Genomic DNA, 72,089 nt, shown 5'->3' on the forward strand with positions numbered 1-72,089 from the left:
GTGTGATAGAGGAAATACCACATTTAAAAACGAGCTGAATGCATCAATTAATTATTTACATTCCCAATCACTGTCCATAACACCTCTGGTCATAAAACACTTTATAATGACAGGACACTTATTTATGACACTTTTTTTATTGAACAAACATTAATGAACAAACAACTTGGCCATATCAAAACATCTTAACATTACAATGTACAGAATAGGTGCATCTAAATATAAAGGAAAGAGAGAGAACAAAGAGAGAGAGAGGAAAAAAGGACTAGGGTTTTTTCTGTAGATCAGACTCCATAATAGTAGTAAACAGAAATATAACATTTTTCTCCATAATAGTAGTAAACAGAAATATAACATTTTTCTCCATAATAGTAGTAAACAGAAATATAGCATTTTTCTTTTTCATCATTTTAAGGGCTTTTGAATACAAATCAAACTCATTATGAAATGCATAAAATGCTGGTTTAAATTTAAAGAACCCACATTTATGATTATAAAATTTTCCCAGCATAAGGATGATATTGACCAGAAAATAATCTTTGTTATTGTTCATTACAAGTTCATAGATAATGTATTTTAGGGTGAAGCTGACCAGATAACGTATATAGGTTAAAGCCAGTCATAAATATCAGACCATAAAGCATCCACATACTTACATCCACATACTTACAATGAAAAAACTGGTGATCTGTAGTTTCGATGTAATCACAAAATATACATTTATTAGACTCAAATCCAAATCTAAGTCTTGTACTCACTGGATGGATATATCTCATTTACATTTTAAAATGAATTTCACTAATCTTAGGAGATAAAGGACATTTTATGTATTTAGTTCTAAGAATATGAATGGTATCTTTTTGAAAATGATAAGAAATGTAATTTCTGTATATAGACTACGATAGGATAAGAAATGTTGTTAAACATATTTCTAATATTTTTTTTGGAAAGTTGACCTCCTTTAAATTCAAATCGCCTTCAATTAACAGTGGAGGTAAACACATGGTTATGGGGTTCGAATAAAAGAGAGTTTCTTTGATCAAACAAATAATAGAGTTAGGGATAGCTTTAACAATAGATTCAAATTTAGCCTGACTGCAACTTAAATATTTAACACAGAAATTCTCAATTGATATAATACCACTATTCTCCATTAAATGGGACACTGACCAAATACCCTTTTCCATCCAATCCTTGTCATACAATGATTTGTTTCTAACTGTAATGTATATATTATTACATAATGGTGTATTTTGTTGTGTGAAATTATGGTTATATAAAATCTTCCAGTATAACAAGACCTGTTGGTGAAACTGGGATAATTTAACTAAGAGATGTTGAGCAGTGAAATCACATCTTAGTAGAAGCTATTCCTCCTAATTTCTTGAATAACTCTCTGGGAATATGAAACCAAAAATGTTTATTAGTTAAAAGGGATTTCAACCAATTAATTTTAACGGTCCCATTTATAGATTAAAAATTCAATAGCTTGTAAACCTCCCTCTTTATATTGTTTTATCATCTCTACTTTTTTCATATAATGAGCCTTCTTTTTTCAGATGTAGTCATTTTTTTTAATAGCTTGAAATAGCAATAGTGTATGCTGGATCGATTAACCTTGAAATATTTTCATCTTAGTCAAAATACTCTACCTAATAAACTTATATCTCTCGATAACCAAGAGTTGAGTTTAATTTGACATTTATCTATTGTATTCCACACTTTCATAAATTCAATTTCAGTGGAATCTTTTGAAATAATCATACTTTAATTTTTAACTTTAGATTTTATAGAGATGTTATAAGCGTCAGTTAACCGACATTGATGGATTGGCTTTAATTCAAACTTGATCAAATTATTTTTAAACCAGAGACTTTAGAAAAATATAGATTGAAGTATTTTAAGGACTTCTGATAATTGCTTTATAAAAAGGCAGTACCATCTGCAAATTGACTGATGATTAGTGTCTGACCAAGTACCTCTAGTGGAAAACAGAACTATTAGAATTTTCATACAAAGATTTTATAATGTTTAAAAATTATTTATGACACTTTATTCGCCTGGAAGAACACTTCAGTACTTTCCAGTTTCAGTTTTTAAGTTGATCAAGTGTTTACATGTCCTCTCGCTCGGATTACAAAAGGAATAAACCACCCCTTACAATCCCAAATTTTAGCCGATTTAATCCGATTGACAAGTTTAAATGTGACTTTTTTTTTATCCTGATTGTGCTTCTAGTTCTATTACGATCAGATTAGTAGGGTCCATGTAAACGCAGCTATTGAATAATTTGCTCAAATTATTAATATTATGATTATTTGTAAAGGAACAAAAATATGTAATTGAATTGTTCACTCAATCAAAAATATTGATTAATATAGGAATGAAACACCACTTCTTTGTCCAATAGAAAAAATAGACAACTGGCAATACTGTGTCTAAAATTAAAGTCACTTAATATTAGCTAATTGTTCATTAAACTTGGTGTGGTGGTCTTCTGAATATCACCTTCTGTGATTACCATATTCTGGGAAACTGTGTTTCTGCTTTTCAAAGTTAATTAATGTAATTTGATTAAGATAAATGAATGTGAATTAAAACAGTGTGAAAAGTACAAACTTGTTGGGCTAGCATTATATAATCAATAAAAGGTAGTTTAGAACTTTAAATCAAGATAAAAATCAATAAGCACATAGTTTGTGAGGAAATAGAGTCGGAATAATGTTAATGATTTGTCTCACTCAATCTTGTTCTGTCTCTCTGTGCTTCCACTTCTTTTGTCTGATGATTGAATTTAAATGGAATTGATCCCATGCTGATATTATCTGAACTCCATCTGCGGAATTCAGTGTGCAGTTCTGAAGAAATGCAGTCATACTCCTTCTGTCTTCCTCAATCGATGTCATGCAGCTCCATTCTCCTTGTTCTTTTATGATGTCCTTCATATTCACTTGGCTTTGATCAACAGGTCTTATGTGTGCGTTTCATGTTTGTGGGTTTTCCCACGGGACATTTCACTTCCATGCAAATCATTAGGGCATATTGTAGGACGTTTATAGACATGCTTAGTGCCCAATGACAACATGACAGACTGCTGACAAATTAATGTACAAAATTGATGTTGATAGACAAGTGTCAGGAATGGCTTTGACAACCTTACAACTCATTTAAAGATCTCTTGAGGAATAAATGGCATTTTGAAGAACTGTGAGTTGCACAATTATCTGCTCATGGGAAGTAAATCCACTTATATAATGCTTTTGTGATTATTATTTTGCAGTAATGGGATAAAAAAGATATAAGGGCTTTGATAATTAGGCAGTCTTCCACGAAGAGAATCCTGAAACCCCATCAGCTAATAGATATGAATAGACTAAAAAGATTGTTTTGTTGCTGTGAAGAGATTTCTTCAAGTGCGTTGTTGGAACAGTGGAAAGATGGACGGAGATTGAGCCAGGCTGGAGGCTTTGAAGGGTGAGATGAAGCATTTCTGTCTTTGAGGATGAATGGCTGAAGGAGATGATACTGCATCTCTATTTCAGGGTCATCATTTCACCACTAATTACCTCTTACTTGCCTCTGTAAGCCCTCCACAACACCAGTCCACATTTTATCCCCCCTAATAACCAGAAATTGCTGACGCAACCACCCACATCTCCATTCCAAACACATCCTTCTTTTTGAAATTACATTATTGCAAGCTGAAATATTTGTGGAAGAGTGGTCCGACTCCTCAAGGCCTTTTTACTTTTACTAATGCATGTTCCTGCTGTTATTATGAACCATTTATTGGTGCATGTTATTCCAAAGGAAAAATAAATAAATAAATAAATAAATAAATAAATACATTTTTTCATTAAAATGTAATATCTTGCTCTGCCCCCAAAATCATCCACACCCTTTTATTGATTTTCAGATCCTCCAAGTACCTGTGATATAGAAACCACATTACACAATTCAGACAATTCCCAATGGACGAATAAGTCCTCATTGGCAACATTGTTTTGTCAGGTATCCTAAAACAATGTGTGGTAACATCTAAATCAATATTCATTTTTTATTGTTGTTGTTGTACTTTATATACATTGGTACATGTATAAATAAAAAGGATATTCAAAATAATCTGCATGTTGATTTCTGAAGGATCATGTGACCCTGAACACTGGATTAATGACTGCTGAAAATGTATCTTGCATCACAGAAATATATGTATGTATTTTTAATATATTAGAATTACAAACAATTCTTTCAGGTTGCAATAATATTCAAGTGTGTGCTGTAATTTTAATCAATATTATATATATATATATATATATATATATATATATATATATATATATATATATATATATATATATATATATATATATATATATATATATATATATATATATATACAAGCTTCAATATTTCAAACTTTTGACCAGTAGTGTGTATCTGCTTATATTGAATATTATTCCATTATTGCATCTATGTCAGTTAACTGAGGCTTAGAACATCTCTATAAAATCTAAAGTTAAATACCTTTGCCATCATCTAACACTTTATTCCCTTGTTTATTTTTGTTTTAAATGTAATCTTATGCAAATTTTCTTCTCAAGGTACTGTATCTACCACTCCTATATTTTCACACCATATTTTCAAGCTTTTACAGTAATTACATTACATTATGTTTCATGCTGACTACACGCTTGTTTTCAGTCTTGCTGAAAATAAAAAGAGCAAACAAATTCTCAAAGCACACTCATATCTTTATGTTAATTAGAATGCTGTGACGCATCTTTTAGATATGCTCTTCATTCCACCATTTGAAAAGCTTTGAGTCGCTTGAATGAAGCATCACACCTATGCTCCATCACTCTCTCAGCAGACTCATCTTCGCACCTTGTTTTAGCACTATGTTATAACACTTATCTTCTGATATTTCTTCTCATCCATTATTGGTCATTTACTGTTCTCACCATGTCACTTGGCAGGCATTATTGTTATCAGTCATCCTGCCCCCGCAGGTTTCCTCTGTTCCTCTTATTTCTGCTCTTCAGTGCTCCATCACCTTCTCTTCACCTCACACAGCCTCTGTCTGACATTTCAGATTCCCCCCAGAACCCAACATCAGAAATGACACCTACTCTTCAAGCGATAAGTGAACAAAATTTTACAATCACAGCATACTGACATGATTATAATACATTTATTTACATTACTATGCATTTTTTAAAATGATTTTTGCACCTCATCTTGTTTTTGTAACTTTTATTCAGGAAGGATGCATTACATTGGGAGTATAGTTGGCAGACATTTATAATGTTACAAAATAATTCTGTTTTAAATAAATACTGTTCTTTTTGAGCAGTAAATAAGCATATTAGAATAATTCCTGAAGGATCATTTGACACTGAAGACTGGAGTAATTATGCTGAAAATTCAGCATTGACATCAAATGAATAAATTGCATATATTTAAATAGAAAACAGTTATTTTAGTTTGTAATACTATTTCATAACATGCTGTGTTTTTTATAAAATAAATTCAGACCCAATCTTTTGAACAGTAGTGTACATATGCAAAAATACTGCATATAATATATAATAGTCATATGCTACATAGGAAACATTGTTCATTTAGGAGAACATCAGTATACTCTACTGTATATGTAAAGCTGTATGGCTGCTGTATAATAAAGAGCCTTGTGGTAGAGCATGGGTGAATACAATAATTTATTGATTGGGATGTTGTAAAAACTATGTGTAAAATTACATTCATAAATACAATGGTTATATTACATGAACCATTATTGTATTTAGTGGAAGTGATTCAAATGTGTTGCCTTGGTATGCACAAGAGAAAGGAATATAGATATATAATAGTACATGACATCAGAGATTGCATCAGCCCTGGTCCAATGCCGGCAGGTTTAACAACACCATGAATGATGGATTTTATTACCACTTGTATGGTGCAGCATTTTCACATTTTTATTCAGAGTGACATTAATAATGCAAAAAGATTTGCTACATATAAGACAATACAAGTGATCAAATTAATCCAAGCAGAACATGCCACTAATTTCCTGGCTTGAAAAAGCACAGCAGGATATAACATCTAACATGGTTTAATCAGCAGAGATTCAAATGGTGTCTGTAGCAATGCAATAGGAATAGAGTTTGACTGATTTAAACAAGCCAGAATAAAAGACTGGGCAAATTGACACATGCACAAAACATACTTTTGACCTGAGAACATAGTTTGATATTTTTGCTAAAATTGACCTTTATTTAACAGCCGAATATATGCTAGGGTTATTTCACATTGGTTTACTAGCAAAAATATGAACATTGTGAAAGTAAAATGCATAGTTGATATTAATATTAGCTTAAAATGTACTCATCCTTAGGCCATCCAAGATGTACAGTAGGTAAGTTTTCTTGCACATCGGAACAGATGAAAAATAAAATGCAGAGCTTTTCACTTAACAAGAAATTAATCAATGGACTGGATTCATGTGGATTACTTGTGGATTATTGTGATGTTATAATCAGCTGTTTGGACTCTGATGGCACCCATTCACTGCTAAAGATTTATTAGTGAGCGAGGGACTGTAGTGATTTCTCCAACTCTGTTCTGATGAAGAAACAAACTCATTAAAATACTGGATGGCCTGAGGGTGATTATGCATTCAGCTAATTTTTATTTGTCTTGTTTAAAGGACATAATTAACAACAAGAAAAAAAGTGTAGTATGAGATGAATTTCAAGCAAAATACCTGTAACCAAGCATGCAAATCTACTGCTAGATTAATCAATTGGATCAAAATATTGTAAGCCCTAACTGATATTTTGCCCAGTTTATTAATGTACTTTTATCTTTTGTCTTTTGCTAAGTGGTCTGTGAACAACTGAAAGCTTCTCTGATTTCCTTTTGTAGGTTTCAGCACCATGGACAGTGACCATCCTGACTGTTATGTAGTAAACAGGTTTGCAGCGCAGAAGTAAAGCATGTCAAATTTTACATTTCGCCACTCTCTATTAATATATAGCATTTTGCATAATTATTTAACTCAGCTAGGCCCAGAGTCTAAGAAACTGCTTAGGAGGGCATGAAATTCATGGAACAAAATGATAATGAGACCACATTAATGCACCAAGTGCTCTAAGCCACCAACGCATGCTTCATTCAGGCATAAAAAAAAAAAAAAAAATGATTCAGCCAAAGCTTATGTGAATGATGATTGTGACGTGTTGTCAAAGTAACGACACTGTGATTTATCACCGGTGTGTTGATACCTGAGCATGAGCTCCCCCTGTAGCCAACACTCCCATTTATACTCAAATTAAAGTTCTCAGTGCTGAAATATTTAAGGGAAGCACATACAACATTCATCACTGACATTCAGCTGAGAAAGCATTCGTGCACTTCTCAATTCTGTCACACGACTGAGGAAACAAATCTGCATGCAAAATCGGCTGCATCCTGCAAATAATTCAAGCAGCATTAATATCCATTAAAATCTATTGCACTTTGCAATTGAAATCTGTTGCAATTATAGCTAAATATGCTTGATACACAAATGAAAACAAAAGCATGAGATCAGAGAGGAGCATCATATTTCAAGTGTATGTCATGTAAAAGTGTGACAAGTGACATTGTTTTCAATTACATTATTTGTCAGCATCAATATTTTAGGTTAAAATGTATTTCAAAATACTGTACATTCAATTCAAAGTGAATATTTTAGGTGCTACAATGGTAACCATTTATTATTTTTGTCTTTACCACATCATTTTCCGATCCTGCACTGTACTTTGTTAAATGTATAGGAAAAATTGGCAGCTGCCCTTGCCAGAAGCGTTCCAGATCCACATGGTGCCTGTGGTTATCTCAATTAAACACTGCTTGTACTGTGAAATGTACTGATAAGCAAGCAGGGGACACAAGGGACACATTAGATTATATCAATGCAGTAAACATAAATTTAACAACAAAACAAATGCAGCATAAAACAGCCATAACTGTACACGACTTTACAAAAAAAAAAAAAAAAAAAAAAAAAAAGATTTGCTCATAAATTATATGTTTATTACAGTGTAATTGATATACTATTGTAGTCTTTGTTAATATTTTGAAATTAGATTGTATTATATTAAATTTTTCTATATTTATTGTAATTTTAATTACATTATTTTTTATTTATTTTCTTTTTTCCCATTGTCTATTTTTCTTTTCTTTCAGTGCATAATAATTTGTTTAATAATTTTGTTGTGTATGTTTTTGTCGTTATTATTTGTATATAGTGGAAATGTCCTGGATATAGATTTATTTACATTTTATTTTTTTAGACACTGAAAATAAGAAATGTTACCCTTCATTAAATTAAATTAAATACGTTTTAAGGTATAAAATAAAATTGTATACCTTATAGTATATTTACTGAGCCAAGTTTATCAAGTTTTTCTCAAGGTTATCTATTTATTTATTTATGTATTTGCTTTGTATAATGCCATGGGTATGACACTGGTATTACAAGGAGAGGGTGACTTATGAGGACATTACCCATGTCCCCGTTTTTCAAAACATGTATAAACCTTACAGAATTAGTTTTTTTGAAAAAGTAAAAATGCATACAGTTTCCTGTGAGGGTTAGGGTTATGTGTAGGGTTGGTGTAGGGCCATAGAATATACAGTTTGTACAGTATAAAAACCATTATGCCTATGGGATGTCATAGAAACATACACACACACATTTGTATGTGTATATATGTAAAACATAGTTACAATGTCTCTCCTTCAACACAAGACACCTGTTCAGACGAGCGCGCGCGCCCCTGACCCCTGCATGCGCGCGCCACACCGCTGCGTAATCAGCCTTTGAGTTAGCGCGTGCCAGGAGAGAGGGAGGGAGAGAGAGAGAGAGAGAGAGAGAGAGAGAGAGAGAGAGAGAGAGAGAGAGAGAGAGAGAGAGAGAGAGAGAGAGACCTACCTATTGGAGATGTAAGTCGCTGCTGAAGATTCGCAACAACAAGCAAGTGCTTTAGCGCACCTCCCCCTCCCACTGCGCTCGCAAAGAAAGAAAAAAAAATGTTTCTCTTTTGCCTGAAAAACACAGTGATGTGAACATCTGTGTTCTGTTGAAAACAGAGCTCCGAGGCAGCTTAAAACAGAAAGAATAGCGGAAACTAGAATTCCTCGCGTGCTTGCAGGACCCGGACGCATAAGCGATCACACGGGATTTCTTCAAACAGCGGTATGTGCTGCTCTATTTGAACCATACTAAAGCGATGTGATAAATGACTGGACCGGTGTATGGACTTTTGCTTGTACCGGTGTGAACGTTACCGGGAATTTGGCATGTTTGGTTTGTTTTCTCTATAGCCAAACAGTGTGATGCATTTCATGCGCAAACTGTTGACAGTACAGTGTATCGTTCACTATGCGCCTGGCTTATCACATGGACATCATCAACTGTAGCAACATCTATTTGGGTCAATGACGATAAATATAGTCAGAGATACAAACGGAACATCTTCAAAAATGTATCATATAAAACACACGTTTCAAGTTCTTAATAATGTTATCTTTGTGTTCTTGTTGGTTTTGAAGTAAACATTTTTCCAAACATGTTTTCTAAATAAATAAATACATACATAATCTAATTGTTTTCGTTTCACGAATATTAAGAGTTACTCATGTGACCTGAACTAACAATCTTCTTCTTCTTTTCTTTTTTTTTTTTTCTTTTTTTTTTATATGGTCAAAACCTCGAGAGTGGTTTGTTTTCATGTCACATGACAACAAAATGGCTGCCAGAATATTGGTTACACCAGACTAACTTAAATTTGGCAAACAAACTTTTTTCAAATATTAATAATATTTTAAATCAATATTGCTTTAATGTGTATTTTTTGTTTCCATTTATACATTTAGAAGACACTTTTATCCGAACTTACAAAAGAGGAACAAAAGCAATTCCAAAGAGCCAATGATATTTGTTATGTACTGTACGATGACAACTAGATTAGGAAACAATCTAGACAATTTTATATGTACGTTTATTTATTTGTCTATTACTTTTGGTAACACTAGTATCCTTGATATATTACTTACAATAATGTATTAAAGCAATAACAGTAAATCAAGCATGATTACATGCTACCCTAAACCAAACACTATCCTAACCCAGCAGTAAGTACATGTTTTTAATTCAATTTACTAAGTATTAAATGTATAATTACACAATAACAATGACACCTTAAAAGTATAATCTTACTTTTTTTTACACAAAAATGTGAAAAAGAAAATTTTAAACTTGTTAATCATAGAATATGTGAGATAGACAGCATGGAGAGTGTGCCTCACTCAGCATTTTATTTGTATTTATTTTATTTATTTTTGCAATAGCTGTATTCATGGAATGCACAAATGATTCCACCGGCTTTGCTGACCCCAGACGCTTCCATCTGTGCAACGATTCCCTGTTCCAGAACAACTTGAGCACCTTCAATGAGACTGACAGCTTATTCCCAAGGGGTGTCAAGATCACCATAGCAGTGGTCTACATGATCGTCTGTGTGGTGGGGCTGGTGGGAAACTGCTTGGTCATGTACGTCATCATCAGGTAAGCTGACAAGTCCAAACAGGATGGAACTTAATATATTAGTTGTAATAAATTATACGTTATGGATTCAGTGATGGTAATAGTGCAATGCACCGTTGTGGATGTTTTTTCAAAAGCCATGAGGAAAACCTCATCATCCTGACAGTAGACAGACCTTCAGCACAGAGACTGAAGAGATTATTTGCTGCGGTGGACAGTTCAGTACTAAAAGTGGTCATTCTTGTTTCTTCTTTTCTTACACTGTCTCATCTAATGGCATAGATATAGGACAGGACTTCTTCTTTGAATAGGAAACCTGTTGGAATTTTGAGTTCTGTTTGGTGCACACTGATATTTCACAAATTAGGCACTGCACCTTTATGAGATGTTAAAGGGATAGCACACTCCAAAACATTTAAATTCTGCCCAGACCTGTAAAACTTTCTTTACAGAGCACAACAGTCAGGTTTCTGAAGTAGAGACAGATTTTTAATAATATCTTATAAACCATTATAGTCAGAACTGTTGTAAGCTGAGGTTGTTAATCGAAAGTCGGAGTGTTCAGAGCCCACCAAAATAACTCCACCCACTGCCATGAAGCATTACAAATAATCTAAGGAACTTGACTCTTTGCTTTCAAAATACTTTGATTAATATTTGTGTATACTGTATATATGCATATTTTGCTGCTGAAAAAGTGGGCACTTGGCAGGCACTAATGCACTGTTTTCTGCAGAACATCAAAGAAGATATTTTATAGAATGACTACCCCATTGAATATCATTGAACAGACAGAAATATCTCAAAATATCTCCTTTTGACCCGGAGGTAAATAAGTATAATTTTTGATTGAACCATCCCTTTAAAGCAATTGAGAGTCAGTAGACCATATTTAACGTCCACTGTACTACAGCTGAGACGCCGAATGCACAACTATCTCAACCAGCTGGCTTTGATCTCTATCGACAGATCGGTGGGGCCTAGAGACGTGAAATTAATTTTCACCCTCCATCCTCAGTCTTTGTGTTTGTTTACAAGCTTTCTCTCAATTACCTTAGCTTTCCACCCCCTCATTCCCCACCCTCACCCCTTTCTCTCTCCATGCCTGTGTTGTTTTACACAATGTATGTTCACTGTACGAGTAGAAGCTACAATCATAGATCAGAAATCTATATTATAACTAATCACGACAATTTGTCTTCCTTTTTCCAATTTCCTACCTTCCTATTTCCTTTTAATTTTTTTTCTGTTATTATTATTTATGGTTTCAACATGTTACTACTTCTTTACTAATATAATTTCAATATGAGGAGCCCAATATTTATAATGTTAGCCAACACACCGCAATCTATGCAGAATACAGATAGATCTACCCACAGTGCTTTGAATTTCATGGCAATGTTATATATGTAGCCAATTTAATACCATTTGGTTTCAGACAACTAGGCTGCATCCAGAACCAAAGGCAGCTGCTATGCTGTTTTATTGGTCAATCAGTGCATTAGCAGGCAATGTTTTTGTATTAAGACACCTTTTAAGAAATCTGGTTCTTATCTGCCTTTCAGGGCACGATGTGGTCATGTCTAATGCTATAAACAAATCCATTTGAGTTAAATTATTATTTCAAAGCAGATACACTTTTAAAGGAAAACACCATCATTTTTCTGTATTCCACTATGGTCTTCCCTCAACTTAGACAAGTCGATACGTACCTCTTCCATCCAAACGGATGAATTTAGAAGCCACCAAACACTTAAATGTTTTCCCTATTTAAAGACAGTTACATGAGTAGTTACACAAGTAATGTTTTATCCGCTTAGGAAAATGCCACTGCTTATATTGTGTCACCATACAGCATACACCATTACTCGTGTAACTACTCATGTAACCGTCTTTAAATAGGGAAAACATGGAAGTGTTTGGTGGCTTCTAAATGCATCCCTGTTTGGAACCTAAGGAATGAATGGTGCTAAGCTAAATACTAGCATAGTGGCGCTGCGTGATACAGTGATTGAGTGCACGCGCTATCAACTCGTCTAAACTGAGGGAAGAACTTAGTGGAATATCGAAAAACGGTGGTGTTTTACTTTAAAAATAAAGGTTCCTTATTGGCATCTATAGTTCCACGAGGAAGCTTTAATATCCACAGAAACTTTCTGTTCCACTAAAGATTCTTCATAGTTCTTTTTTTTTTCACACTAGGAATTAAAAATTAAAAAAATGGTTAAAGAACAGTTCACTGAGAGGTTATTTTGGGAGAACGAAATAGCTCTGCTATGTACCTTTATATTTAGGAGTAAATGGAATGATGCTCTGAAAGTATATATATATATATATATATATATATATATATATATATATATATATATATATATATATATATATATACAGTACAGACCAAAAGTTTGGACACACCTTCTCATTCAAAGAATTTTCTTTTTTTTTCATGACTATGAAAATTGTAGATTCACACTGAAGGCATCAAAACTATGAATTAACACATGTGGAATTATATATGGAATTGTATACATAACAAAAAAGGGTGAAACAACTGAAAATATGTCATATTGTAGGTTCTTCAAAGTAGCCACCTTTTGCTTTGATTACTGCTTTGCACACTCTTGAGATTCTCTTGATGAGCTTCAAGAGGTCGTCACCTGAAATGGTCTTCCAACAGTCTTGAAGGAGTTCCCCGAGAGATGCTTAGCACTTGTTGGCCCTTTTGCCTTCTGTCTGCAGTCCAGCTCACCCCTAATCCATCTGGATATTTATTTATTTATAATAGATGTTTAAAAATTCTTTTACCTTCTAGAATTGTGGGATACACAGCAAAGGAACAGGATGTTGTGCCAAATTTAGACCTGTCTTAAGGGTTAGTTCTCTCAAGAATGTTACCTCTGTCATCTTACATCATACCATCATACTCACCATCATGCTGTTCCAAACCTGTTTTTCTTGCTTCTGTGGAACATATAAGATGATACTTTGAGGAATCTTTTGTTTTCCCCCCCAAACAGCGGAAATCAATGGTCATCATCAGAATGTTTGGTCACCAACATTCTTTAAAGTATGTTTTTGTGTGTGCTTCACAAATGATGATGAGTAAATGATGATGCAATTGTCATTTTTCAAGAAGGTGGAGTCATTTTGGTCTTGTATACTGACATGGTCTGAACTGTCCATCTGGCTGTACCGTAATGATATTGTACTGCACATGGTGCATAGTGATGTACCAGAGACTAATCATCGGGCAGCTTCAGTTTCCTGTTCTGTGCTGAGTCTTTAGGCCGTCACCCACTCAGGCCCAGCTCACCCACCTTCTCCATCTGCCAGTATGTGTGGAGGCCACAAATGTGTTTACTGTCCCTCCCTCAGTGAGAGAAAGTGTATGATTATGAGTCTGATGTATCATTGCTTTTTCTTGGATGAGTGCTGTGAAGGCTGTGATGTTTTCTTTTTTTTCACTGTCATAATTGTATTGTTTTGTCTCCTTCTTGTATGTTCAGCTGTGGGAATCAATCATGTGTTTGCGTGTAGGAATGTGGATGTAAGCGGTTTACTTCTGCAGTGCTGTTTCTTGCCTCTTTAAGAGAAGAGCTTTCCTGCTAGACCAGCGTTTTCACCAATCTCAGACAATCAGAAGCATCGACCCAGTGGCAGGATCAAACCGTATATGCATCATTCTAATCAGTTTGTGTTGTACTGGTCTAAATGCTCTCTCTGAAATTAGTCATTCCGGGAAAGTTTGAGCGTGAGTTTTCCGTGAGTTTTATCTTTGTTTGTGTCTAGGTTGTCTGATGACATTGACTAGTGTCTTTTCGCAGTTAAAACAGATTGAAGTGTCAGATGTTTGACTGTTTTTCACTCTTGAGGAAGTTACTGAATGGCTGATTATTTCATAAGTTCCATGATGTAAGGGATATGGAAATTTAAATAATGGAAGATGTTACACTGTCCATCCATCCATTTGTCTTTCTGACTATTCCTCTGTCTGACTGTCTATCCATCCATTTCTTTGTCTGTTTATCTATTTGTCTGTCTGCCTGTCCACCCATTCATCTTTCTGAGTCAATCCAACCATTTTTTTTCCATTCATGGATCCGTAGATCAATCTATTCTTGGTTTATTATGTGTATCTGTGTACTTCCATCCATCCATCCATCTGTCCATCCATGGGTTGTCTGTCCATCTGTGTGCATTCATCCATCCATCTTGAATATTCACATTCAACCATCCATCCATCCCGCTGTTTGTTTGTACAGTATGTTTATCCATCTGTCAATTCGTCCATCCATCCTTTCTGTGAACTTATGTTCATCTGTCTGCCTGTCCATCCATCCATCCATCCATCGCTTATTAACTTTTTCATCAATCTATCTTACCCTTCCATCCATCCATCCATCCATCACTTATTAACTTTTTCATCAATATATCTTACCCTTCCATCCCTGCTGCCATCTATCCATCCATTCATCAATCACTTATTATCCCATCAATTCATACATTGATGGATTATCTGTCTATGTGCATACATTAATCCATCCCTACATCTGTCTGTCTGTTCATATTATGTATTAATTTGTCCATTGGTTGGGTGTTGTGTGTTTATCTCTGCACATCCATATATCTGTCTTCCTGTTTGTTTGATCATGCATCCATCCATCCATTCATCCATGAATGGATGGATGTGATAATATGGTTGAATGAATGAATGGATGGGATAAATCCATCCATTCATTCATCAATATTATCACATCCATCCATCAATGGGTTATCTATCTAGTTAGGCACATATTTCAATCCATCTGTCGGTCCATTCCTCTATTCTTCTGTCCATCCATCCATTGGTTGGCTGTCTATCCATGCATATCCATTCATGTGTCTGTCTTGCTGTTCTTTCGTCCATCCATCCATCCATCCATTCATCCATTCATCCATTCATCCATCCATCCATCCATCCATCCATCCATCCATCCATCCATCCATGTGCTTGTCTATCCATGCATTGTCATTGTCGTGCATTATCTGTCCATCCATCTGTTCATCCATCCTTCCATTGGTGTGTCCGTCTATCCATTTATGTCTGTACGGGTATGTACATCCACCTGTCTGCTTGTTCCCCGTGCTGTCTGTCCATTTGTCTGTCAATCCATTTTCCTACTCTGAACTCCCTGGAACAGCTTTCAGGTAAAGGTGTGTATATGGACATTTGGAGAGAGTTCTCTTCCAGTTGGCTCCGCTGGGGCCTGTCAGATCGATACAGGAGCTGTAATGAATTAATCCTCTATCACTGGACTGCAGACAGTACATTACAAGGAGGAATGAATATGAAGCTGCATAACAGCATTAGCACTACCCTACCATGCCTTAAATTCAGTGTAAATGCTGTTTGGCTGTTGTGATGCTTTGTGACCTATGGTTCTGTTTTTTGATTTTGGGTCTTATTTGTTAAATGTTTTTAATGCAATTGTATCACTTTATGACTGACCTCCATTAGCTGAAAGATGCAATTATGCTATATGAAGAACACATTGAGTATATTATTTACTCATGGGTGTGTAGTCAATGTGCCAGTGACCCAAGGTGTCTAACTTCATTGGCTCATTAAATATGAGTTTATACGCTATTAGTCCCTTACCATTATTAAAACTGATGCAATGAAATTGTTACCAGTAAATTAGCAGGGCTTGCAAAATCACTATACAATAGCTGGGCATATTATAGTATACAGAGTGTGACTGATTATAAATTATTCATGTGTATTTCATGTATGGACAGACATATATATATATATATATATATATATATATATATATATATATATATATATATATATATATATATATATATATATATAGGGGAAAAAATGAAAAGGTCTTTTTCTCGGTGCTTGGAGATATATACAGTAGCTGTCAAAAGGTATTCAATAAAAGGCTCCCCTGTGAGACTCAAAAATGGCTTTTTTTTACATCTCTGACTGCACATGCTCACATAACGTGTGGTCTGCTCACTTAACTAAAAAAAAAAAACTACCATGGATTTCAAATGACTCGTCAGGGTTATGGCACATTTATTAAGGCCATTTTCGATACATATACTTCATTTCAATATGATGTTAATCTACATTAAAAGTTAAATTCAGTTTTTGTCAGTTCAGGGAATTCTTTTGAAGCCTGACTTGGTGGCCATCAGTGGCACTACATCAGTGAATTTCTGTCAGTTGAATAAGGCTGAATATCCAGAACATCAGGTCATTCTTGTAGTGGATTCAAGGTTTGCTGGATTAATAATGTTAAACTTTGTTTGCACTCGTTGGAAACACAGAAGAGAAGACCTTGAAACTCTTGGGTATCGTCAGCAGGATTCTTTATTGAGAACATGCTTTGTGGTGCTGTAGTCATCAAAAGTCTGAGTAACTAAGGCAGACATACTCTGTGTTTTATTGGCATTCATTGGGCAGTCATTAAAGGTGTCGAACTAACACATAGCCTCAAAAGTGACCACTTAAACAAAACATCTAAAGACAACACAGGAAATCAACCCCCAACTGTAAGCTTTAGTAAATCTACTCCCCAAAGATAAAAGCAATACAAACGGTTTATGCTGCACCTGGCCACGAGAACTAAAGATGTATAAACATAAGTTAACTCTCAGTATGAAGACTTGAGACTTACAGAACTCCCTCACTGGAAACTAAATAGAATTTAATCAGTAAACAGATGCCATCATGTTCACCTTGAATGTCCAAATGCAATGTAGATCACCTTAATTTTTCATATGATGTTATGTCAGGATAGAATCAGCAGATCTTAAAAATATTTTGAAATGTGTAATCCCACACACTGGACAAAGTTTTAAAGAAGTAGTTAACATTTTAATTCTCTCATCACATACTCCACCTCATGCCATTCCAAATCTGTATGACTTTAGTCATTATGTGAAAATATGATTTTTGAGTTTTGAGTGATGAGTTTTGAGCAAATCACTAGTTTGTTTTCCATACTAGCAGGTATTTTCTTCAATAATACTATCCTTTTTTTATTTATTTATTTTTTTAATAAACGCAGCCTTGATGAGTGTGAGACTTCTCTTAAAAAAAAATCTTACTGACAAAAAAAAAAGAAGAAACGTATTCCATATATAAATAAATATATAGTGTTCCTGTAGCTCAATTGGCAGAGCACTGTGCTGTCAAACGCAAGGTTGGGGGTTCGAATCCCTGGGAACACATGATAGGTAAAAATTGATAGCCTGAATGCACTGTACGTTGCTTTGGATAAAAGCGTCTGCTAAATTCATAAGTTTAATTTAATTTAATTTTAATGTAAATATATAACTAAATGGAAAATCTGGATGAAAAAAAAAAAAAACTTCGTACAGGTTTAGAGCATGAGGGTGAGAATGAATGTCCTTGTGAGAATTATTTCTCATTTTAATCCAGTGTAAGATGTTGAAGCAGAGCGCACAGCCGCTGATATAACCTTCCCCTTGTGCGATCTCTGCCACGGACTTTACTGCTTCAGTGACGCTATATGGCCTAAACACCTTGCTGGTCACTAAGGTCAGCACTTTATTTGAAATCCTGAAAAACACATTCATGCATGTATGCCTGGCCCTCTTGAGTATAGAAGTGCTATACTTGAAGATCTATAAACAACAATCAGGAACTCACATTTCTGCAAATGCACAGGTTACCCGAGTAATTCACCATAGGAGATCTTTCGACTGGCCGTTGGGCGAACTGATTCCTTCTTACACGATGGACCAGAAGGTCTAAATATAATTAGTTTATTTATCGTGCTGAAGAAATAGTTATACATGCTTCACAGAACCTTATGATAGTCTTTGTGCAAACATATTTCATAAATGAAATCTAATTTAATTAAACCTTTTATGGCTGACCCCTTTTGCTGTCTACATTCAACTCATTGTTTTTGTCTTAATTAGAGGCACATGTTGACAAAATTTCCAACCTTTTAATTAAAATGTAAAGAGATATTCTTTATCTGTGATCACTTTGTCGTTATGCGCATGCTTTTATCGTAACTGTCTTTCTCTTAGTACCTTTCATTACAAAGTGGATGCTCATTACAACTGGAATTATTAGTTTTGCTTGATTGCTTCAAAGTGTATTGCAAAAAAAATAAATAAAAGGCTTTTATGAGTAAGTGCATTGTTGCATTTAAATCATGAGCTCCAATGCACAATTCATTAGCTGTGATCAAAGCTGCATCGCTGAAAAGGAACACTGGAATGTGGCACATAATACTCAGATCAAATCTACTATTCCACCTAAATATTTCAATCATATCTCTTGAATAAAACAATATGCTTTGAGGTCTTAGTGTTTGAAGGTACGCACATATTTAGTTCTTTAGCTTTGTCATGTTCCACAGATCATCAGAAATGAGCCGGTCGCTTGATGTTGAACATTTAGAAGAATCTATAATGACACTGAAGGTTTTAATAGTAATGTTCACCCTGGTGGAAACAGTTCCCCTTAATGACCAAGCACTGGAAAGTCATTCTGCAAAAAAAATAAAATAATAATAATAATAAAAAAAAGGAGACAAGTCATTGATCAGTCACTGAATCATCCTCCTAAAAAGAAGACTGAACAGACAGAACAAATTATGGGAAAGTGGCATATTGTATATGAAGGGAGATAACAACAACATGTCTCTTAGCAGATGGGAATGTCAGGACAGCATAACTGTATGTGATATGTTTGGCCTTCCTCTTTCAGCTTGTACTATAGGAAGATAAAGTCTCAGGTGTTATTGCAATCAATCATTACATAAAGAAAGACACAATCTGATCAGAATCAGAACATATAGGGCCCTATCATACTGTACATCCAGCACAAGGCTAGGCACCAGTGTGTTTGCTTGTTTCAGCCTGACACAGTTCTCAATTTCCTGTCCGGCGCCGCTTTGTTTAAATAGCAAATGCATTTGGGCGGCAGTGGCTCAGTGGTTCATGTAGGTTGTCTACAAACCGGAAGGTTGGTGGTTCAATCCCCGGCTCCACCTGACCAAGTGTCGAGGTGTCCTTGAGCAAGACACCTAACCCCAGCTGCTCCCGACGAGCTGGATGGCGCCTTGTATGGCAGACACCGCCGTCGGTGTGTGAATGTGTGTGTGAATGGGTGAATGTGAGGCAAATTGTAAAGCGCTTTGGATGGCCATGTGGTCTGTTGAAAGCGCTATATAAATGCAGTCCATTTACCATTTACCATTTGTGCGCCCATGGGTGTGCTGGTCTAAAAAAGAGGTGTTTTCAGGTGCATGTCTAGCATTCTTTTACATTACTGAGCATAGCACATAAATTGGTATCCACGGTATCCACTCATGTTTGTACTTTAAGACTGTTTGTTACAAAAAAAAAAAAAAAAAAAAAAAAAAAACTTTATACAGTCACATTACTATATGCAGTAGCCTATATGAGACAGCCCATGATCGCTAGATTTTATACAGTTTTACTATAAAAATTTTGTAAATGGTGATCATCAACCAAAAATATTGATGATGTGCAAGTTACTGCCTTTTGCCTTGGTGGGACTTCTCACGTTTTGCAGAGTACATTAACTTCAAAATAGGGGTAAAAATGTAGTTTGAGATCATCATTTTTTTTTATGTAGATAATAGCCATTACTAAAACATCTCATTGTTAATTTCCAGTGTCCCACCTATATATATATATATATATATATATATATATATATATATATATATATATATATTAATACATTTTGCTTCACTAGCCTAATATAAGATGCAGTATAAACACAGTCAGTAAGATGCCAGTGTCAATACTGCATCCTATATTAAGCTAGTGAAGCAAATTGTCGTAAAATCTTTTGGTATGACTTCCTTAAGGTCTTGGAGGTGTTTGAATTTCAGCTCTTTGATCTTCAGGTGGTCTGAAAAGAGGCCACATGTGACAGAGTTCCTCGAAGGAAACAGACAAGGTTGCCTGCAAAAAAAAAAAAAAATGAATAAAAGTCAAATGATCGTTTCCCTAAATTAAACGGCATGATTACGTATGATAATGAGGCAAGAAGTCAGCTAGTTTGTTGAACATGACGGCATGCCTTGACATTGTAAGATACAATCCTGTTTTATCTGCAATGCACAGGGATTGTCTTGTGCTAAGTTCAGATCCTCCTACGAGTGCCAGAAATAGCGTTGGTCAAGATTTACTTTTAAGGCCTACGAAAATCACGTTAGCTATCTCACCAGACATAAAGACAAAACCAATGCATAGTGGCTAACTAAGTCAACGGCATGCTATTTTTGTGCATTAAATTCATTATCCCCGACAGAAACAAAACCATGGAAGATTTCAATCAACAAGATAGCTACCGTCCAATTTGTAAAATTAACATACCCACATGGGGACTGACCAATAGCTTGAATTTGTGAAAAAATATGATTTTTTTTTTACATTTGGAAATAGGAGGTTTCCGCCCGACACTGACGATATACAGAGGTGGATAGTAACGAGTTACATTTACTTCGTTACATTTACTTGAGTAAATATTTGGGGTAACTAATACTTTTGGGAGTATATTTAAAGATGGGTACTTTTACTCTTACTTGAGTAAATTTTTTGGGAAAAATCTGTACTTTTACTTCGTTACTGTGGGCGACGCTCCTCTCATTACTTTATCTTAATGCAATAAATGTTATAAATGCTTCAGTTTATTCCAAACGCGACGTCTACTTTTCTCTGGACAATGAGCGATGCTCATTCGCGAATGATTCATTCAAAGGCTTGATCAAACCAATTGGCAAACGGGTGAATTGGTTCATGAATCAGTTTGAATGATTCGTTCAGTTCCCTGCCGCACGCGCTGAGGGTCTGAAGCGGTTTACTCGCAGTTGTAACATTTAAGAACCGAAAGAGCGTTGAAAACGTGGCTATGGAATTGCACTGAATTGAAAGCAAATCTGCAAAGGCTATTATTTGCTAGTGATGAAGATCCTTATTAGATGAACACCACGTGTGCTCAGGGCCGTTTGAAGGAATTTGGGGGCCCCAAGCAAAATGGACATAGAGGCCCCCCATTTAAAAAAAAAAAAAAAATAGCCGATTAAGATTTAATTAATTTGAATACAATCACACCGGCATGAGAACGTTCAGTGAGTCATATCATTAGCTCCTAAATTCAGATCTGTGATCGCTTGCTGGCGCTGAGCCAGAGATAGGTGCGTTTTTACAGCACTGCACATTATAACCAATCACAGACGATTCTTTTGAGCTTATTAAAGCATTGGCCAATCAAAGGTGTTCAGATGAATCATCGCTTAAATGCCGGTGCTTCATTCGCTCGCTGACTGGAGACCTCTTTCTGGTTAATTTTCTCGTCAGAAACAACAAAGTTCAGATGTGTGAGTACGGTTCTGTAAATAAGATATTGATTTCACAGTGTTAACAGTTTCAGTGATCTTAATGGGAGTTTTTGAGAGTGACTGAACTCTAGACTGTCAGTGAAATGATCTTTGATAATGTAAATGTTATTTGCTCCCTTTCTGAACAATGAAAGATTAGTAGCAGTTTTTATATCACTTTAACTTTCAATGATAAATTCATATTTAATATAAAGTAAGTCGTATTAAAAATATGTAATGGCATGACACCTATATCTGTTACTTAAGTAAACAGACAGGGTTGTATAATAAATTACATAATTAGGCTACTTTGACCATCGCATATGATCATTATTAACAATCTATGTAATGTGAGAATCAATATATTTCATTATATAGTTCATGCGTATGGGAATGTTTCTAATAAAAATGTAAAAAAAAAAATAAAAAAAAAAAATAAATAATAATAATTTGCCAATATGCTGTTGTGGCTGCTGTGTGTTACAGTACATGACGACCCCCCTATGCCTAGACACAATTAGTTATGATATTTCCACAATATTAACGCTTGCAGAAATATACTTCTGCGTGCAGACAGAAGAAGATCTGTCAATGTGCATTTGGTTCGTTATGTTCAGATGTTAGGTAACTTAGCAGTCATGTGAGGAGTTTTCTCTCTTCTCTGTGTCAGAGGTTATTTATACATATATAATAAACACTTTAAAATATAATTTATTTTGTGATGCAAATCCAAATTTTCATCAGCTGTTAATCCATTATTATTATTATTATTATTATTATTATTATTATTATTATTATTATTATTATTATTATTATTATTCAGTTATTTAAATACTAAATGGCATTTTGACCGTCTTTGATGTGGTATGACAGATCGCTGTTTAAAAGCATTGGAGAGCCGGTTCTGGGACGGTTCAGAAATGTGCTGGTATAATCCCAACACAAGAACTGACTAGAGCGGCGGCGATCAGCTCCGGTCCCCCGAGTCATGATGCAGAGCGGAGCGCGAGTGAACGTGATCATTCCTTCCTCTGTACTACTAGTTTTAACACGAATAAACATGACTGAACATCTCATGCCTCATGTAATTGCTCAATCAGTTTTTCAACCGCGGAAGGAAATCAACAATACAGTGTGGAAATAAAATGTTGTGTAGCATTTCATTTACCTCAGCAAGTCATCAGTGTCTACAGCTAACTAGGAATGAAGTCTAGAGAGGAGTATTTTGCGAAATATTACACCATATACTCATTATATTTTACTAAACGTTAGTCTAAATTATTTAATATGTTTAAATTAATCTCTCATGAAACATGCTATAACAGCCATTGTGTAATCACTAAACAGTATACATTTAATTAATTTAATTAATTGTCATCTGCACCTAAATGGCTCTGGCACTGAGCTTATGCCTTGATGGAAAACACATTTTTTATGGTAATGACAATGTGCAATGTAAAATATTTGAATCCAGTGTGCCTGCAGACCCATACAGTATCACAAACATGATGAGTCCCAATTAATAGAGTACTTCGTGCATTACTAACTCTACATTTAATTTTGACAAGGAGTAATTCACCCAAAATTTACAATTTTTCTACTTGCTCATCAAAGGATCATCTGCAGTTGAATGGGTGCCGTAAAGTAAAAACTGATAAAAACTTTGAAGTAATATGGAAGTAATCCACATGACTCCAGTCGATCAGTTAACATCTTGTAACGTGAAAAGCATGTGTTTGTAAGAAACACATTCACTGTTAAGATGTTTTTAACTTCAAATGGTCACTTCAAGTGAAAATACCAAAGTCCAAATTCATAATAACACTTCCTCCAATGAAAAAAGTCCATCCCTTTTCACGGTGCTTAAACTCTGCATATTTTCGCTCCTGATTAAGACAGGATGACTTTTTCACTGTAGAAAGCTATATTATGAATAGAAGACACCCATTCACTGGATTTATTAGTGAGCGAGTGACTGTAATGATTAATTTCTTCAAATATGTTCTGATTAATAGTAAAAAAAAAAAAAAAAAAAAAAAAAACATCTATGAGTGTGTGAGTAAAATTTCAAGAAATTGAATTTTTTGTATGAGCTGTTCCTTTAAGATGTTTATAGTTTGTTTCCTTCATTGGTAATTTCAATATGCCGTACCTGAATGCAAAATGTTGTGCCTTTATTTTCTGTCGCACTAGACTTTGTTTCAGCCTTCAGTATGTGGACAGAGATGACTCAGTGTGTGTAAACACTTACATGCAGGTGTGTGAGTTGATAATGTAGAGTGTTTGGCAAAAAAATGCAGAAGCATGCGTCAGACACAAATACGCTTGGCAGACAGAAAATTGTTATTCCCAGCAGCTTCTTGCCAAACAAGCAGCAGTCATGCACTTGGTCTGTTTGTATGTGTAAATCATTAATTATGTACAGGCAGGGGCTAATTCAATTAACTTCCCTTTCCAGGCTGTTTGATTTTTGAAGTCACTGGATGCGTTGTGCCTGTAATAAAGATGCCACAGGTTGACGGCTTGTGTTCAGTCTCTGGGTAATAGTTATGAAATCTAAACTCAGTTAATGTGAAAGAAGCAATTCTCACTTTCCATGAACAGGAAAAAGTCTTTTGTTGACTCTGTTGTTGTTTTTCAGCAAATGATCGCTAAAAGAAGGCACTTAACTTTAAAAAAAAAGTCAACTGTCAACCTCAACACTAAATTTTGTATGAACTTAAAAAAATAAATAAATAAATTGCAGTCACAGGAAATAATTGCATTTAAAAATATTACAGCTATTTGAAAACATTTTTAAATATTTTTAATTCGTTTGAAAATATTTAAACAGTTATTTTAAATTGTAACTATTTAATTATAATACTGTTTTTTTTAAGAGCATATGACATTCAAACATCAAATAATCTTACCAACCCCATTCTTTTCAATGGTAGTTAACTGGTAAAATGTACTTGTCAGACACAGACGAGGACACAGAGGATTCAGTGATAAGGTAGTTTAATGTGAATCAGAGGTTTCAGACACAGGTGAATCTTGACACGTGGATAGAACGGTGACAACACAACTTCCCTTATGGTGAACGGTGATCCAGATGGTGCTCAGATGAAGACGATGGGGACAGGAAGACTGACGAGGATGAAGAGGGTTCAAGAGTTCAGGTAGGTTTAATAATGGCGTTCAGGCAAGTGAGGAGATCGGTGCAAGACCAGACGATGAGTGATGGTAACTGATGGCTTTATATGTGGTTCTGGTGATGATGCACAGGAGTTCAGAATTCGGGTGATTGGGGACGAGTGGGTGTGGCGTAAGTGTCCGATTCCGGGAGTGTAGAAGGTGTGGCTGTGACAGTACCCCCTCCTCCACGGGCGGCTCCTGACGGCTGGGATCTTGTGCGACGACGGGGTCTACCTCGGCCACGGGGAGCGGGGCGGTCTGGATGGTCTTGATGAAAGTCAGTGAGAAGGCTGGGGTCCAGGATGTCGTTACGATTAACCCAGCAACGCTCCTCCGGGCCGTAGTTTTCCCAGTCCACAAGGTACTCCAGTTGAGGACCCCGTCGTCGAGAGTCGAGGATAGCTCTCACCCGGAAGATGTCGTTGTCGTCTTCGATGGCCGGAGGAGGAGGTACGGCATCATCACCAGGTTCTGTGGATGGAGGAGACAAAGGTTCAGTGAAGGGTTTGAGGAGTGAGACATGGAATGAAGGTGAGATACGGTACTGTGCAGGGAGTTGGAGTCTATAGGTCACTTCGTTCAGTTGCCGTTCAATAGTGAATGGTCCGATGTATTGGGGACTCAGCTTACGGCAGGGCAGTCGGAGGCGGATGTCCCTCGTCGAGAGCCAGACTTGTTGTCCAGGTTGGTATTGCGGCGTGGGTCCTCGACGAGCGTCCGCTTGCTCCTTATGCCTCCGCACTGCCCGCTGGAGATGCACGTGAGCCGAGTCCCAGACCCTCTCGCTCTGTCGGAACCAGTGATCTACCGCTGGGACCTGTGAGGGCTCACCTGACCATGGGAAGAGCGGAGGTTGGTATCCAAGGACACATTGGAAGGGGGTGAGCCCGGTGGTAGATTGTTGGAGGGAGTTCTGAGCGTATTCGGCCCAGGGTAGGTACTGGCTCCAACAGTCCTGGTTACGGTGGCAGTAAATCCTCAGGAACCTCCCCAGCTCCTGAATCTTACGCTCCGTCTGGCCGTTGGTCTGAGGATGGTATCCTGAGGAGAGACTGACGGACACCCCTAGAAGATGGAAGAAAGCTGACCAGACTCTAGAGATGAATTGGGGGCCTCTGTCGGAGACGATATCTTCTGGGATGCCAAAGTGACGGAAGACGTTGTGGAATAGTGCCTCTGCCGCTTCGAATGCAGTGGGGAGTCCTTTGAGAGGGATGAGTTTACATGATTTTGAAAACCTGTCGACCACTACCAGTACACAGGTGTAGCCTTGAGAGAGAGGGAGGTCAGTCATGAAATCAATGCCGAAATGGGTCCATGGACATTCAGGAATGGACAGAGGCACCAGTTTACCTTCCGGGAGTCTTCTAGGGGTGTCTGCTATGGCGCAGACGGAGCATCCTTTGAGGTAGCGGACCGTATCCAGAGCCATCGATGGCCACCAGTAACGCTGTTGTAGGAGCGAGAGGGTCCGCCTCCTGCCTGGGTGTCCAGAGCCCGGAGAGGTGTGAGCTAAGTCCAGGAGGGTAATCCGATGTTGAGGGGGGACGAAGAGTTTCCCTTCTGGACCTCCCGGCGGAGCAGGGTGTTGAAGGTTTTCCTGTGCAATCAGATGATCAATACTCCACTGGATAGGACTAACTATCATGGCTGGAGGGAGGATTGGTTCTGGAGATTCGGGTTCGGGATCTGCTTGATGAAGACGGGAGAGGGCGTCGGCTCTATTGTTCTGGGAGCCAGGGCGATAGGTGACCTTGAAGTTGAATCTCGTGAAGAACAAGGCCCATCTAGCTTGGCGATGATTCAGTCTTTTGGCTTCACGGAGGTATTCCAGGTTCCGGTGGTCGGTTACCACCTCGAAAGGGAACTGGGCTCCCTCCAGCCAGTGACGCCATTCTTCCAGAGCCAGCTTAATGGCCAGTAGTTCACGGTTACCGATGTCATAATTCTGCTCCGCCGGGGATAGCTTCTTCGAGAAGAAGGCACATGGATGGAGTCGTGGTGGATTCCCCTGCCGCTGGGAGAGGACTGCTCCGACCCCGGTGGATGAGGCGTCCACTTCCACGATGAACTGGTGGCTGGGATCAGGGTGGATGAGGATTGGAGCGGTCTTGAAGGCTTGTTTGAGCAGGTGGAAAGCTTCAGTGGCCTCGGGGTTCCAGGACAGAGACTTGGGCCGGTTCCGGAGGAGAGAAGTTAGAGGGGAGCTGAGTAAACTGTAGTCCTTGATGAATCTTCGATAAAAGTTGGCAAAGCCCAGGAAGCGTTGAAGTTCTTTTATGGAGCCGGGTTGAGGCCAGTGTGTGATGGCGTCCACCTTCCCCTGGTCCATCTTCACGCCACATGGGTCGATGATGTAACCTAGGAACTGGACTGAGGGCGTATGGAACTCACATTTTTCGGATTTGAGGTAAAGGTGGTGTTCCCGGAGTTTTCGGAGTACGAGGCTGACATGATGGATATGTTCTTGCTTGGATGTGGAGTAGATGAGGATGTCGTCGATGTAGACAATTACGAACTTGTTAAGGTAATCTCTGAAGACTTCATTCATGTAGTTTTGGAAGACGGATGGACTGTTGGATAACCCATACGGCATGACCCGGTATTCATAGTGCCCGGAAGGAGTGATGAAAGCGGTCTTCCATTCGTCCCCCTTCCGGATGCGGATTAGGTTGTAGGCGCTCCTCAAGTCCAGTTTCGTGAAGATCCTGGCTCCGCGTAGTTGTTCCAACGCCGCTGGGACCAGGGGAAGAGGATAACTGAATTTGACGGTTTGTGAATTGAGGTGGCGATAATCGATGCACGGCCTCAAGCCTCCGTCCTTCTTGGCCACGAAGAAGAAGCTGGAAGCGGCAGGGGAAGTAGATGGTCGGATGAACTCCTGAGCGAGGGCTTCCTGTATATACTCCTCCATGGCCTTCTGCTCCGGGATGGACAGGGGATAGATTCGTCCTTTAGGAAGGGTTGCTCCAGGCAGGAGGTCAATGGCGCAGTCCCATGGCCTATGAGGTGGTAGCTTCGTTGCCAACCGCTTACTGAACCCATCCTGGAACGCCCGATATTCAGGAGGGATGATATGATCCATCTTCGTTTCGGGGCTCTCCACTGATGTGGACTGGACCGGTAGGGAAGACTTCCTTAAGGGAGGACTGACCTTGGGGATTTTAGCTGGAGGAGTGATGCAGGTATGATGGCAGGACATTCCCCATTTCAGGATCTCGCCAGTGGGCCAATGGATGTGAGGTTGGTGGAGGTTAAGCCAGGGGCGTCCCAGGATGATGTCTGCGGTGGATTCCTCCAGCACCATGAACGTGATGTCTTCTTCGTGCAGGAGTCCCACGCGGAGGATGATTGTGGGGGAGAAATAGTGGACACGACCCTTGCCCAGCGGCTTTCCCTGTATGGTGGTTACTTTGAGTTCGACAGGGCTTCGGTGATGTTTGGCGTTGAGACGAGTTAAGGTTTGCCGGTTGATGAAGTTCCCCGCCGAACCGGAGTCGATGAGGGCTTGTACTGAAACAGAAGAGCAAAGGTGTCTTAGAGTAACCCAGGTCTTAGTTAGATGAGCAGTTTGAGGAGGTATATGGATGGTACTCACTGCTGGGCGTGGAGGTCGAACTGGACAGGATGGTAAGAGGTGTCCATCTCCCCCACAATAGAGACATAGCCCGGCGTTGATCCTCCGCTGACGTTCCGATGCGGACAGATGGTGAGAGTCCACTTGCATGGGTTCAGGTGCTGGAGGAGCGACAGATGGTATAGCGGGCGGAGGAAGTACAGCGGGAGTGAGCGGATGACAGGCAGTGAGTCTCTGGGCAACTCGAATGGATTTCTGAATGAGATTCTCTAGTCCTAGTGAGTCTTCGTACACAACTATCAAACTTTGTATCTTGTCATTCAATCCGTGGCGATATGCTGTAATTAAGGCAGTTTCATTCCAGCCGCTTATGTAAGCGAGAGTACGGAAGCGTATGGCATAATCACTCACAGATTCATCTCTCTGTTGGTGAATGGAAAATAATTGGTCATGGACAGACAATGCAGAAGTTTGATGGCCAAAGACGGATTTTAACCGGGAACAGAAGTTAGTGACGGATCCAAGGGCAGGTGAGTTCGAGTCCCAGAGAGATTCAGCCCATTGGAGGGCCTTACCTGAGAGTAGGTTGATGATGAAGGCTACTCGACTGCGTTCGGAGGTGAATAAATGAGAGTTGGATTCCATATAGAGGGAACACTGTAGCAGGAACCCGCTGCAATCCTCCGCCGTGCCGCTGTATGTCGCTGGTTTGGCCATGGGACTCGCAGGGGCAACTGAAGAAGTGACCGGAGTTGTAGCGGTGTTTGAGTTGTTGACAGCCGGTGAAGAAGGGGGAGTTTGTTGCATCAGTGAGGACCGTACAGCGTGTACCAGTTGCGTGAAGGGATCCGCGGTGCGGTCCTCGCCCGTGTCCGAAGAGCTCTGCATGCGGTCCGGTCTTCTGTCAGACACAGACGAGGACACAGAGGATTCAGTGATAAGGTAGTTTAATGTGAATCAGAGGTTTCAGACACAGGTGAATCTTGACACGTGGATAGAACGGTGACAACACAACTTCCCTTATGGTGAACGGTGATCCAGATGGTGCTCAGATGAAGACGATGGGGACAGGAAGACTGACGAGGATGAAGAGGGTTCAAGAGTTCAGGTAGGTTTAATAATGGCGTTCAGGCAAGTGAAGAGATCGGTGCAAGACCAGACGATGAGTGATGGTGACTGATGGCTTTATATGTGGTTCTGGTGATGATGCACAGGAGTTCAGAATTCGGGTGATTGGGGACGAGTGGGTGTGGCGTAAGTGTCCGATTCCGGGAGTGTAGAAGGTGTGGCTGTGACAGTACTATGTGTCATGCTTTATTTATTTCTTGGTAGATATGAGTTTATCTGATTTATCTATTTAGAAGCATTTATGCCTACAGTAAAATGATTTAAGAAGTTATGAGTTACCAAAGTGTTCCAAATTTGTGACATCCCCATTTTATCTTTAAATATCCCGGCTGTAAAGAATCCCATAAACTGGTTGACTAGTCAAAGTAAAATGATTATTAGCGCTTATTCAATGATTACTTTTCTTTTTCATGCAAGATCATTTAATTATACCAAGTTAAAATCTTATGCAATTAATTGTAAAATAATTGTGGACTTTAACATGTGCATAATATGTTGTTGCTGACAAGCAGTTTATTCATTTAGTTTAATTAATTAAATTTTACTTGCACAAAACATCTGAATAATTCATAGTTTTTTGTTTCTGTTGAATTCTAAATTTGTCATATTACCACCCAAAATGGTTTCGTGCTGCATTCTCAATAATTTTGATAGATATTTGAAAGCAGAAGAGTTTGTTTTTCGTGCTTGTTTGATTGTTGCCCACACAGTTTTAATTGAGTTGTTTGTTGTCTCTTCATTCTCTTGTCCTTTTCCATGCATAGTTATCCTCTCAGGGCCTGCTGGGTATTATCTGAACCGCTGGCAGAGACTGGGACATAAGAAGTTTGGTTTTTGATTATACTCAATCAAAGCAGAAGCTTCACACAAGCAGTGATGGACTTCACCCAGCATGACACGAAATGTGCACAACGGCACGGCAAACGTCTGGAACCACCAGGCTTTTGATTAGACATTTACAATCCTACATTACTAGGATCAGCACAGTAACAAGAATTCCAGTCACTAACTATTTGCCATAAAAGTTGAATAATTGGGACTGAAACTGTGAATATAAAACAGAACCAGACATTGGGAAGTGAGTGCTAGCTGATTACTGCTCACATGTTTGTTCTGCCCACTGCCAAAGCCTCCATTTGCCAGAGGTTTTAGCTTGGTTTTTAAGTTGGTGTTTACGTAACTATAATATATATATATTTTTCCTTCACACTGCGGCCATCCAAAAGTTAAAGGGAATTAACTGAGCATTTCTGTCCTCCCTAGTTATAATGATTGTCATTACGCTAATGGTGCCAGTCATGCAGTTTGTTTAGCTTCGTTTTGGTGAAACATAATCTGAGGTGCCAGTCATTTTGTCAATCCAGACTCTCTTCCCAGTTCATTTATTCTGTATTGAGATGATTAATGTGGTCCTCATTGACTGTCCCTCACATTGCCCGAGATTATTAACAAAAGTTTGGAATTTATGAATTTATTTATTTATTACTCACTGTATGCCTCATTACAGTCAATTTTGAAACAAATCTTTATATATATGTATATATATATATATATATATATATATATATATATATATGTTTTATTTCATTTACATGCCAAGGATAAGGTTAAACAACAACTTCTTCCTCTCTCTCCCTCAGAATATGGCCTCATGGAACTCATGGAAGAGTATACATTGATTTATATATGTGTTTGCATTATTTCTGGTTCAGCGTGTTTCTTTTTCAATTCCTTGTATTCTAAGGTACCTCTTTCGTTGAAGGACTCGCTCTGATGAGCCAATGTATTTCTATGTGTGTAGCGATTCATACTGGCAAAGCACATTCGGTCTCTTTCATTTTCTAGGCGTCCTTGCAAATTTATCTGCACAGCATGTGAAAGGACCTATTACTCTGTGATTTCAGTCAGATGATCGCTTTTGGTTGTGAATAGGACAGCCATTGTTATTCTACAGAGTGAGCAAACATAATTGTACTTCAACAGAAGATCTGTTTGTCTCATAGGAGTTCATGTAGAATGAGTGGCTACATAAAAAAATAAATTATTTAAAATAACTGTTTTCTATTTTAATAAAATGCAGTTTCGTCCTGTGCTGAATTTTTAGCATCATTATTCAAGCCTTCAGTGTCAAGTGATGCTTTAAAAATTATTAATTTGTCATGTGTCAATTTGCTGCTCAATAAATATTTATTATTATGTTAATATGTTGAAATCGTGATACACACTCAGTAATACATAGATTTTCTCGAAGAATATTCCATCGCCTCGTTCCAACACTCGTAGCTCAGGAGGTCTTCACTAAAGCGAGAATGTCTTTGGCAGATAAGGTGTCAGAGAATAATCACTCTTATACACTAGATTATACACTCTTCACTTTCATGACTGACACACATACACACACCCACACACAGACACACACACACACACAGTCACCGGGTCTGCATAACTCTGCTGCTTTATTAAGATTTGAGATATTACTCTGCACAAAATTTAATTAAAATCCAGCAATCTCAACCCTTCCCCATGTGACTTCAGTGACTGCAATAAAAAAAATAAAAATAAAAATAAAAACAATAATACATAATATATCATATAAACACATCATCTAGCGTGGTAGGTCATATAATATTTATAAAATATCAAGTGATTATTCATTCTTTTTCCCTGCATGGACATATAATCTGTGGAGAGACTGTTTCATGAACTAAAATTAGAAATGAACTCATGCTACAGGAACAAAATAAAGCATTACATCACAGATATTGATATTGATAACCTTGATGCATTGTTTTGTTTTTGTTTTTGTGGATGGTTTTGGTGAAAATGAAATTCAAAAGAAATATAGTTTTGTCTTATGCCCAAAACTGTCTGTTGCCATCCAGGCCAAGATTGTGTAAATGAGACGAGGGTGAGAGAGGAGCTGCTGTGTATGAATGCATTCCCACTGGTTTCCCCAAAAGCTCATTGCAGCCTCATCAGATCTGAACGCTCTTCTCCCTCCCCGATGTCTCAGCCTCACACTCAAAAAAATGATTTTTCAGTTTTGTTCACTTTACCTTAACAATTCATGTTGAATTAATGCCATTTTGGCTATTTTTCATTTCAACATGATTGTGTCATGTTAAACTGACTTAAAACTGTCACTCGTTGGTTTAACATAAAGTTTTCATTTTGAAAGAACATGTTTCAATCAAGTACCTCAAAATAAGTTTTACACTTCCCATCATGCTTTGCAAAGGACTGTATATGGGGAGAGAAAATTTTGAAATAAAGTGTTATTTTATGCAGTTTTTAGTAAAATGTGATAATAAGGAGACTTTTTCATGTCTAATGCTCTATTATGTGGGCATTTTAAAATACTTTATATTGGTGTATTTTGTGCGAGTTACCATTGTGGTGAAGTGTGGAGCTTGTGGTTGGGTTGAGGACCTGGTTAAAAGAAAGTCTAAAATACTTAATTGAAAAAAGCAACTTTAATGAGAGTGCTAGTGCATGATGTACACAGAGTAACATCCTTAAACTGCAAACAATTAACATCATGTGTAAAGAAAAGTTATATCTTACTTGCTAATGTTTTTAGAACACTTTGGCTAAACTTGCATGGACAGTGGTTCTACATGATGTAAACATATTATCTCTGCTCAGATATTTCATGTAGGATGAACTAAAGCAAACTGAGTAAACTCAACTAAAAGTAGACATGTCCTTATAACTTGATTTATTCATGTCCAAATAACATGGTACAAACATGTGGAACCACTGTCCATGAAAGAATCATGTTCAGCCAAAGAGTCATTTTTTTGAGTGCAGTTTCTCTCTCCCCATCCCTCCACTTTATTGATCTCTCTCTTCTGCACTCATCTCTGCTGCTCTCAGGCTCAGGGTCTAGTTTCAGCACTGTCTGATCCCAGTCAAGGAGTTGAAATGCTGTCAGTGCAAGATCAACCACAATTCTCATGAGTCCTTTGCTGTATCAATCCCAGACTAACGGAGACTGAATCTCAGCCTTCAGTCTTCACATTTCAAAGCAAACGCACTCTGTCCAGTGAGATTTTCTTTCACTTATCCAACTTTAGATTTCTTGCTGCAACCATGCCTGCTGTGAACTGTTTAATCTCTCTAGTTTTAGTTTGACTTAGTTAACCCTGTGGAAAACCAAACTACTGTAGATCAGCTCAGCTGGTGTCAAACACATGGGACACAACGTGATCCATGACTTTATTTGCCATTCGATTCGAAGGTAACATCATTTCAACTTTGACATGAATCAGAGAGAATCATTAAGATATCCTTAACCCAAATGAACTTAAAATGATTATATTTAACATACGTTATGTACCAAAACCTATATATAGTTCCCATTCACTGTAAACTTGTCAACAGCAATACATATTTATGAAATCAAGCAATGTCAAAGTCAGCCTTCATCCCAGAGGTCCATTTTCCATATTTCAACTGCTGCAATAAAGTCACACAGGCTCTGGTCAGGTAGATTTTCATAGCTTTAAAAACTGATTTGTCAAAACCTATTACATTTGACATGGCAGTACAGACAAATACTGAGTAATAGAAACACAAATTTTGAGAAAATGGAAAGAATAAGCACGGGGTTACACCAAAGTGTAGGCGAATACATCTAAAATCGGTCCAAGATCATTTACCGGCATATAATTTTTTTTCTGAAATCCATTCAAAAACCAGTCAAGATATGAATGGAAATTGAGTTTGTCCAAACAGGTTGTCATCAAAATATTCAATACATTCCATGAGCCAGTTGTAAGTACCATTAACTTCTAACAAAGAAATCTATTTACTGCTTATTAAATATGACATATCACTAAAAAAAATGGTGTTGTTTTCATTAGCCAGCTAACTTGTCACAATAAACCCAGAAGGGCTCATAAGCGGTGTGCTAACATTGCTGCTGTAGCTCTTACACAAAGACACAGATTCATAATTGGGATTATGAAGCCCAATGAAAGTATCATCATCTATCAGTGTTTGTATATATATATGTATATATATATGTATATATATATAACTGGAGATATGAAAACACTGAGTGAGAATGCAATTCATATCTTATGTTCCACTTCCTACGAGTTCATAAGATATTTTAACAGTACCATAGTTGATGGTAAATTTTGACAGTGCTTACTGATGGATCCACAGGCCTTGTGTTTCGATTCTATCTCCTTTAATTATTATTTTTATTTTTCTCCATGGTGAAGTTTGTGGTGTTATATGATTAAAATGGCTCTATACCTGCATGACTCAGGACTGGAGGAGGATGTGTTGCTGTCTTTCCTATTCACTTCTTCACCGTACTCACACAGTCTGGCTGTCCCTGTTGCATAACAACCTGAAAAAGGACAGCAGAGGAGGCATAAAGCATCGTTTCATCCTCTGATGTTGCCTCATTAGAGAAGAGAGAGTTCATTTTGTGTTATTATTATTCTGTTTATTTATATTTTCATTTATTTCATCAATTTTTGTCAGTTTCATTGGTTAATATTACTTGTTTACTGGCACTACCGGGATTATACTTTAATTTGCATTGCACAATTTCATATTGTCATGCCATTAAAGCGCACTAAAACTGAAAATTGAAAATGAGATTGCCCTGTCTGCTTACTCCGAATAAACTGCTAACCTAAAATGGTTAATAAAAAAATAAATAAAAACAAACCTAGTGAAAATATATATTTGGACCATTGGCAGAAACATATTTTGCAAATACATGAGTTTATTTAATTTATTGCTTTATTTTGTATATTATTCTCTCTTTTTTCTGTCAAGTTTTGTTTGTATATTTAGTAGAGTTGTTCCGATTCCGATACTAGTATCGGAAATATCTCCGATACCACAACAAATTCTGGCATCGGCATCGGCGAGTACATGAACCCATATACCGATCCGATACCATTTTCTTAAAAAAGACCTAGTTATGACCGCAAGCTTTGCCTAACCGCTGCACGGTTCTTCTTCGCTGCTCAAAATGCATTGAAAACACAGGAAGTTGTGCTGTGTTGCCACAAGCAACCCCTGTTTAGAGCAGCGAAGAAGAAATGAAAACGCGTTAGCAGCCCTTATCTATATATGACTGGATCACTCATCACATTCTAAACTGCCAAAACACAGTGAAGCCGCTACTATATTATAGATCAGTGGTTAGCAGTATGTCTCTGTAGTACCGGTAGTTACAGACTCTCGAGTATATTCAGTACCGGCAGCTGCGTTCAGTGGCTTCCGTGTAAGTCAAAGCGCAGGGCTCCAGACAGTAGCCGAATATATACTAGTGTCTGTGAATATTAAACTGCAAAATACTATTTAAATATTACTCCCGCAAAATCTACATCTCTGTGGGTGACTGGCACAGATGCGCGAGAGCTCGCTGTTTTGTAGTCTCTGCTGTGTGTCATGAGGACACGAACGCATAAACCGTCACTTCATGAGAATTTACCGTTTCATTTGAGAATACTGTCATATCATAAACACAGACACTCAAAGATCTTCATGGCAGCCCATTAAAATAAATGTTTGGTTTACATGAGTAAATTGACAATATATAAAGCTACTGTTGTAGCCTACAGTAATAATAATACGTCTCTATAATAATAATAATTATGCCTAGATGGTTGCTTGTTTTTTACTTGTTTTGTTGTAAAGAGATTATCTGATTAATAGATCTTTTTTGTTGCAGTTTTTTTATACAGTTATATTGTAAAACTTAAATACCTTTTTTAGTTTGCGGTGTTAGATTTTTGGCTGCATTTGAAGTTCTTTTTTGCATAAGAAAATAAATAATACTGTCAAATTCATGTTAGATAATAAAAATACTGTAATAAATACAGTAGTTCACCATGTATTTGTTCATGTTTTATTGAGGGATCTGTCTGAAGCACACCATAAAAAAATTCTAGCAATTTACACAGGGCTAGTAGTATATACAGCTGTATATACAGATATACACCCAGGTATCGGATCAGTACTCGGTATCGGCCGATACCCTGAGCCCAGGTATCGGAATCGGTATCGGGAAGAGAAAAAGGGTATCGGAACATCTCTAATATTTAGTCTAATATATGTATAATAATCTCCAGGCTTATTATCTGTATAGATAGTAGAGGTATCAGACACAAATTCTCACCTGCTGAAACAGTCAAAATACCACTTTTTCGACCAGGCAGATATTCTAAAGATCACTTAATGTCACAAAACATTGGTTCTCAAAATAAATGAATGATTTCATTTCTGATAAATTGTTTGTTCTTATTGTAATTACAATAATAAATTGACTTAACTTTGCATATAGTTCTTTTCACAATACATAATGGCAAAGCACACGTTAAAATATTAAATACACTATATTTATATACATGTATTTTAGTTACATAGTTATGTGTTCATTGAATTAATTATTTATTTATAATTATCTCATATGAATTTAAGTTGGCTGGGATCATTTATCATTACTTTTCAGTTTTCATTTCACCTTTTTATTTGAGTGGAGTGGAGGTGGAGCTGTGGTGAATTATGGGATTGGTGGTACAGAACAGCAACTGTTATCAGCCTTTCACAAACATCATAAAACAGCTGCCAACCAAATAATTCCTGCTTTTCATGCATTGTCATGGCAGTGCTTCGCTCACATTTGTAATTGTTTATGAATCTTGGTGCATTTCCGCAGAGGGGATCACAGGTTCTTGCTTTCAAATAAAACAAGAGATTGCCGACAAACCATTAAAAAGTGAAGCCGATTTGATGTGAAATGTCATTTTAATGCCATTGTTGCAAAGGGCCCAGGGGAGTGACAACTGATCTGTTTCCTTACAAATACAGACTGAATTTTGTCAGGATAAATATGTTTTGCTGTTCATCCTGATTTATATTTTCCATTCTCTTTTTTATTGTCTCTTTCTTCTGTCACTTTTCCCAGATACACCAAGATGAAGACAGCAACCAACATCTACATCTTTAACCTGGCACTGGCCGATGCACTGGTTCTGGCTACACTTCCCTTCCAGGGCACGGATGTGTTCCTTGGTTTTTGGCCTTTTGGCAATGCCTTGTGCAAGGCGGTCATCTCCATCGACTACTATAACATGTTCACCAGTGTTTTCACCTTGACCGTGATGAGCATGGATCGATACGTGGCCGTGTGCCACCCAGTGAAAGCTCTGGACATGCGGACACCCCACAAGGCCAAGGTGGTCAATATCTGTGTGTGGGTCTTGGCTTCAGCAATAGGGGTCCCAGCTATGGTACTTGGAGATGTGGAAAATGACACCGGTTAGTGTGTGTGTGTGTGTGTACAGTTATGACTCTATTTATTTTATTTTATTTTATTTTACTGCAACTATTTTATTTGATATTCATCATTGCACATTATTACAAATGTAAGAAAAAAATTTGCTCATATCATTTTAATTGAATATCCGATTTAAATTTTGGAAATACATCATCGTCAAGTTTGGAATAATTACATTTGTTGTTGTTGTTGTTTTTCTTTAAAAGATGACTCTTTATGTTCACCAATGCAGCATCTATTTGATCAGAAATACAATAAAAGCAGTAAGCTGAATTTAGATACATTTAATGCAACTTTGCTGAATCAAAATGAATAATAATTATTATTAGAGACTTCTTAAAAATGTTCATATTATAAAATTCATTATTAATTATAATTATTAGAGACTTCTTCAAAAATGTTCATGTTATAAAATGAATTATTCAAAACTTTTAAAAGGTGGTGAATGTGTCATGATTCTGCCTTCATGTCCCGACTTTTCTCTAGTCTTGAGGCAGGATCATGACAGACCCGTGTTTTGTGTACAAGCACATGGCCTTGTCTTTGGGCCATGTGCTTGTGTTGTCTCATTCCCTTGCCCCGCCCCCCTTGTTATCCTAGTCTTGTTGTGATTGCCGTATCTGTGCCACCTGTCGTGTCTTAATTGTTCCCCTATTTAGATCTCCTAGTGTGCTCTGTCTTTCGTCGGTTCATTGTTCTACTTATGTGTTCCTACATGTCATTCTCCTGAGATACCTTGTCCTAGAAACCCCTCGAAGAAGTCTTTGTCTTGCAGTGAGTGTTTGTTAGTATTTAGTGTTCAGAGTCTTTGTTTACCTTGTTTATTGTGTTTTGTAGAATTCTTTTAGTGTTCACCCTAGCCCTTGTTTTCCCCCTCGTGGGTTTTGTTTTTCCCCTTTTTGTATAATAAATCTTGTGTTCAGTACATCCTGTCTGCATCTGAGTTCGTCCCAAACCCATCCTCACAACAGAATGAACCGACCACATAGGAACTCAGCAGACAGGATGTCCCCCACTCCTCAATCCCAATTGGAGTTCCGCCAACAGTGTTGGATGTCGTCCCCCGCCGAGAAGAAAAGGGTTGCCCTGCCATCCTCGCCTGAGAACGAGTGGGTTCTCTACAATTATGCCCGGCTCTGGGAGAAGTTCTCCCAGGAGGCGCCGCAGGGTACCCCCCAGAGGTCCCCACCTACCCAGCTGCCGGCGATCCCGGAGGGTCGTGTCCTGGCCGTGGCAACCCTGGGGGATCAGTTACGTCCCTCCCAAGATCCTGAGGTACCTCCCACTACCTTAAGTCTCCCCAACAAGCGAGGGAGACGGCTTTCATGGGAGTCAGCTTCAGAGTCTTCGGCGTCCGAGGCTGCCCTGCCCGAGACCAAACTCCCCCAACCCGCCTCTGACCCAGCTGTAGCCTCTGCACCGCGCCCGAGGAGGAAGAGGAGGAAGAAGGGGCCTGCCGGTCCTGTGACCCTGTCTCCTCCCGTGCCAGCAGCGGAGAGAGCTGGCGTGCCCGAGCCAGCAGCGGAGAGAGCTGGCGTGCCCGAGCCAGCAGCGGAGAGAGCTGGCGTGCCCGAGCCAGCAGCGGAGAGAGCTGGCGTGCCCGAGCCAGCAGCGGAGAGAGCTGGCGTGCCCGAGCCAGCAGCGGAGAGAGCTGGCGTGCCCGAGCCAGCAGCGGAGAGAGCTGGCGTGCCCGAGCCAGCAGCGGAGAGAGCTGGCGTGCCCGAGCCAGCAGCGGAGAGAGCTGGCGTGCCCGAGCCAGCAGCGGAGAGAGCTGGCGTGCCCGAGCCAGCAGCGGAGAGCGTGCCCGAGCCAGCAGCGGTGAGCGTGCCCGAGCCAGCAGCGGTGAGCGTGCCCGAGCCAGCAGCGGTGAGCGTGCCCGTGCCAGCAGCGGTGAGCGCTGGCGTGCCAGCAGCGGTGAGCGCTGGCGTGCCCGTGCCAGCAGCGGAGAGCGTGCCCGAGCCAGCAGCGGAGAGCGTGCCCGAGCCAGCAGCGGAGAGCGTGCCCGAGCCAGCAGCGGAGAGCGTGCCCGAGCCAGCAGCGGTGACTGTGCCCGAGCCAGCAGCGGTGACTGTGCCCGAGCCAGCAGCGGTGAGCGCTGGCGTGCCCGGGCCGGCAAGGATGAGAACTGTCACTAAGTCAGCAGTCACGAGGGCGGAGGAGAGAGCCGCGGCCGACTCTGCAGCCAAGGCTTTACTACAATCGGTCTCATCTCGCAAGGAGATGCCCATTGTAATAGCTGTAAAGTCTTTTTCTGATTATTTGTCCCGTCTTGTTCAGATTTTAGAAGTCCCCGTCAGTCCTGTCTCGTCCCCGGACCCTGTCCCCAGAAATCCCGAGTGTCCTGTCGTTGCCTCCCCGTGTCCCGTAGATGTCGTCTCCCCGTGTCCCGTAGATGTCGTCTCCCCGTGTCCCGTAGATGTCGTCTCCCCGTGTCCCGTAGATGTCGTCTCCCCGTGTCCCGTAGATGTCGTCTCCCCGTGTCCCGTAGATGTCGTCCCCCCGTGTCCAGTAGATGTTGTCCCCCCGTGTCCAGTAGATGTTGTCCCCCCGTGTCCAATAGATGTTGTCCCCCCGCGTCCCGTGTCTGCTCCTGTCATGTCCCCTGTCAGTTGTCCCGAGACCCCTCCCCGTCCCTCACCACCCAGACCTGCCCGTACCCCCCGTCGTCAGCCTTCGTCCTGTCCTCCTAAGATTCCTACCCCACCCACCCACCCTGGTCTGTCCCCCATGAACTTTGTGGTCCCGCCCCCTCCCCTTCCCTGTTTGTTTTTTTTGATTTGTCACCCTAACCCCGTCATTGTCTATTCATGTTTGCCTTTGTTATTATTTGTCATGTCTTGTTGGTTTTTGTCTCTGTCCCAGTCAGTCTTGTCCCGCGTTTGATGTTCCCTTGGGGAGCGTCTGGAAGCCGCTCCTTAAGGGAGGGGTTCTGTCATGATTCTGCCTTCATGTCCCGACTTTTCTCTAGTCTTGAGGCAGGATCATGACAGACCCGTGTTTTGTGTACAAGCACATGGCCTTGTCTTTGGGCCATGTGCTTGTGTTGTCTCATTCCCTTGCCCCGCCCCCCTTGTTATCCTAGTCTTGTTGTGATTGCCGTATCTGTGCCACCTGTCGTGTCTTAATTGTTCCCCTATTTAGATCTCCTAGTGTGCTCTGTCTTTCGTCGGTTCATTGTTCTACTTATGTGTTCCTACATGTCATTCTCCTGAGATACCTTGTCCTAGAAACCCCTCGAAGAAGTCTTTGTCTTGCAGTGAGTGTTTGTTAGTATTTAGTGTTCAGAGTCTTTGTTTACCTTGTTTATTGTGTTTTGTAGAATTCTTTTAGTGTTCACCCTAGCCCTTGTTTTCCCCCTCGTGGGTTTTGTTTTTCCCCTTTTTGTATAATAAATCTTGTGTTCAGTACATCCTGTCTGCATCTGAGTTCGTCCCAAACCCATCCTCACAACAGAATGTCAAATGATGAAAGTGAAATAGGTTGTAAAAGCTATTTCCTGTCAACTTTAATGTAAAAGGTTCCTTCAACAGCAGAAAATGTGATTATAATCACAGCAGTACACAGGCCAGTCAGTGAATATTAAATATTTATGCAGCATTCAGTTGGAAGCAGACATTTTACTACTACAGGATGCACCAGCATGCCGAATACCAAATTGCAACACCTGAGACCTACAGGGAAATCGTAATATGACTGTATATGTGTGTGGGGCTTGTCTGTCAACAATACACTTGCTGTTAAGAGGCTTTAAAAGGCACATCCAAAGCATTACAGTGTTAATCATTTTGCTGTTATTGAATCCATTCAGGTTACAGTAATTGCTCAGCACACTTTTCTGAAAGCAGAACCACGGGTGACCCAGAAGGGCCTTTCCTCCCTGTGGCTTAAGTTCTTGATAATCATAACATTTCCTAATTGAATGGTGTTTCCTTTTATTAGAAAAGAGCATGAAAGTACCTTGCTACATTAATTGTATTAGCAGGAAACAGGTTGAACACCATGCTGAGCTCACTTTTCTTCTAAGTATATAAATGTGTGCATTCAGCATGTGAGTTTGTGTAATGAAGCTCTACTGAGGCGAGCCAAACTGAACCCAAGCGCAGTAACTGTATTTATTGAACAGAAATGTAAGTGAGATACAAAACAAATATAATCCATGAAATAAAGACCTGACTTGACAACTTGACATGAACATCACCAACAGTAGCACAGGAACAAAGCTAAATAAAAGACAATGGCAACAATGGGGCTAATAATACACAAGACGAAATGACTTAAATGGAAATATAACCATAACTAAAACAACAAAATAAGACATAAACACAAAACCAACCAATGTGGCATATCCCCCACACCCCAGCACAAACTCCCAATTGCCTAACAAACCACCCAAAACCAACAAAGAGTTTGGAAGGGTGGAGGATTTGAGGTGGGATGGAAGGCCAGGCCAATGCAGAAGAACTTGACCTAGATTATGGCATGGAGGCAGTCCTGGACCATGGAGCAGTGATAGAGACCATGGATCGTGGAGTAGAGGGCAAGACCATAGGTCATGGAGCAGTGGGTCTTGGTGCAATGATCGACCTGGGCCAAAGAGCAGAGGTAGGCCTGGACTGTGAAACAATGAAGGATTAGGGAAACCGAGAGGAGCCAACAGAGTAGGAAGCCAGGGCAGAGCCAAAGACCATCAAAGCATGGTGGAAGACTACCAGGGCAGAGCGGAAGACCACCAGGGCAGAGCAGGTGGGACCGAAGATCCCCACGGTGGAGTAGATGACAACCAGAGCAGAGAAGATCAGGTGACCAAGGTGAAGCCTGCGGAGCAGAAGACCACCACAGGTGATGAGGCAATAGCAGAGCAAATACTTGGATGGACCATCTGGACATGATTGAACAGGCAGACATCAATCCTTGAACAGGCTCAGTGGGCGTAGCATTACAGGCAGAGAGTTCGTTAGTTGCCTCAACAGCCGTTACATTACCTGCTTAAAATACTTGAATGGCCTTATTGGCAATACTATAGGGCCGACTGTGAGTTCAATGAAAACCTCCTTGGAGTTGACAGGGACGGCTTAGAGCTCAGAGACCGCCCCCTTGGCCATGATATGACAGACTGTGAAATCAGGGACAGACTCCTTGAACATGACCATACAGGCTGAGAGTCCAGAGAAAGCACCATTGACTGTGACAGGGCAGACTTTGAGTTCAGAGATGGCCTCTTTGGCTGTGACTGACTGGCTTTGGAATTACATATGACCACTGTGGTCAAAACAGGACAGGCAGGAACCTGGAAGACAGGCTCCAACACAAGATTGATCTCTGGGTCTAGAGCAGGCACAGATGGAACAGATTCATGGACAGGAGCACAGTGTGCAGCCCAAACACACAAAATGGCAACCACCATCATGGGCAGTACAGCTGATGGTGGGAGGACCTACAGGCTGGATAGCACTGAGGCCATGGGGTTTGAGAGCATTGAGGCCAATGGGATTCCATGCAGTCGCTCAAACTGAGATTACTGGTTGATGCATAACACTGGCCATTATTCTTATCTTTCATGGGCCAAGCTCAGCATCTACAGGAGCATGTGTCCTATAGTCCCTCCCCCAAAAAATCCTTAGGGTAAACTTGCATGGGGGCTGTGACATGAAGAGGCTCTGGCATGGTGGCCATGACATGAAGAGACTTTGACTTGGCAGGCATTTCCTCCTGGCATCCATGAATGAATGGGCTCATTTAACCCATAGCAAAAAAAAAATTCCTTCAGAGCCACGTCATTAAAATTCACTAAATGGCACAGTTCACAAAAGTCCGCCACATAATCCTCTATGCAAAGAAACTGCTGGGTCCATTTTAGCTTTCTGTAATGAAGGTCTACTGAAGCAAGCTGAATTGAACCAAAGTGCAGTATTTAAGCGACATACAAAACAAACATAATCCATGAAACAAAGTAAACTCTGCAGTAGTACAGAAACAAAGCTAGACAAAAGATAATGGCAACATTAGGGTATACACAAGATTAAATGACTACAAAGGAATCCCCTTTGAACACATGAACACAAAACCCAATAACCAATGTGACAAGTGTGCAATGCATTTTCAATGTGTAAGAGTGAATACTAGGGGGTGCTCTAGAGGAGCAGGCGCTTGAGGGCACTCTGGAGGGCACTTTAGAGGAGCGGGCTCTAGAGGATGCTTACTAGGCGTGGACACTAGCGGGAACTCTGGTGGGGACTTTCGAGCAGTAGTTACTGGAGGGCATTTTCGAGGTGATGGAAGGCAGGATGGGACCAGCAGAGGCAAAGGAGACTCAGGAAACGATGGAGAGCTGGCCTGGACCAGCGAAGACAAAGGAGACTCAGGAAAGTCATGAGACTAAGGAGAGCTTTCTAGACTGGATTCTGGACAGAGTATAGGGGCCGTGAACTCCAGAGGCAGTGGGCCAGACTTATGATGACGGTCTTGACTTCCAAGAAGCCGGCAAGCCTGGGCTGAACAGTAGGCAGGAGCTTAGGAGAACATGGGGATGCCTCAGTTTGGGCAGGTGGTTGGAGCCGTTGCCGAGGTATGTGGGTGTTCCCGGCGTAAGGTGAACTGAGGAGACACGGCTTGTTCCAGAGGGGTTGGACAGTTTGTCCTCAGCCGTCAACATCTTTTGCAATTGGTCCTGGATTCTGTTACACGGTCGTGGTTGTAGTAATTGAGTGCATGAAGAAGGAGTACAGAATTATTATTATTATTATCATCATCTTTCTGATTAGGTTTTCTTTATTATAATACACTATATTTGAAATTAATCAGCATTAATAAATGGCAGTACAAAAAAATACTACCATGATTTACAAAAAAAATATGTCCAGAAAATAATGCCATTCTGGATACTGAAGGTTTTTTTTTTTTTTTTTTTTTTTATGATCTGTAGACTTCACATATTTTGTGGCATGTAAACTACCGTTCTATTTTTGTCTGCTCATTTTTAATTGTGTATTTGTGTATATGTCCTGAATCTCTGCTTTGCCCTCTGTGCCATCTTTTCAACACCCTCTTCTCTTTCATAATCCATTATTCATGAACCTAATAGATCCTGTATAATAGTGGATAAGCCCATTTAGCTGTATTGTGTTGAAAAACCTCTGATCTCTAGTTCCCTCTAAACCACTAAACCAGAACTTTAGAAATAGAACACAGTTGTGCTGATATATATTTATGTGGAAACATCAATTTTTAGGATGCTTTAATGCATGGGCGTAGGTTTGGTCTCAGCTTTGGTGGGGACACCCCCATAACCCCTAACAAAAATTATTTTGTTGTAAGATACCAGTGATTTAATGGTGATTTATTATAACTGTATAATCTCAAAAATGCACTCTCCAAAAATAAAAATCTGAGACTGTGTAATGCTGAACAACCAAACGTTTTATTAAGATAAATTATTATGTACATTAGTATTTACACTAGCAAAAATATTCTGCCACAAGGAAAAAAATCTAAATAAATAAATATAATAACCTTTTTCTATTATAAACACTATTTACCCTCCAGTACACTCATGTTTATGTTGACTGCAATATTCTAAGTTAAGGTTAACTTACAGGCTAATTGACATTCAGTTACTTGCTAACGTAGCATTCTATCTGGGTAATACTATCACCAGTTAATACTATTTTCCACAGAATATGCATTTGAAAGCCTGGTCAGTCACTACTGCTAAAAATGTTTTTACTCTGGCTTTTGTATGTGGCAGAGAGACAGCCCTTGTAACTTACCGTCGGCGTCGTCAACATGCGCACGCACACAAACCACCCGCTCGCAAATTTGTCACCTCAAATTATTGATAGGGACTAGTACCTAGCGATCTCCCCCCCACCCCCCCCCCCCCCAAACCTACGCCCATGCTTTAATGAAAAGAAAGTTCTAAAGAACAGCATTTTCAGTATTGTTTTGGTGTCTCACTTCGTTGTTGTTTTTGTTTGGATCACACTTAAAAAGTTAAAGTATTATGTTTTCTTCTAGACAGTGGCAGAGTGATGAAAAGTGTACCATAATGCGAAGTTAACTTGCTCCGATAGTTTACTGCACCTTTGTTCAACAAGCATGTGTTGAGATCACATAATCACTGATTTTTAAGGGTTTTGACAGCTGAATTAATCGCAGATTCCTGGGGGGCTAAGATGAAAGACCCCATAAATAGGTTCTACCAACACTATTGTGCTTTACTGTATATAGAGTTTGATGAAAATAACTCAAACTCTTTGGACATGCAGTACTTAGACGATCAGTGTTCCTCCCAGCAGAATGTTCAGACAGCTTTTATTTTGTTCCTTTTTTTTCATAACACTCTCTCTCTTCTCCTCTACTGCCAGGCTGCAACATATTTATTTATTCATCACTTCATGCAAGTTGTGTTCTGCTGCCTTTGGCACTGCAGGGAAAGACAGACAGAAGCAGAGAGAGTGAGGATGACAGAGATGTGGGATGTGGCTGAATGTCTGTAAACAAATGTCCAGCAGTATACAGTAGTTGTTAAATTCATATTAAAGTTCTCAGCAAAGCTATTCCCTCTCAAAATAGCCTTCAAACAAACAACTGGATCTGCAACAATGATTAAGAAATCACTGTTGAAGCGTTGATTCTGGAGAAGTTGCTCAGTCACAACATGGCAAATGATGAATTTAAATGACATATTCCTTATTGGTGAGAACATATAAATACAGAAACACTGCAGTAACATCTGCATGGTTTAAATGTAATTCTATTTTTTTTTTTAAATATAACTAATGTTGACTAGGTGCAAAACTTTTTTTCCAGTCTGTTTCTGCCAGTCTGGGAAATATGTAATTGTCAAAATCTTGCTGTTTTACTGATGTGTTTTGAATTACTTGTTTTGGATGAAAAGATTTATTATACAATTTTATTATTATTCCTTTTTTTTTTCCCAAAATGCAATAAATCCATTGAATCAACATTAAAGTTATTTTTCATATTGATACTGATGAAAATACACAACATAGTAAGTTGATCCACATATGACTACTTATATTATATCATAATTAATACTTATATACAGGCACTGGACTAAAAATACATCCATCAGTCATTCCTTTCAAAATGAATTCAGTGGGTCATCTTGTTAATGCTATAAATTAATTACAACAATAAAATAAAATTTCATCATGAACAAGAACATGAACAACATTACATTAGACCACAGAAATTCCAAAATGATATTTCCTTTACATTCTCAAAAAGTGCATTCATCTTTGCTATGTTACATTCATTTACATGACTAGTGCTATGTGCTGTATTAACAAAAACATAAATGGCATTAATAAAAACACTAACATTGACAAGCTACTCAATATCACGTTCATAATTGCAGCTTATTTTAGTAGGCTATACCTTCTGTAAGTCATACTTTCACAATGATGGTCTGGACCACTCCTAGCTGTACCTTATCAATAATTTAATAATTTAAAAAAAAATTAACAAAATTAAATTCAATAAATAAATAGAAAATAAAAACAGGAAAAATAATCTGGTAAAAGTGCTTTCCAACAAAAAGCACTTTGTTGAAATTGTTGAAATTACATTCACAATCCAAATTGCAAACTAAATACAACCCTAAATATTTTAAATAATATCACAATGGCAGTATGCCTTCTCTGCTCTTTGAAAGGGTAATTTATATTATCATAATATATTTCTCATATTGTCTTCATTTACTCCACAAATGGGTTGATTGCCCAGCAGCCACATCACATTATTGGTGCAAATCTATAATTTGTTATTTATATACTTACTCAATTAAAGCGCAACATGCTAAACATATAATTGACAGCTACTATGACAGAGGAAAAAAAAAAGAGAGAAAGAGGAAAGCAGCTGAATTGTGGAGCTGTAGGGGGAACAGTAGCTCTTGTCGAGTTTGTCTCAACAAAATCGCACCAACAAAAACTAAAAGCCGCTGAATTTGCTGCTGTGGCAGGCTAATTCTTCTTATTATTATTTGTATTATTATTATAAGAATTGCAGTTTCTGACATGGTAGCCAGGAGACTAAAGTTTTAGTGCATATACAATAAATGGCTGCACGGTTGGCGACATCTTTGATTTAGCACAACCATTTACTGTATCGCTGCCATAGTTTGACCAAACTTCCAACCACAATCATTCCCTATAAATTGACTCCTAAGTCTCACTGCCTAATGGTTTGCTAGCTGATGTAGCTTTGGAAAATATAATAAAAACGCTTACAGCCATCAGTTTAATGACAGTTTCATTTTTTGCATGAAAACACTTAGTTTAGTTAGTCTAATTGAACACAGGGTGTATTACAACTTCAGAATTCATATAGACAGAGAGGTTATGATCTGTAAACTGTCAACAGTGATAAGGTATAGCTAAGGGTAACCTTACAAAAGTATGACTTACAGAAGGTATGCTTGAATTATAACACAATAAGGCGTGAATGATAACTCGGTTTGGAACTCACGCTAAAAGAGAATTGAGTTGTCATTGTGCTTTCTTGTGCTTCAGTAGACACATATAAACACAATTATCAAAATCTCAATCAGCATTCATGTAAACACAATCAGTTATGTCTTACATGTATAACAGTATACAGGATTCATGCATGAGGTTTTAACCTGTTAGCCAGAACCCCCCATTATGGGACTCACAGCTGAAAGAACCTTACCTAACTTAAAATTGTAACAGTTCCTTACTTCAGTGTGTTACACACAGAATTTTGATGTCTTTGGAAAGAAGACCCTTTGGGCTGTACTTTTTATCAACCAGAGTTGATAATGCTCAAAAGTATTAAAAGTTATAGACACGGAAGTGCCTTGAATTATTATTATTTTTTTTTTACCACACTGAATTTGTATTTATTTTTTGATATAAAACTACATGAAATCAGTCCTGGAGCAATCTAGAAAAGTACTGGGTTGAAAGTCACATGTCTCATGGGTTTCTACTTCAGATCTGAAGGAGATACCATGAAAAATGAGATTCCTGCAACAAATTTTCTGAGACTATGTCTAGTCCCCCCCAAGCCCCAAATATATATAAACAAAATATTTACCAACGGTATTGAAGGGTTCTACAAACTATTTTAGTCCTTAAACATACCACTGCGTATATATATTTTTTCAATTATAAAAAACTAGACAGAAACTTAGACATCATATAAGTGATTTATTTGAGCACTATAAAAATACAATAAGAATACAGTAATTTAAATAAGAAAAATAAGAAAAATAAAAACAAGATTTAACTTTGTATGCCAATTACAGAACATCCTGAGATTGCTAGAAATGCAGCATTTACAATGAATTAAAATGAACATACGTGCTGATATGGCCAGTTCTAGAGTTGGTAATCAAAGAGATGTGCCATAAAGTCATTAAATCGCACTATATTCATGTAGATGGCGTTCACATCGATAACTGTGATTACCCAGTAATAGTGAGCTGATTTGGACTCAAAAAAATAATTTTCCGTCATGACAGGTGCGTCACAGCACGCCTCACGAGCCATCACGAGAGAGCGCCAGAATTCAAATAAACTATCTTTCACTTTTCTTGTACTTTTTTTTTTTTTTTTGTGGATCGTTTCATTCTGTTTGTGACACTGTACACTACAAAACTATGCCGTTTTTTTTTACTACTAAGATGCAGTTTCTGAGCATGAGTTGTTCCATAACGGACACAAAAAGTTCTGTTTGTGAATAACTGAAATGTAAACAAAGGAATTATCATCTATATTACAACTTTACTTCTTTGCTTCGTAGGACTAAATGTGCTCCATGAGATGTTGTTCAGTGGACCCTTATCTTTCTAACTAAACCGGGATTTACATCTGTGGACTGTACTGCATTTTCATTCTTCATGTTTTGATGTGTACTGCTTAAACAAATTTAGCAAATACATTCTACAAGTTTTCCAGTGATAAACAGCAATCTATCGTCCATGCTTGAGGCTTAGATCATTATAGTGATATATAGTTTGTCAAGATTAAATGTGTCCTGTTTCATTTAATCTATTCGTAAATATGGACGCGTGCGAACACAGGGAGTTGAGGACGCCCGTGTTGGGGTGCAGGCTAAAGGGCCGTTCACATATAGCGCCCCAAAACGCGTGGAAAACGCCAGGCATGCCGCTTTTTTTTTCCCTTCTTTCCAAAGCGGTCGGGAAGAATCGCTCCTGAGGTGCCTGCTTTTGCTAAGCAACCATGACGTGCTCTCTCCATGAACACATGGAAATTTCAGCAAAGGATAAATGAATTTGCAGCACTAAAAATCGCTCGCAGTAGCTCTGCTAATAAATTTATTTCAAAATGGCAATCCGTATACAACTATGGTCAGCTGTTCCTTCATCTTGGCTGAGTTTTCAACGTTGTTACGGGAAAGGATGAAGCTGATTGGTTAGTTCTTGTCACATCACCTGCGGTGCGCTTGCGGCATTCTGAAAAGTTGAGATGTGTTTAACTCGATGTGGTGCGGACGCGCCTGGAAAAAACGGGCGCGTTGCACCGCGTGCGCGACGCAACCACATCGCTTCCATTATGAGTGCGCGTGCCGCACGCCTACATTGGAAATAATGAACTTGGGCACGCAAAAGACGTGATATGTGAACGGACCCCTAAGAGGTTTTTAAAGTGACAGCAACCTAATAAACATGCTGCTGTCTGTGTCTGTTAATCAAACAACAGGCTCTTGAACGAATAACCTTTGTAACTTTATAGAGACGGTTCAACCAAAAAATGAAAATGTGATGTTTATCTGCTTACCCCCAGGGCATCCAAGATGTAGATGACTTTGTTTCTTCAGTAGAACACAAACAAAGATGTTTAGCTAAAACCGTTTCAGTCGATCAGTCCTATAATGTAAGTGGATGGGAATCACAGCTAAAACATAAAACAGCAACAACAACAACAAAAATACATGTTGGTCAGATGTTTTCTTCTTGTCTTGTTTTCTTGTCTAAGTTGGCAGTTCAAGGCCAAAATAAGTTAGACCAGATATTAATCCACAGTTCAGCCAAGATGTGTAAAATACCACCTCTTGGCATTAATAATTGACAGCTGTTTCATGGGAGTGAGAATGCAGCTCACAGTAAATCCGAATTCACACATCTCAGGAATGGAGAGGCTTTTAATGCTCTCAGAGGTAGGCTGTCAAAAATGTCAAGAGGAGTGGCAAGGAGAGAATGACTGTGGAAAAACATCATTTTCTGAAAAGGGCATGTTGAAACTGTAAAGAATTAAACAGCATTGAGGGGCACTATTAACTTATAAATTTCAGATAAAAAACATTGTGATGTTTCAGATTTTTCGGACACTTTCTTTCTTTCTTTTTTAATTTAAACACACTGTTGATTTGGAATTTGAATTGAAATAACAGGAAGAGTAAGTTACTGAATAGCCGTTCAAATCTGTCTGTCTGTTCAAAACATTTCGTTTTCCACTCTTTATATCTTTTCGCAACAAAGCAAGCTTTCTAAGTTTTCAAAGTTTTCACATCAAACATAGTTTTGACATTAGAGTCGTATGACTTTCATTACATTTCAAAATATTTATACTTGTTTACATTCAAATTACAATTACAATTTTGCATCCTGTTTGCTACCTCAATTCAAATAAAATTTCAGTTTAGGAACGGAATCGTGACAAATATTTATTTACTTATTTTATTTTATTTTTTTCACACAGGTATTGAGTGTATCTTGGTTCTCCCGGATCCTCGAAGTTATTGGGACCCAGTGTTCGGGACATGCATTTTCCTGCTCTCCTTTCTCATTCCTGTGGCAATCATCAGCGTGTGCTACAGCCTCATGGTGAAGCGCCTCCGCAGTGTCCGAATCCTGTCAGGGTCCAAGGAGAAAGATCGCAACCTTCGGCGCATCACACGCATGGTTCTGGTGGTAGTCGCGGTCTTCGTTGTGTGTTGGACACCCATCCAGATCATGGCTTTGGCACAGTCGCTGGGCTTCAACCTGGGCAGCGTCCAGACGGTGGTGTTCATGCACTTCTGCATCGCCCTGGGTTACGTCAACAGCAGCCTGAACCCTGTCCTCTATGCGTTCCTTGACGAAAACTTCAAGCGCTGCTTTCGTGAGTTCTGCCACCCTTCACCGTTTGGCCTTGATGCGCAGCAGTCGGGCCGCATGCGCAACATTGCACGTGAGGTGGCCTACAACTGCAAAACTGTGGATGGGAACAGTAATCCCGCATGACTAGGCGTGGAGCTGCCCCTGGTCAGCCCTGAGCCTCAACCCAATCCAGGGACAGGAAACTCAAATTCTGAGTTGACTCAGATTACAACACTCTAGCACCATAGTCACCTCCGCCTGGTGGGCGGGGGAAAGGGTTGGGCTAGGAGTGAGGGCGGGGTCAAGATAAATGACACGCCCTTTTAGGGACAATGGGGCTCACTTTACAGTGTCTTAATTGGATTTGGATGTTATTGTCTACAATTTTGTTCTTAAATGAGATTTATTACACTTTGTCGTTTAGTGTTGCAGCCTTGTGCAGATGCTTCTCATGTCTCTCTGTACAACAATCAATGTTTCTCTTGAAATTGAAGACTGTAGAATTTCATGGCCTTAAAAATACATCTGAACCTATGGAATAAGTGTATCAGTCCTTTTTTGTGGTAATGCCAAGTGTTGGACTGTACTAAATATCATATAACTATACGGTTATGACACTGAATTTGAAACTACAAAGACTTGATATTTTTCCTGGTTTTACTGTACAGTAAGCTAAACTATTTTTTATTCATGTATGTTTGGTAGCACAGATTGAACCTTAAAAAATACTTGTAAAGAAATATTGCAAAACAGTTGCTGTAGTGTTCTATAATATATGTGCATAATATGAAGTTAATCATGTTCGAGGCTTTGCTTTGTTGAAGAAGTCAGTCAGTATCACCTCGAATATTTCTTGAATGTTTTCAGCTTCGCTCTGTTTCTTGCTTTGTTACTACAGTACATAATGGATTCTTCTCAATGAGACGGACAACAAAGAGCCAGCACTGTCATGGGTTTACGTCACAGACCACAGAATGTGAAAAAAAGACTATTTTCTCCAAATTATATATATATATATATATATATATATATATATATATATATATATATATATATATATATATATATATATATATATATATATTATCAGTGGAATATAGAACTATTGTTCACCTAGTGTTTATTCCTGTAAACTTTAACTTGATATTGTGATTGTTTGTTTACTTGCTGCATTGACTGGCTGTTCATTTACTTGCATATTTATTGACTGGTGGGACCATATTCTGATGGACTGAAATTAAATGCCAGCTAGTGCTATGGACATTTAAACAGCATATGTGGGAAATATTTTTTTCTCTTCTGCATACTTATTAAAGAGCAGTTATTAAAAGGCACTGCTATGGCTTCCTATGTCTGTAAAACACTGTTTGTGATTAAACATTGCTGCAGCATGATATTTTGAGAGATACTGATGATACTGTATATATATATATATATATATATATATATATATATATATATATATATATATATATATATATATATATATATATATATTAAAAAAGCTGATGATGTTGATTTAAGTTAGAGGAAAAATAAATTGAAGCCTTGGTCTGATCTGGGTCACAGCAGACAAACATAGGTTAAAAAAATAACCTATAAATAAAAAGTTTTTTTTTTTTTTTTGCCTTATTTATAAAAAAATTAATTTATTTATTTATTTAATTTTAACACACTGTATACTTGTATACTATCAGTGCAGGATGGATTTAATAACAGTTTGAACTTTGGTGACAATAACCTCCACAACGTGTTTCAAATATTTTCTGTTCCATTCTGGTTTTGATTTTCTCTTGTGTTTTGGTCATTGTGCTGTCGCATCGTCCAAGTTCAAATGGAGGACATATGGGCTTACATTCTCCAGCTAAATGTCCCGATAAACTGCAACAAAACAACCCCAAACCTAGTGTTTCACTTTTTTTCCCCAATCTGCACTATGAATGTATTACAAAGTGAGATCAATAGATATAGTTGTTTGTTTGTAATTGGATTGAGGAAACTGTGGCTAAGCTGGATATAAAATAAAATGTTATGACAAAGGGTTCACATACTTCATCTTGCAACTGTATTACACAACTAAAAGAGGGGTTAATGAGATGCATTCATATTGAGTGGCACCTCAATCGCTCTGCTCAGCATGTATGTCTGCCATGGGGCTACATTTCACAGATCATATTGTGCCCTTTAAAAAAACACCCCTTGGATGTGAAAATGTTCCTTAGGATTCACAAAAATGATTGAGATTAATCATTTGTCAGTCAATTGTTGTTATGTTTGTAATTCTCTAACTCTCACACCATTTGGAACCATCAACTTTTAGGCACACAGCCCAGATCTTTAATCTTTACCTCCTGTTTAACTCTTTCAGTGATTGCAGTTTCATAATGAAAACAGGGATTCAGCTATACTGCTATTTATAATGTAATTCATGCATTATGTACACAGTTGCTTTGAACTGCTTTACAGATACTTTCACTGTTGCTTTGCACTTTTTTTATGCTTCATATACAGTCACTGCTTTCTGTTTTTCTGAAGCTCCAAGTCAGGCATATAATAAATAAATACATGAAAATAATATATTTCCTTATTTTGCACTTACAGGTTAAAACACAACATTGTAAATGGCTGTTGGTGGGTTGCAACCCACACATACTTCATTTGTTTAAGTGCTAACTATGAAATCAAACAATAACGCTCTCAAAATGAGACATATGTCCAACTCTACTGTGGCATTTCATCAATATTTGATGTTTTCATTCCCGTTGCCATGGCAACACTATTTCTCAGCACCATCTTATTCCCATTTCAGTTTAGTGTGGACTAGGGGAAATGTTTGCGACTTAACAGATTAAATAAGAAATAGTTCTCAGCTCTTGCTGCAGACCCTTTTTGTTTTATGAATGATGATCATGTGTGGGATTAAAGGCTTGATCAGTTTTACTACACTATATATACACTAATAACACCCCAATAAAATACATAAACACATTTAATTTTGAAACAATGTGCATTAGTGAGTTGGTCCTCCATAGCAGCTTCCACTCTTCTGGAAATACTTTCTATTAGGTATTAATCATGAGGGTTTTCTCCCATTCAGACTTGAGAGCATCAGTGGGATCGGGCCTACACAGTCTCATGACAGTTTTTTACTATTTTACGTTTTGGCGAATTATTGGCTACTTCTAATCGTACAAAGTTCAGAGGAAATCACTACCTCCATGAAATAATTGTGTTTTACCTTGAAAAAAAAGAGTGTGAACCGTGAACTCTCTATTCCAGATCATTGCAAAGGTATTCAGTGGGGTTCAGGTCTGGGCTTTGTTTTTCCACACCAGTAAACCATTTTTTATTTGGACCTCGCTTAAAAGGCCTAGCCAAAAATAAAATGGGGTGTCCACAGACTTTTGGTCAAGTAGTGTAATTAGATAATGTGTAAAGAAACCTGAAAAAAAAAAAAAAAAAAAAAAAAAACGCGGAACATTTACCAGTCATTTGATGGACGTTATCTATTGCAAAACTCTGAGACTAGAGCACGTTTAAAAACTTCTATTCGCCACTGTCTTGCGTTGCTTGTTCTCAGCGCTGAATGTCATGTCTGTCACTTCATATTTGCGTCAAGACACAAACGCGCTATCATCAAGTTTTTCTTAAAGGGACACTAAGTAGGAATTACTCCCATATAGTGGTGAAATTGTATTTTGCATTCAAACTAATTTTGCTCTCCAGCGCCTCGCTTTTTCAAATGCGCGTTGCATCTACGGTAGGTGATATGTACCAAAAAGCTTTGACGGGATGTCTTCTAATAGCACTTCGTCGAGTTTTCCTTCAGGTGAACAGGTGTGTTATTTCAAACAAACTGCAACATGACCATAAACAAACGAATGTTACAGTATGAATTACTGACTGTGGAAAATATGAAATATTGTAATTAGTAGTTATGTCTTCTTTATTCGTTATATTGTCTGAATAATGTGCATTGTTAGATATAAAAAAAATATTGTAATATAGATTGTAACACTGACTTACCTGTCGAGAAGAAAACTGGCCACTTCAGCGTCTCTTTTGAAATCTTTATCCAGCATTAGCTCTTTCCACCTAGAAAAAGCTTCCCCGACATTAACTCTTGTTTTCTGTAATCTACGGTCACGTTTCCTTTTACGTTCTATTTTTGACTGTTTTGGCGACTATGTTTTCTTCTCCTGTGGCGCGGCATATGTATGGTCCATAATAAGAATGCAATCCAGACTTTTAAACTTGCTGGTGCAGTTTCAAGCGCCTCTCACTGCTCTGCACCTGCGTTTCTGGCTCTGACCGAAAACGCGCTGTGGAAACGCGTTGGCTTAGTACTTTTTGTCCCTCTCTGCTATTATAGTTTTGCAAGATGGCGGAACTACATGGAAGCCTCCGTCGACCTACCCGTCCCATGTATATAAAGATAATAAATTCTTCATTTACAAGGATTAGTTTAAACATTGGCATAGGTATTTTTACACCATTGAGGGCATATTTATGAATAAAAATATTGATTTTAGATAATAAAATACCTAAAAAGTTACTTATTGTCCCTTTAAGACAGTTAAAATTACGTTTATGCAAGTATCGTGAGAGTACGCGCAGCCCGGCACGGCATCTGTAGGAAATAAAATACAGTCAGTGGCGACGGTTTGCAATCCATCCCGTCAGTTCATAAACCAGCACAGTTTGTTAAACCGAGGGAACAGTTTCAGAATTGGTGAGTACGGTTTGTAAACCGATCGGACGGATTGCAAAACCGTCGCCACAGATTGTATGTTTTTCTCCTACGGGTGACGTGCTGGGCTGCATATGAAAGTGAGTTAAAGGTAACGTAGGTGAAACTGTAAATCTGTCAGTCTTTAAGATTACTTCGGTGTTCATTCATGTACTTTATCAAGTCATATGGCATCCTATTTTGGGTTAAATGTCCCAAATGCTTCCAGATATACAAGGTTACGTGTTAATGGAGCAACATGTCTGAATCTATCTATAGTTTCTTTTCACAATATACATAATAAATAGATAAATTCTTAACAAGTAATGTAGTACAGTGTTCATTTAAAGATGTCTTATTACTCATGCTACTCATTCAAATTATGTACATATGTCATTTTTGAATAAAAGTTGTAAAAATACAAATGTATTTAATAATCAGATTAAATAAATACTTAAATTGTTTCAGGCCTCCATGTGAATATTGCACTATGTTTCAATTAATTGACCCTAGAATGAAGGCTATATAAAAAAAAAAAATAAATAAAGTTTATGATTTGATACCCGTTTTATAGACAGTTCTCATCATACTCATAATTAGGGGTAATCCCAATTGTTTCACCACATTTACTTATTTAAATAACTGAAATAAGTGATTTAAAAAAAAAATTTAATCCTTTTTCAATAGAATTGGTCCAAACCTCTGCAGTGTCAAGTGAAGAAAATGAGTGTGAGTGATGGTGACCCTTCAAGAACGGAGCAGAATGCTGAAGATGACGCCAGAAGTGTGAGTCTGTCTCATTTATATGTTATTCTGTGTGCAGTAGAAATTTAAAACGCATAAATGAATATGAAAAATTTAAGTTTAACTGGGCAGGCACACAATTTTAGTTTAAGTTCACACCTGGAATTTACTAATTACTAATTTAAAATATCAAACTGCAAAAAGACAAAAGGTAAGTTGACCCAAAAATTTAAAAAATTGTTAAAATTTTTCACTCTCTGTGATTCCAAACCTGCAAGACTTGCATTCATTTTCCAAACACAAATGAAGATATTTTGAATGAGATAATTTCCTTCCATCGACAGTCTACACAACTACCACTTTGATACTTCAAGAAGTTCATAAAGAGATCATAAAACTAATCCAAATGAATTGAGCAGTTTAGACCAAATTTTCTGAAGAGACTCGGTCACTATACAATGAACAGAATTATTATTATTATTTTTTTAAACATTGATCAGGGAACATAAACAGAAAATATGGACTAAACCACATAAGACATATAAATTACTTCTCTTTATGCATTAGATCTCTTTATGAAGTATTAAAGTGGTAGTTAAGGGACAGAAATCTTATATTCTATTAAAATATATTCAGATGTGTTACAAAGATAACAAAAGACTGAGTAAAATGATGAAATGTTCATTTTTAAAGAACCCTGTAATAAAAGTGTATGGCCATATGTGTCACTCAAGATGTGTGCTAATGCCAGGTTGTGAACAGAGCCCTAGTGTGTCTACACAATCAACTTAGCAGAATGGTTCCTGAGAGAGATGTAGTCATTAATTGTTGTTTTGTTGTTGTCGTTGTTTTTTTTTCTTTCTTTTCAAGAAGCTTCTCCCAAGACCTTCAAGGTCCGAATTGACCTCTAAGTCAGTTGTAAAGGAGGAAGAAACCGATTGTCTAAGGTGAGACTATATTTCAGAATAAGAATATCTATAGTTTTGCTTTATTTTGCTGTAACTGTAGTCTGTGTTCTTGCATTTATTTTATTTTTTTGCTGATTTTGCCATATCTGTTATCTAGAATGGACAGCAATATTGTATCCATTGGTCTCCTACTTCATTTGATTCCCACATCATCTCAAGGCTGCAAGGGACCTGGAAAAATATCACCCTGTCAAGCTGAAAAAAACATCTTCAAAAAGGTACATTTGAACATTTCTGTCCCTACCTATTGTCTGCCTCAAAATATTGCCAGATGGGTGGTATATGGAAAACACAATTAATATAAAAAAAATTAGTTGGAGAGCTGACCTTGAGTGTTACTTGTCTCTCTTATCTGCAGGCACTAACAAGAACAGCTTGATTGCAGAGAAGAGACCACACAGACATACCTGCTCGCTGATGGGACAACGAGGAACATCATTCATGGATGCTACACAACTCAGATCTACACGTCATATTTGTTCATGTCTAGGTAACTTTGATGATGTTGTGTTTTATTAACTATTTTATGTTTCTGTACAACACTTAATGAATGTAACTAATTAACCTCTACACATCTGGTAAATGCTTTTAAAGTTGAAAATTGCCAGTTTGCCTATTTGTTCAATAAATGTTGAAATTTATACATCTGTCTGAAGACTCTTGATTTTATGTATAATCTTGTACATTAACTTTATTTTTAACAATATATATATATATATTTTTTTGTTTGCACTGAAAAGAGGACTTAATTAATTACACTTAAAACAACCTCAGGGGTGTTAAATACACTTACTCAGTAGATGATCGTTTATGTGTCACAGTTAGACATTGTTTAAAATGAAATGTGAAAATGAAAAGGATTTTAAGTGTGTGTGTGTGAATTATATATATATATATATATATATATATATATATATATATATATATATATATATATATATATATATATATATATATATATATATATATCATATCAAGGATTGTACCCTGTCGAAGCCAATTTTGTACCCTTTTTGAAGGGTCCATTTTTGTACCGTTAAATAAAGGTACAAAATTGCCACCACAGGTACAAAAATGGTCTCTTAAGGTACAAATCACAAGGGTACAAATGCCAAGGGTACACAAAATGTACCCTTGAGGGTACAGCCCCAGTGACAAGCCATTGTACCCCTAAGGGTACAATTATGTGCTTTCTTTTCTGAGAGTGTATATATATATATTAGGGCCGGGACTCGATTAAAAAAAATTAATCTAATTAATTAGAGGCTTTGTAATTAATTAATCGAAATTAATCGCATTTTAATCGCATATAAATATTTGAACTGAGAACAGTGAGAAGTAATTTTTTTCACATGGATTTATAGTATACCATTGAATAATGACTGAATACATAAGCTTAAGCAACAAAATATTGTTTATTTTTGTTCAACCAAGTCTAGCAGACCAGTGCAATTTTTGCCATGAAGTGTAACAATAGCATATTTAGAAACAATTTAGAAATAGTACATTTCAGAAATTCAGGAAGCTTATAGGTGCTGGAACCTTCTGTAAAGTGTTTTTTAAGTAAAACACAATACTGTCAATTACATTCAGAACATTGGAAACACTGACTACTAGAAAACATCTCTCTGTTCCTTCAGAGGCCATAACATACTAATTCCAACTCTCAATAACCTTGGCCAAAACAATAAAGAGTTCAACATAAACTGTTGCACCAACAAAATAATACATAGTTCAACATAAAGTGTAAAGTCCACGCTAGCTGCTATATGTTTTGCGTTGAGGTGATACATGAGGCTCGATGTGCTGCAATGATATCATCATAGACAGTAAAAGAAATGGACACAGCGACCCCATTGGAACTCAATTGAGACAAATGAAGCCCAGTTTTAGCGTTTTTTAGCACTTCCGTTTCTGACGCGCAGACTCAAACGAAGCTTGACGACGTCAGCAACCTGTCTGACAGATGTAAATCTTCTAAGTGGCTGTGCGTGCAAACTGCCATCGTTAATCTTGCAGAGACTGCGAGCTTGAGCGGGGTGTTCTTTGGCGTGAGTGAGCAGGAGTAAGTATTCTGATTAATTATTTTGTATAGTATTTTAAAATGTAACGCCAGTACGCCATATTAAGTTAATTGCCTGCGAGCTTCTCCTCCTGTGTGTACGGTAATGCGACATAGAGCCGAGTGGTTATGACGCAATCGTTAGCCTATTTTTTACAAAAACTGTTTATACGGGTCCATAATGTAACATAAAAGGTAATGGAGCCCTTTATACATTGTCATGTATCTTTAGAAATACATAATGGACAAACGGAGTCTTTAAACGCCTCAGATGTAAAGTTATTCGCTGTCAAAGTGACGCCAAAATGAATGGGAGTCAATGGGAATGCTAACGCAAGTGAAGTTCTGCTAAAAGATGGCAGCCCCCGCCCGACTTCAACTTCCGGTCGAGTTCCTTGCCCCTTGGATATCATAGACAGTAGTGATATGCGAAGCGAACGCTAGTTGGTGCTTCAGTATAATCGGTCCGCCGAAACAAATCCAGTGAGAAACGTTCCGCGGTGCAAAAATAAGTCATTAAAAATGTGGGAATTTTTTTTTCTTCTGTAATTAATTAATCTTAGTTAACGCGTTATTTTTTGTGTAATTAATTATATAATATTATATATATTAATATTATATAATTAATATATATATATATATATATATATATATTCCTGCAATGTTGTCACTGCCTTTTGGATGTCAACAGCTTTGTGCAAACTACAGGTTGTCATTGTCACGTTAGCTACTAGCATCACTTGCTTCACTTCACTGCCATTCACTAATCCTCTTCTGTGGTCACATGCCATGATAAAGTAGATGCAATTTCAACTTTAGTAGTAAGTCAGCCAGGTACTTTCTGTCTACTGGTTTATGAATAGCCCTACTATGAATCTGAACATACTACCCTTCTGTGGTTTTACACATACTGAATAATAGGAAAGTAGGCATACAGACACTTGGCTTGTCTGAGGTGCAAAAATAGAGAAAAGAAAAAAAATATATATAGAAACTTTAGGATAAAAATGCCTTTCTTTAATTAAAAAACTAGCTGAAACTAAGCTGCAACCACTAGGTGGTGCAACTACCGCCATAAATCGCCCCTGCGTGATCCAGTAGATCACGTTGTTTTCTATTGGCCCATGCAAATAAACTCATGTGCAGCAATGTGGAACAGATTATTCATTTTGGCTGTCTGGATTCTCATAGCAAATCATACAGATAGAGGTACATGTCTTTCCTCATTCACAAGTCACAATACTTTCTATTTTTCCACTGTAGTTTCTTCCACCAGCCATTCCTGTTGAAACCCATGTAATTTAAAAAGAGCACGTTGTTTAAACCCCCGGAGCTTTAAGCATATAAACAAAACACAGTGCCTCTGTCAACTGTGGTTATCGTGCAATGCATAATACATCTCTAATTTGATTTTAGTCAAAAACAGCTGCAAGTAAAAGAGTAAAACTGTTAGCATTATTTCTTGTTCACAGTAACAACACTCTGAACGTTGCTATCATGTTTATGTTGTTTAGGGGTTTATTTTGTTTAGGGGTGAAGCTAACTCTGAACAAACTGATTATTTTCAAATAACCTCAGTCGGTTCACAAATCGCACCAAAAAATTCTAATTGCAGCTGTTCTCGAGTCAACAACCTATTGATTCATTCAGAACGAGTCTCCAGTGAACTGAATTTACAAGTCTGACAAGATCCGGGGTTCCACTGAGTGCACACATGACTGATGCCATGACAAGTAAGTCACTAATGTTGAATTTTAGGATTCATTATTGTAACTGAAAGTCATATTTAAGGTCACAGCTGTCAGTTGTTTGTGAACTAAATTTGATGTAAAGTGCTATACTTTTAAGTCAACTGAAATGCACACCCATTGATTGTTTTGTGTCTTTACACATCAATGTATGGTCACGAGCTGCAGGGTTTATTTGGTTTATTTGGTTTCACCCCATTATAAGACTGACAGCCTCCTTTGTGTTAAAAATCTTTGCTTGTGTTCTACTGAAGAAACAAAGTCACCTACATCTCGGATGCCCTGGGGGTAAGCAGATAAACATCACATTTTCATTAATGGGTGAACTATCCCTTTAAGTAATTTGATTTTGATGTAAATATGATACGCCTTCAAAGTCACTGCAGGACAAAAACTAGATGTATGAAAAGCATTAGCTTTCAAACGCGGGCTGTGAGAATCAATTACACACAGGTTTATTCATGGACCCTTTTTATGACCTGCTCATGCTCTCTTGATCTCACAGAATCATTATGGCAGTAACAAGCAGCCTTCACTAATGCTTCAATTAAGAGCTTGGATCTGGCCACCTGCCTCACTTTAGTGAGTAATTATATCATGTTCGTGCAACTGTGTGTTTGTGTGTATGTCTATGGTGTATTAGATCACATTTGATTTTATGTAAGGCTCTCCAAATCTGTTCATGGCTTTTTTTATTCTCTCTCTCCTGCTATCATTTTATCTCTCTGATGTATTTTGATCTTGTGTAGATCGTTCCCCTAGGGTTACATTTCTAACGCCCACAAACATCAACATCAAACCCTTGCCGCAGCGAGCATCATTATGCTCACATGCCATATGCACACACAAATACACGCTATACGCATTATAGCGTAATAATACACTTCCCTGCATATCCTGTTGGACTGCTAGATTCTCATGCGCTAAGATACAGAGGCCACTTTCATATTAGGCTGCAGTGTGTTAGTGAGCAATGTCAGCTCTGAGATTTTCATGCACTGGTTCCACACAGTTTCCTTGTTTTGGTCTTTGCTGTACCTGTTTTGTCTGGATATGGGTTTTAATGAGGGATCTTTTGGATTACAGTATAAAATATGCATGCCGCACACACAAAAAATATTTCCCCCCTGTTGCTCATTACCTAGTCACATTCTGTGCAATGTGTTGCATTGTAGCCATCTATCAGTCTCTTTTGCCAACATTCTAATAGATTAGCTAAGTTAAAGGGATAGTTCACTCAGTAATAAACATTCTGTTATGTACTCACTGTCTTCTCATCCCAAACCCATATAATTTATTCATACTGTGGAACACAAAAGGAGAAGTTTAGCAGAATGTCAGTGTTGCTTATTTTCAAGATGATCTCATGATTAATTCTATGTATTTTTGTGTATACTGTGGTTCTACCAAACATACATTTCTTTATGTTTGCAGAGACACTGACACATACAAAATTGATGTATTGATTGGGGCTATAACATTCATCTAAAGTGTGCCATTTCATCAGATTTGTAAGGTCAATAATTTATAAACCTACAACAAACACAGGAGAATGCCTCAATATCATTCTCAGTATGCTTACTGTTCATCTCGATTTCAAAATAAAAGTTTAAACTCTCTCTCTGAGTTTACATATTCAAGAATTTACAGTGGCTATAGCATTTCTCTCATAAAGAAATTTCCAAATATTAAACATTAAGTAGACTTTTAAATGAATTGTTTAGGGCAAAAATTCAGCTTTGCATCACAGAAATAAATGATAATTTAAAGTATAATAAATGTAAAAACAATTATTTTAAATTGTAATAATATATCACAATATTACATTTTTTTTCTGTATTTTTGATCAAATAAATGCAGGCTTGATGAGCAAAAGAAACTTCCAAAACATTAAAAATAGTAATGTTTCCAAACTTTTAGTCTGTACTGTATTTTTACCAGGTGAAATGTAAATGACACAGGACATAATATTAAAATATTAGTTTCTTTCTTTTTTCTTTTTTCTTTTTTATTTTATCCATCTAACCAGATTGGGATTCTCAAAGCCTTGACATCTTATCCAGGAGATAAGTCAGTAAATTCCAGTAAAACCACAGGCTTCGCTTATCCCGTGCGAATGCACCACACAAAATTCTGATGTGGTGGGGTAATTTCAAAATCACACAAGGTCCCCAGATAATACTAATCTTGTGAGGATAGGGCTTTGGCTCAGGGTGTTGCTATGTTTCTCCTCCCAATACATAAATCAACATGTTATCTTGTTAGTCACATGGTTGAATTTTCACGCTCTTGCAGAGTATAATGTAGATTTTTATAACAAGAATCTGAAGCGTTTTACAATGAATCGATTTATAGTATTTTTTCAAGAAACTCAAGTATAAACTAAACTATTCACTAGTTATTCTAAAGCACATACAATTGAGTTACATACATGATATGGGGTTATGCAATGTATTGATTTTTATTTAGAAGTCATTGTAGCATCATTCTAAAACATTTATATATGTAAAAGACCGTCTCTGTGCCATTCTGTGAGTGTGAGGATGTGTTCTGTGTTGGAACAAAAGGTTGAAAAGGTTTAGAATGAGTCCCAGACTGGTCTCTGTCCTGGGTGGGGGAAAACCAATCCAAGGAAGTCTTAACTTATGATTTCCTCGTGGTTTTACTCGTGATGGTCATGATTTGTTGTCTCTTTGATCATTAATCTTGGTTTAATCTCCTTCCTGAGTTGGAATTATCAATAAGTGTTCTTTTGTTTTAATGCTGCAAGCTGTTTAAATATGCTAGTTAGTTAGACTTGTAGCACCAGAATTTGGGACAGATTTAAAGTCCTCCATGTTGTTGGGCCTCCTTGTGGAATTAAGGCTCTTTGTGTTGGTTCAACACTGTTCTGAATCTTAAATTGTCTGATTTGCTTTGATATCCTATCCTACATCAAATCCATTAAATCACACAATAGGTTTGACAGTGGTTTCATTGTTTATATATATATATACATATATATATGTGCCCAATGTTATTTTGTGTATGTGGATGGGCTGAAATCCAGTCAAACCAGGTCATTCTCACTTGCATTGTCAGACTATTTAAATGGATGTAATGGTGACAATGACTGACCGTGAAACTGTTATAATTACAAAAGCATGCTTCACCGTGTTATCTCCTCTCATTATCCTGTGGGAAGCCAGGAAGAGCATTTAAGAAACATGCTGAAAGGAGAGAACATTGCACGCAAACACGTTAATTGATGGTTATTTTATTTTCCTGTCTCTGCAATCTAATTGAGGTTACCAACAAAATTACTCTTGTAGTGTGCCTGGCAAATTTTCTGATGCATTAAGCTCAGGCCTTTAAGTGACCACTTGGGAAGCTAAACACGCAGAGGTGTAAAAGCCATCCCTTCCTCCTGCAATTAAGGCTGTGATGGAATGATCTTTTTTTTTTTTTTTTTTTTACTTCAGATTCTCTGGATAATGTAGGCTGCTGTGTTTACACTTATGCCCAATGTCAAATTACTGTCAGTGAAGACTCTGTATCACGTAGCTCCTGCATGCCTTTTCCTCTCAGTTGTTCTTGCTATGCAATTGCCAAGTGACAGAAATGTCAAAGCAGAAGGTCACAGAGCCTTTCTCTTTGATTATGACAAGCTATAACGACCTCCGGGAGAGAGGAATAACAGGAATGACTTGTGGTAAAATTTAAGTGATGAGACTTTAAAGGCTAATGCTTTCGATCACAGACTTGAGAGGCAAGATCTGTTTTTGGGTTTGGTAACTTCACGTTTCAGAGTTCTCCAGGGCACGTGTGGATTTCCTCTTCGATGCAAGATGTAAGTCCCGTACATATTACTTTAGGAATGTTTGACTAGGTTCTCCAATGTTCTAGTACTACTGCCATTTATTTATTTATTTATTTTTCAGCCATAAAATGAAGTAAAACAGCAGGGCGTTTTCTCAGACTGTGCAGGTGCCGTTCACCCACTGTAATCGTATTTGCAATCTTTGATCTCAAATCTTAATTCAAACTGTTTGAATAAAGATCAATTCATAATGAGGCCATTAAAGTGCAATCAAATTTTCTAAACAAGCCAGACCTCCATACTATACACCTTTTATCTCCTCTCGAAAGCAGCTTAGCTTTCCCCATGGTCTGCATCATGTTTATATGCAGATATATCAGTCACACATCGGTGAGCATAAGAGCTTCCGTTCCAGTATCACTGCACCAAGGCAACACATACTGCATGTGTTTAATGATCCTTAGAAAGCATTCTGTTTCTTCACTTAGATATGAATGCATACAGGGGTGTCATGTACTGTACTTAGTGTTTTTGAGGGGCCACCAGTTGGGCACACACTATAGGCTGAATAGAGCTGTATAACTGATTTATTTCATTATTATTTTTTTTTTTTATTCAAAATATTCCCAAACTTGTTAACTATATTGTAAAATATCTCAGTTCTCAAATAAGTGTAAGTAAATGCAAGGGCGAGTAGCCTAATAAAACCCTTTTATTTTTACTTAAGTACTTTATATATGGGTGTCATGTCATAAAATATATATATTTTAAACTATTGACTTTGTATTTAATGTGAATTTAATAAAAACATTGTAATTTACTAATAACACTTTCATTGTACTGAAAATAAGCAAAGAAAATTTTCACTGACAGTCTAGAACAAGTTTAAGAACTTTTAAAAAACTATTATTAGCCTGTAATCAGTGAAGCTTTCTACACTGTGAAATAAAACTAAATTAAAATAAAATGACATTGTAACCACATCTGCACTCTTATATTTGATGAGAGAATTCATGATAAGATGAGAGAGTGCAGAATTCACTTATACAATGTGCAAACTGAACAAACCTTTGTGGAGTTTCGGCAATTACTAATCTGAATGCTTCTGATTGGACATTGCATTGTGCGCTCAAGCAAATTTGAATTAAGGAACTGATGATGTGTCTCAATAAATGTTCTTATCACACCAGTGTGATCATATCAAATGTAATGTTTTGTCTTTTGGAAGCTGCATTCAAAGTCCACTTGGTTCAAAAATCTGAGGGGGCACATTAGAATGGGCATGACGACCTCTGATTGCATATTATGGCTAGAACTGAAGAACATTAAATTACATCACCAATCACTGCAAGTCTGATGCTTTGGGGAGTCCTGTTTTGTATTTGTAATTAAATCTAAGTATGTTATGTTAATATGCTTATGTTGCCAGCAGGAATTTTCTAACTTTGTGTCTCTGGCTGCTGGTTAGACATTTACCCTTGGACTTTTTATTTTTTTTAAATGATACAAAACTGTTAGAACAGTGATACCCTAATGCACAAAAGCTCCAATGTACATGTTTGAACCCTATTTACCCTAAAATGGTACATATTAGTACTTTACAATTACATAGCAGTACCTTTAGAAAGGGTAATGTACTTTTTTCTTCTTTTTTTTTTCTTCTGAGTGTTTACCTTGGTACCTGTTTTCATTTTAAAATACCATGACTTAATTTCTATTTAATCACATTGGCATTAATTCCATGGTGTAATTCAGTTACGGTCATGACAGAGACATTTCACCTTCTTCATGAGCCATTCAAAAGAGGAAATTAAATAAAATATACCAGGGTTGTTTTTTGCTATTAAAAACAGAATAGATTCTGAAACTTAATTTCTGATTGGATGGGTTTTTAGTAACTAAACTGTTTTACATTCATAAGCACATTTTAATATTTAAATATTATTTAATAGTATTTCATATTTAATTTAGTATGATTCATTTGTTTAGAGGTAAAAGTTTTATAATGAGGGAAAAAAAAAATATTCATTTTAATGCACCAAGTACCTAAGTACATATATAATTAATTAGAGTAATATAAAGCGCATTCAAGAGAGATTTGAATAATTTGCAGAAGTCTGGAATGGAACAAGCAGTTTGTTGACTATCAGTGGTATATTTAGGTCATGTGAGGCAGGAGCTTGTTTTGCTGAGTGACATTTTAGCTTAAATGGAGCCATCAGCCTCTAGAGATGCTCTGAATCACTCTCCTACCTTTCACAGGAACTCTCTTCCTCCAGGAGTTAAGATGAGGACAGCACATGCACGTGGCTCACCTTTCTCTCAACTCTTCCAATCCTGGCTATTGATCCGTCACAACGTTTCTCAGCTGGTGGGATGTGTCCCAAAAATTGGTTGCAGGTCTGTTAGGGTCACATACAACATAAAAAGGCAAACTCCAAATAATGAAGAACAAATGTGACAGCCTAATAAATATGCTTATTATGTTCTTAAATTAAAAATCCTTTTTTTGTGCTGTATGTACAATCAGACTTTCAATTGTTTTTCTGGCCAAATTTATTTTATGAGGTGTGTTTTTGGTTTCCAAGAATATGAATATGAATGTGAATAATCTAAATCGAAGAGAGGTGTGTGTGTGTGTGTGTGTGTGTGTGTGTGTGTGTGTGTGTGTGTGTGTGTGCGCTCTTGTTTTTGTGACATATCAGGACACAACTCTGTATAATGACATGGGTATGACACAGGTATTACAAGGAGAGGGTGACTTATGAGGACATAACCCATATCCCCATTTTTCAAAATGCTTATAAAAAGTACAGATTTAATTTTTTTGAGAAAGTAAAAATGCACAAAGTTTCCTGTGAGGGTTAGGGTTAGGTGTAGGGTTGGTGTAGGGCCATAGAATATACAGTCTGTACAATATGAAAACCATTACGCCTATGGGATGTCCCCACATTTTACAAAAACAAATGTGTCTGTTGTGTGTGACCCTGGACCACAAAACCAGTCTTGAGTCACTGGGTATATGTGTAGCAATAGCCAAAAAAACATTGTATGGGTCAAAATTATACATTTTTTAGGCCAAAAATTTAGATATTAAGTTAGTAGTATGCATTGCTAAGAATTCATTTGGACATCTTCAAAGGTGATTTTTTGAGTATTTTGATTTTTTTGCACCCTCAGATTCCAGATTTTCAAATAGTTGTATCTGAACCAAATATTGTCCGATCCTAATAGACCATACTGTATATCAATGGAAAGCGTATTTATTCAGCTTTCAGAGAATAAAAATTAAGGAAAAAAAAAATGTACACATAATACTGGTTTTGTGATCCAGGGTCTCAAATTATTATTATTATTATTATTATTATTATTATTATTATTATTATTATTATTATTATTATTATTATTATTATTGATGATGATCCATTTCACTTGGATATACGTCAAAATACGGATTCAATTTTTGTTACATTGTGATTTTAAGAACATATATGTAAAAAAAAAAATTGGTATTGTGTTCAGTCATTGCACTGCTTGTAGATTTAAGCAAACCCAAATGAAACCAATGGCATCTGCAACATAAGCCAGTAATTAGCTTTTCTAACCATTCACATGCATAACCTTGAGAGTTGCCAGAGGGATAAAATCATCCCCAATTGTTTCTGTCAAACCTTTCAACTATTGACCTTTTCTGGAACTATTTTGATCAGTGTTTGGTCAGTGTTGTGCTAATCCTTTGATCAGATGGCCGGACAGCTCTTTCCTCAGTTTGCTCTCAACTGATTAGCATATGTCATTACCAGACAGTTTTGTGTGTGTGTGTGTTTGCAGTCACTTGTATATGGTTCTTGTTTGTATATGTGTGTGTATTTTGTGCTTGTATGAGGATGAATGTTTGTGCACGTATGCCACTGTCTACTCTTTAATGATTATGTTTGCTCTTACAAAGACAAATTGGTGCCATACATCTGTCAGTGTGGTAGAGTCACAGTCAGCTGGAGTGGCCGCTAATTTACCTCCTCAAACACTGAGGAAGAGAGAGACACTCATGAATAAAAGAGTAGAAGGGCAGATCAATTCGACTGGCATGTCACCTAAATCTCCCAGAATTCTGGACCACACAGCTCAAGCTTTTCTATGAATAAAACATGGAAGGTTCTTGGGCTGAAAATGGGTAATGTTAATCTTTATGGATAGTATTGTGGGCTCTGTTATATCGCTCTCCAGCTGGCTTTAAACATTTGGAACAGAAGTAGAGATGCATTGGAGGGAAGGAAATTATCGGCATGAGAAATAGATGCATCGTCAGTGTTGCTGTTTGCTTAACCTTGATTTACCACTGGGGCTTTTCTCAGCATGGGATCAGTCATGCAAAATAAAGAGACATGATTCAGCTTTTCCCTGAAACTGAAATTGAAAACTGTAGCACTTGTTTAGATCTTCATGCTCATGTACTTCCAAAATGTTAGCAAGCTTTTAGTATCTATATGCAATAAAAAGGTACTGTACTCTGGACCAAAATAATTTATGACTCATCTTGCACTTGTATGCGTGTCCAGATTTTGGTTCAACCAGATGTTCTCTAAAACAGGGGTTCTCAACTAGGGGCCTCAGTAAACTTCCAAGGTGTCATCAAGATTACTTAAAATGATTTAAAATGAAATAAAATAAGCATTAAAATGAGCTAAAACCATTACAAATCAATTTATTTCACATTTTCATCCACCCCTCAATGACTTTAATTTGAGGAATTACGGATTCCTGCTGTCTCATTGTAAACGTGTGATTTTTAGACCTTGGAAAGTTATGTAAAATGATAAAATCTTAACTCCATGGGTATTTATTTTTATTTTTATAATGAATATACCTTTTTATTTTTAGTTTTGCTAAGCTGTAAAATAGTTCATAGGGTACAAATTGAGTACAAAATCAGATTGTTTTAAAATGCATTGCTCAGTTAATCATGAACAACTGGAAAAGTCTTGTGGCCTTTGAATATGGTTGTGGACGGTGGGGCCCTTGAATCACAAAAAGGCTGATAAACACTTTCTAGAATGGGAATATCTCAATCTGCTGTATTATACAATGCAAAAATCAAAGTGCATAACAAAGTATCATGGTACTGTCATCTGATACAATGACTGTACCATAGCACCACCACCACCAGTAGGTTTTTGAAAAAGGTGCATTCTCAGAAAAAAAGGTAAACATCTGTTATTGTGATGTTACCCTACGGTACAAAAGCTAAAAATATCTTTCTACTGTTTTTAGCCTTAAATGGTGCCTATAACAACATTAAATGTACATCTTAGTAGAACCTTTTGAAAGACTTTTAATAAAATAAAGACTGTAAAGAAAGAGTGTAAAAATCATGTTAACTAGATTATATAATTCTCATAGTTTGATAAGAATACCAAGCTCACAGAGCTTTGTGTGATTCTGTGCTCTAGTAACATTCAGTGTGGCTAATAACAACCAGATAGCTTTTTCTCCTTTGTTTATGTTCGAAATATAGGCCAGCTGTAATTGTCCCAGTAAACCAGCATTGCAGAGCTGTTGAAGCACGTTCATGGTAACTTAAGAAAATAGGCCACTTCATATCATCCACTTGGCCGTCATGTTTATCTCACCATCATCCTCATAATCTCTCTCTCATCGTATCAATATGAGACTACTCTTGTTGCTTACTTCTACATTTCCATTTACTCTAACCACATTTGTGTAGCCTACCTCTTTTCCAGTCAGCACTAGAGCGTATCTGCCTTTGTTGTCA

At 37.7% G+C, this 72,089-nt stretch overlaps 1 protein-coding gene and 1 long non-coding RNA gene across 2 annotated transcripts; both read left to right on the forward strand.

Moving 5' to 3' along the window:
- Nucleotides 1-8,993: 8,993 nt before the first annotated feature.
- LOC127945034 (delta-type opioid receptor-like) lies at nucleotides 8,994-53,262 on the forward strand. Its single transcript, XM_052541546.1, has 4 exons — nucleotides 8,994-9,241; nucleotides 10,396-10,612; nucleotides 37,806-38,158; nucleotides 51,887-53,262. The coding sequence occupies exons 2-4, from the start codon at nucleotides 10,404-10,406 to the stop codon at nucleotides 52,408-52,410; spliced, it is 1,086 nt and encodes a 361-aa protein (XP_052397506.1). The 5' UTR covers nucleotides 8,994-9,241; nucleotides 10,396-10,403; the 3' UTR covers nucleotides 52,411-53,262.
- Nucleotides 38,618-41,584, forward strand: LOC127945035 (uncharacterized). Its single transcript, XR_008150501.1, has 2 exons — nucleotides 38,618-39,024; nucleotides 41,508-41,584. It is a non-coding gene; the product is annotated as an uncharacterized LOC127945035 (long non-coding RNA).
- Nucleotides 53,263-72,089: the final 18,827 nt, after the last annotated feature.

The sequence above is a fragment of the Carassius gibelio genome, chromosome A23 (genome assembly GCF_023724105.1).
Source record: "Carassius gibelio isolate Cgi1373 ecotype wild population from Czech Republic chromosome A23, carGib1.2-hapl.c, whole genome shotgun sequence".
In the NCBI taxonomy this organism is placed as follows: Eukaryota; Metazoa; Chordata; class Actinopteri; order Cypriniformes; family Cyprinidae; genus Carassius; species Carassius gibelio.

Bases quoted from the DNA above. Each gene is read 5' to 3' on its own strand.
- LOC127945034 (XM_052541546.1), top strand. From the start codon at position 10,404: ATGGAATGCACAAATGATTCCACCGGCTTTGCTGACCCCAGACGCTTC. The intron at 10,613-37,805 runs GTAAGCTGACAA...CACTTTTCCCAG, and splicing joins GTCATGTACGTCATCATCAG to ATACACCAAGATGAAGACAG. The intron at 38,159-51,886 runs GTTAGTGTGTGT...TTTTTCACACAG, and splicing joins AGATGTGGAAAATGACACCG to GTATTGAGTGTATCTTGGTT.